Source organism: Frieseomelitta varia, unplaced genomic scaffold (genome assembly GCF_011392965.1).
Source record: "Frieseomelitta varia isolate USP_RPSP 00005682 unplaced genomic scaffold, Fvar_1.2 scaffold_994, whole genome shotgun sequence".
Taxonomy (NCBI): Eukaryota; Metazoa; Arthropoda; class Insecta; order Hymenoptera; family Apidae; genus Frieseomelitta; species Frieseomelitta varia.
The window spans coordinates 1322-73410 of NW_025110805.1; the positions used below are offsets into that span (position 1 = coordinate 1322).

The 72089-nt window shown below is 36.8% G+C and overlaps 3 protein-coding genes across 8 annotated transcripts in view; 2 read left to right on the forward strand and 1 right to left on the reverse strand.

Moving 5' to 3' along the window:
- Positions 1–594: 594 nt before the first annotated feature.
- On the forward strand, positions 595–54351 carry LOC122538404 (small conductance calcium-activated potassium channel protein-like). Its single transcript, XM_043672440.1, has 9 exons — positions 595–695; positions 1397–1457; positions 11551–11682; positions 36245–36666; positions 44379–44514; positions 47787–47897; positions 51849–51976; positions 52087–52156; positions 52738–54351. The coding sequence occupies exons 1-9, from the start codon at positions 595–597 to the stop codon at positions 53323–53325; spliced, it is 1749 nt and encodes a 582-aa protein (XP_043528375.1). The 3' UTR covers positions 53326–54351.
- Positions 54352–65788: 11437 nt separating this feature from the next.
- The window catches only part of LOC122538407 (A-kinase anchor protein 17A-like), a 25121-nt gene continuing 18820 nt past the window's right edge, over positions 65789–72089 (reverse strand). Inside the window, exons 1-7 of one of the 6 annotated variants that reach the window (XM_043672444.1) lie at positions 69109–69642; positions 68225–68853; positions 67979–68127; positions 67695–67902; positions 67426–67620; positions 67236–67356; positions 65789–67171 (exon numbers count right to left, since the gene is read on the reverse strand). In XM_043672444.1, coding sequence (XP_043528379.1) covers positions 66186–67171; positions 67236–67356; positions 67426–67620; positions 67695–67902; positions 67979–68127; positions 68225–68853; positions 69109–69280 — 2460 coding nt within the window. In that variant the 5' untranslated portion in view covers positions 69281–69642 and the 3' untranslated portion in view covers positions 65789–66185. Of the gene's footprint in view, positions 67172–67235; positions 67360–67425; positions 67621–67694; positions 67903–67978; positions 68128–68224; positions 68963–69108; positions 69643–72089 lie in introns of those variants that run through there. The other 5 variants (XM_043672443.1, XM_043672448.1, XM_043672447.1 and 2 more) reach the window with 5 other exon arrangements.
- Positions 69797–72089, forward strand: part of LOC122538409 (G-protein-signaling modulator 2) — a 4212-nt gene continuing 1919 nt past the window's right edge. The window contains exons 1-5 of the mRNA XM_043672449.1: positions 69797–70152; positions 70716–71081; positions 71150–71292; positions 71372–71611; positions 71682–72089. The exon at positions 71682–72089 is cut by the window's right edge and continues 64 nt beyond it. Coding sequence (XP_043528384.1) covers positions 70108–70152; positions 70716–71081; positions 71150–71292; positions 71372–71611; positions 71682–72089 — 1202 coding nt within the window. The 5' untranslated portion in view covers positions 69797–70107. The remainder of the gene's footprint in view (positions 70153–70715; positions 71082–71149; positions 71293–71371; positions 71612–71681) is intronic.

Consider the following 72089-nt stretch of genomic DNA (forward strand, 5'->3'; position numbering starts at 1 on the left):
CTCCTGATACAGAGATAGAACTGCGGACTGTAAATTCGGATATGGTATCAGGAGAACATGATATTCGAAGAGGTGGCACGACTAAGTCGGCCGTTGGAGGGTTCTCCTGATGCAGAGGTTTTCCAGAAATATTTCAACCGCCAATATCTCGAGAACGAAAAATGACATGTGCCTGAAAATTCGGATTTTGTATCAGGAGAACATGGTACTCAAAGAAGTGGCACGACAGAGTCCGCCGCTGAGCGGTTCCCCTGATACAGGATCGAACTGCGGACTGTAAATTCGGATATGGTATCAGGAGAACATGATATTCGAAGAGGTGGCACGACTAAGTCGGCCGTTGAACGGTTCTCCTGATACAGAGGTTTTCCAAAAATATTTCAACCGCTAATATCTCGAGAACGAAAAAGGACATTTGGCTGAAAATTCGGGTTTTGTATCAGGAGATCATGGTACTCGAAGAGGTGGCACGACAAAGTCGGCCGCTGAGCGGTTCTCCTGATACAGAGCTCTTTCAAAAAATTTTCAATCGGTAATATTTCGAGAACGGGGAAGGACGTCTCACTGAAAATTGGAATTTTGTGTCAGGAGAACATGGTACTCGAAGAGGCGGTTCTACAAAGTTGGCCGCTGAGCGGTTCTCCTGATATAGTGGACTATCGACATATTTTTGAGTTGGAGTACCTTGAGTACGGGTAAGAAGATCTGATTGAAAATTGCGACTTTGTGTCAGGAGAACATGATATTCGAAGACGTGGCACGACAAATTCTGCCGCTGATGGGTTCTCCTGATAGAGTTCTTTCAAGAAAATTTCAGTCTGTAATATCTCGAGAACGAAATAGGACATCTGCCTGATGGTTCGAATTTTGTTTTAGGAGAACATGATACTCGAAGTGGATTCACGACAAAGTCGGCCGTTGAGTGGTTCTCCTGATACAAAATTGTATCAACAAATATTTAGCAGGTGTATCTTAAGATCGAAAATGAATATCTGACTGGAAATTAGGATTTAGTATCAGTAGAACATGATACTCGAAGAGGTGGCACGACAAAGTCAGCCGTTGTGTAGTCCTCCTGATACAGAGTTCTGTCAAAAATTTTTTGGGCTGGAATATCTCGAGAACGAAAAAGAACATCTGACTGAAATTGAGGATTTTGTCTCAGGAGAACGTGGTACTCGAATAAGTGGCACGACAAATTCGGCCGCTGAGCGGTTCTCCTGATACAGAGATCTTTCTATAATAATTCGATCGGGAATATCTCGTAAACGAAGAAGAACATCTGACTGAAAATTCTGATTTTGTATCAGCAGAACATGACACTCGAAGAGGTGGCACGATAAAGTCCATCGTTGAGCGGTTCTCTTGATACAGTGGTCTATCGTATAATTTTTAGGCTGAAATATCTGTCGTGCGAGAAGGAACATCCGGCTGAGTATTCGAATTTTTTATCAGAGGTACATGACACACGATGAAGTCGAATGTCAGAGCCTGCGAACATTTCTCCTGATACAGTAGTTTTTCTTAAAATATTTAGGCTGAAATATCTTGCAAACGAGAAGGATGATCTCGCTCAGAATTCGGATTTTGTATGAGGAGAGTATGATATCCGGGATGGTTGCTCGCCATAATGTTGGAACGCGCCGTTCTTCTGGTAATTTCTGATATTTTCTGTTTTTGTATTATCTGTTCTTGTATCTTCTGCCCAGAGTTCCACTTTTTTTTTACATTCGTAAAAATATTAATTTGCTTTAATATCTGCAGGAATGTACGTCAAGCAGCGTTCAATCAGTGTATTCAACAGGTTATCTCGAATAAAACATGTCGTTTATTATTTATAATTACAGTGACTTTTTACTTGTTGCATAGAAACGCGATACTTGTCGTCCATGTGTAAATTTTTTCCCGTGGATATGGAAAGTTATGGATGAATGTTTATATAACGAAGTGGTCGTATGTCGGATATAAATAAATATATATAATGTATTTTTGTGTACCATGTTGCGAGTTAAAAATATATTGTCTTTTTCAAGGTTTCGGGTGGTTGGAACCTATACGCGTCACGTTTTCACGAGCTTGTATGCCTTGGAAACGATGTGTCGGTTGTCAGAATGAAAGTGGTTGTAAAATATAGAAAGGCAGTACCGGTGGTTGTAAACATACATGTATTGCGTAAGATGTGTGCACGAGGCAGGCGTTGGCAGAAATGGAGGACAATAGTCCTTTTGTTCTGTTAAGCATTATTTCCACAGATATATATATTTTTATTTCTGTCTGCAATTAAGCTGAATTTTCGTCCGTCGAAAACAATTTCTCTTGAAATTATAAAAATATTTCACAAAATAAAGCGTTGAATGTCGTATCGACACACTAATCTTCGAAACTCGGGTTGTCCGACCTGATTTTAAATATTTTCTTTAAAATGTCCAAATTTGTCCTATTTTTTATTTCGAATTTAATTTTCTTTCTAGCAGAAATAGAAATCTTGGAATAGAACTAAATAACTAAATAAAAACTAAATTACAAATTGATTACGAATTTTATTCCTTCAACCAGATAAATATACAAATACATAAAATATCCAAAATATTAACAATTCTGTCCCCTCAGTTCTGTCAATGAATATAAAAATTTATATAAATATCTGGCGATATATCCGAAAATGTGTAATGTATAATAATCGTAAAGGTAAAACTGCACGAAATATAATATTGAAGTCTCAATTACTTTAGTGTCTACCACATCTCAGTTACTTTTTTTATTACCATTTCAGTATACTTATTTTTGAACTTATCGTTGAATCCGTTTTGATACTAGCTGATAAGCAAACGAAGAATGTTATAATGTTGAATATATATTATAATGCTTTATAAATATATAAAACATTATAATTTTCTTATAGTTTTATATATATATATAGAAACATTATAATTTTCTTTTCTATATATATAATATAAAGTGTCACCACCATGAAGATTGTTTGAAATCATATCATCCGTAACAAAAAAAATTTTGATCGATCTACAAATAATGGAAATAATGTTAGGTAGTTACGTTAGATGGTCCAACTTGTGTGTATTAATGTGCAATCCACGTGGAGCTTCCTCGTGGGTGGAGAAGAGAATATACGAGGTGAGTGAATCGATTCGAAGGGGATGAAATCGCAGAGGCGTTCAAACGCATTATCGGTCGAACGCATGGAATTAGGATTGATTTACACTGGGGATACTGCGGCTGTATGGTCTCGGTTCGATTAACTACTGGTCGAATCTCACTAAATGAATTCCAATGGGTCGCGATCGGTATCTTTATATGATTTTTCCAATACTGCGCGTTGTTGAGATTTAGATCGGCTGTTTGTTTCGCACGAAATTGGCCGTTTATCAACACATTAGTGGAAATTAGAGGATTACATTCGGCTGTTTAAGCGACCTGCTTCATATGTACATAATTGAATTTACGATCGTGTGAATCAAGTTCTAGCTTAATGCTGGTACTACTTTCATTGAAAAGAAAAAAAGAAATAATTAAATAGGTAATGATAAAGAGAGATTGAAAAGTTTGTAGGCTAGGTTTCTTTTCAAGAGCAATATTTAATGTTGCTAATTAATATGTGTTTGTTCTCCATAGTTTTTTAGTTGAGTTCCCTCTGAAACAATATTGTGAAACAGACAATGCAAGTTTCATTGTGTGAAATATTATAATAATTTTTAGTTATTATTTAGGCAATTATTATTTCAATCAATACTACCCACTCGTGCGTTTGAAATGAATAATTTCAATATACTTGTACGTATTACTCTCAAATAAAATGAATTCTCAAATAATATTTTATTTCAATTATTATTTCAAATACTTCTTCAAACGTACTTAGCATTGTTCTATGTGTCTTAAATCTCTATTAAATTTTCAATATACAGTCACTGCTATTGAAATGTGATTATACTACCGCAAAAATAAGAATACAAATATAGAAAGAAAATCTCAACAATTACATCTATGTGCAAATTGTTGAATATTTAATGCGATACAGTATCTAACAACAGTGAAAAGTTTAAAAAATAATTAGTAAACGAATGTTCCTTGGAGAAAGCTCTCAATCTGTAGGATATCTTATAACTGCTTCTTATAATAAATAGGTCGAATATTCTTCATTTCTTTATCCACCTAGCAAAATTTCTTGGAAGTCGTAATCCCTTATGAAAGACTTAGCCTCCTTTCTCTTTCAACGTCCAAATGATACAAGCTCCACACGTCTACACGTCACATACTCACAGAGATTAACTCCTTTTCTTTCTCAAACAATACAAACCTTACAAAGATCTTATATTTTTTTCACAAACGTTCACTTGACGAGATAATAAATTTTCTCTTCTATGATCGTACCTTTGTGTCTTTAACGAATCAAAATCAGTCCTGTTTGTAAGAAATAGTTTCCTCTTCGGCAACGGTATACCACGACAAAAGCAAGGGATAAACTATTCGTTTTCATCGGCGTGTATTTCAATCGATAATCCGCTTTCGTGGTGATCCATCGGAGGAAAGTGCACGCTGATTTCTGCACGTTTCGGGATTAAGTTTCTCGATGTTGTCGACGAAAGGAATCAACGGAGATGCGAACCGTTTGGTCGCCGTCCAAAAAAAAAATCGCTCCTATTCACATCTCGTGGCAACCTTGGCTCCTTGTTCGCGAATGAATGGGGAAATTTACTGATTAAGCTGAATTTCGAGGAGCTGCTGTAACATCGACAATAATGCTTCTTCGAATGGCAATTGAACGAACCAATTCTCTGATAAATTGGACTGTTTGAAGGAGAATGCTGATCGTGTTCGTCAGTCGTCGATTGGTGACTCGACGTGTCATCAGTCTCGACGCGTTAAATTCTTGAATGGTTCTCACGAATGATACTTCCCCTCCTGAAAGTCTTGCGACAGTTATTCAAACGTGAACGCCAATGCGTGCGTGAGAAAATATGATTCTAATTGGAAAATTCAAGTTTCATTTCTCTCAATATGTAAAATTTCTGGAACTTTTGTTTTTACGTTTGAAAGAATTGTTATTTTACGTTTAAGAGAATTGTTATTTGACTTGAAAATTTTTGTTTTTTTAACCGGAAAAGGGAGAGTAGCTAATGTATTAAGATGACATTATGATGATATAATTTTTATATACATATTATAATTTCTATATACGTTTCTATTATTTATAGTAATTGTATAAACTATTGTAAATATATTACGATAATTTCAATAAAGAATATTATATTTAGACGCTTCTATTGAAAAAATTAGTCTAAAGCTATTTGTGACAAAGCTATTACCTCCAGGTGATATTAAGTCGAAATGTTTTCGCAATAATTAAACAGATTCCCTACACCAACTTCTTTTACGACTTTAATTAAATTACCCAGGCATAAACTGTTTCGTCTTAAATGTGCATTAAAAGCAAAGCGTGATAGTTCTAAAAAGTTCAAGTTGATGAGTGCCCGCTTCTCTTCGCTCGAGTTGACGTGCAGAGATGATGGATAGAAAGGTAGATTATGGCAATCAAAGTGTAAGATAAATCCAGCATCTAACGCAATTTCAGATCACACAGCTTGAAAAATGCTTCGAATTTCGCGTAAAAGAAAATTATAACCAGTGATGAATACACAAATTTTTTATTAATTTTATATATTATTGTTAATTTACAATGATATAATTTATTATTTACATTAATTTTGTTAGTTAATATTAAACTTATTCATATCAATATTATATCAATAATATATATATATATATATATATATATATATATATCATTCATATCAATAATATATATTATTCTATTAATTTTATTATATATAATTCACTATGTATATTAATAATTATATATTATTCTATCAATTATATTATATATGTATAAACAACACTTAAGCAAGTGTAAATATTATATCTCATTATTGATTGAAGTTTAACCATTGCATTGAACGAGGGAATATTACAAAATTTAGTATCAAGAAACACGAAACTGTGTGGAACAGCGTGTGCAGATAAATTGGTTACATCTGTTCGTTATGGTTTATTCACCGAGGCAAATGGGGCCAAAGCGATTCGCCGCCGACGCGCCATGTCGATGATGCGCAATCGAAGGTTATCACCTCTTAAAGATAACTGACCCTTTGCCCGATGGACACGAACAATTTCGATCAAGGAGCAGGACGATCGCGATAACAGTTCTCGGCCTCGTTGCTAGCGAGCGAATTTATTGGAAACGATCCTCCTGTTCTCCAACCGTGTACTAACGCATTTGTTCGCGAGTGAAAAACTAAACTTCAACAAAATATGGCTCGAAGCGAGCTCTCTAACTATTCTGAAACCCTCTAACCAGCTATTAGGAACAGTATTCAGTTTTTAGTTGTTTCAAAAGCGTTTGAGTAACAAATTGAACATCTGCCATTCTGGCACAAAACTGAGGATTAGTCTTAATTTAATTCCAGTTTTCTCAGAAGACAATTTTAACGAGCACAGAGCGGACAGTGTAGGATAAAACCATTAACATCGTAACGAAGGTAGGATTTCATTGAATTCTCTTTCCTTAATTAAGCTTCATTCATCGTGCGTCGATTTTCATCAATTTCAATATCAATGTGTCATCAAGGAGCGGCGTTTTCTGTACGAAGGAAACGGATAGCAGATACGTGTTTGCGGAGGCGCGTGCTTTGCACCACACTGCGGCTAATTTATATTCCCCTTATGTGTAACTAACTAATTAACTGACTGTCTACCATTGTGAAAGCCGCAGATTCGCTACCGCGAAACCCGAATTCGGCCACTGAACGTCGGTGTTTCATGAACCGATTAAATCGGAATATCGTCCGTATGAATCCACACCTTTTCAGTTCGTGATTCTTAACATTTGCTCTAGACAAGCTCGTTGACAATCTGTTAATTCTGTTGTCCTTTTAAAATTAATGCTTTCACATTCCGACGTCTAAAAGTATCGCTATCGTTGGTTGACAATCGAGTTAAAAATTGAGTTTAGAAAGGAAAGATCGTAGCTTTTATTAGACATTTCTACTATACGACAAAGTGTTTAAATAAACGTTGATAAAATTGGATAATAATGTTTGAATAAATGGTAATAACAAAAAGGAAGAATTAAGGGAAAACGTCCAATCAATTTTTCAATGATCATTTCTGGTGTCCGACAGTTTAGATGAATTTACTCGCTAACTCGAAGCTTCGTGTTAAACAAGTTGACACGATTCTTTTTCTTCAATAACCGGCGCCACTCTCGCCTCTGTATTTAATCGATTGACAAGCTTTTTATGCTCCAATTCACGGTATTTGCTTTAATTTTACGCACCTCGTGCAACTTTTCGCGAGAAAAGCGCTGTACATGTACATTCGATGACAATCGAATTTCGTATTTGTTCTGTAAACGAAAAAAAAAAAAAAAAAAGGAAAAAAGAGAATTTCCCAAACCTCGAAATATTTTTCACTAAAAAAAAATTTCACGTGTCTGAACTGTATGATTCATAGTTACAATACTTCTACCAACTGTCCATGCAGATGTAGCTCTGCTTAGAAATTTTCAGACACGTCGCATTTTTAATGAAAACTTCAGTATTTAATATACGTTATGAACTTTAAATTATGTGCATTTTTTAGTACAAATTCTGCGACTGTTCGGTTTTATTTATATATTAGGTTATAAATATTTATCATAAATATCTATTATAAATCTTATTTTAATTTATTACCTATGCTTAATCTTTAGTAACTTGGGAATATTTTAGATCCTATTATATATATATCTAGCAATATCTTACATATATAATATAATAAAATAATAAAACATTACATATATGTTTATATTACATAATAAGATACATACATATATATATATATATATACTGTGTGTATAAAATACTTAGATACTCTTGTTTTTGGTTAGTCCAGTTAGTTTGGTTTCTTCAGATCACCTTCTCTTTCATTCGTCCCTGCAAAAAGCCCCTATTTTCATGGCTTCTTGCATGTATTTGAATATTCCTCGTCTCCGTTTTTTATTGTAAAAGCTTGTTCTATTGTTTCCATTTCGCTCAAGTGTTTCTCCCTTAGTTGGCCTTCTTTATACAAAACATTCTAGAGCATCGTGTAATACAGTACGAATTCTTTTATCAATTTTTTTCCTTATCCATTACGTTGGAGCGTAATTGTTTTCTGTTAAGTTTTATGGACCCTCGAGCCCGTAGCAAATTACGCAAAATGGCCGGTTTGAAGTTAGCGACAGTGAAAATCCAAGGACGCAGAAAGTCCTGAAATGACGAGGGTCAGAATAAAGAGCCCTTGAATGCACTTCGAACCGAGTATTCTCTCTGTAATTAAATCGAGAATGTCAAGTCGAACTGCGACTGATCTTTGTGGCCGTCAAAAGAATTGGCGGGACGTGCTCTCGCGTTAAATAAAGCCACGTGAAACCGGTGGAAGCTGATGGAAGATGAGAGTTCTCTGCCTTTTCGCCAACGTGTTTCATCGAGACCGAAATTAAAACGTTTCGGCATCACGTAGAATAATAGACAGCCACTCAAACGTCTCGTGACATTTACAATTTTTAATAAACTCTCGATATTTGATACGGGCCGTGAATTTCGAGTTGTACAGACTTTTTTGTTTTTTAACAAAATGCTTATTTTTGTTAATTTGTTGTAGCGAGTTGTTAAGCTAAATGAACTATTAGTTTGCCTATAATTTTTCATCAAGTTTAGAGCGGAATGCTGCAACCGTTTTAATAAGTAGCGACTTTCGATATTCTTTAAATTAATCGGCTGCGATTGAAAACTTGTTCCCAAGTTTTTACGAACTTTCCAATTTAAATAAACGCGTTTCTATCTTCAAAGGCAATCGCGCAAAGGCAAGGTTAAGTGGAAATTTAGTTTCGTGAGAAATTCGTCCAATTATTGAAGAAAACACGTTAATACGAGGTGATTGGTAAATTTCATTATTTTCTTTGTAAAATTTTCTCAGCGTAACACAATTGCGTAACGGTAGCTCGCGAGGTTGAATGAAATCAAAGCTGAAAGAGTAGTCGACTTTTAAAACGCGTTAACTGCTGCCGTGTCTGCTCTGACCGGAATTTATGTAAATGCAATTTTACCAACGGAAAATATAAACGATATGTAAATGACATATATGCGAGCTACGCTGTTATGCCGCGGAGCGTTGAATAATGTCACGTGTATGCTCGATAACGTACGACAGTTCCCAACGTGGAAATTTCGCTCTGAATTATATTCTGATTCAGTAATGCATTATCTAAAATCGTAAAATGGAACATCTGCCCAAGCGACTCTATAAATAAAGAAATTGGATATATGGTAATTGAAACCTGCAGATAGTGTCGTATCTCGGTTTAGAAATCTAATTTTAATAGAAAAAAAAATGAAATAATTACAACTGTTATTCCATAATTCATTGAATCAAATTATTAAAAACAATAAATTGAATCAAATACCAAAATTCATTAAAATCACTATTTCGAGGCTGATAGAGCATGTCTGGAAAATGTTTTTCAGAAACGGAATCTCTCTGTTCATCTCTTTCGCGAGTTTGCAAGAAGAACAAGCAGCAAGAAGAAAAGATATTATTCATGTAAAGTCGTCGTATCGTTCGTGAAAAGTGACGATTTTTAGACGACAGAACTCAAAAGAATTTAACGTCGTCGTCAAAAAATAAAAAAAAAGTTTTCACAGTCTTCGTTCGACTTTTACAAGCAATAAACAACTTTATGCAGACGTTTGAATATTTCATTATCCCGTGTTTGAACGCGTGCAGGTACACTTTTTTGTTTCAAACTACACTGTTGAGCGAACGTTGAGCTTGCAATTAGTTCCTCTGCGAAAGTATTCTCGTTCGTGGCCCGTAGGGAATAAAAGCGATAAGAATTGATTGAACTTGTTGAGATGAAAGTATTTTAATTGGATTGAACTTCGAGGAAGATATATTTAGGTATACGTACACTTCGTCTAAAATTATCGTACCTGGCATTGACCGTGATTCTACGTGCAGAATCTTGAAATTATTTCGAAGGATCGATACGTCGTTGAAGAAAAGATATAAAGAACAACTTCAGGTAGAAATATGAAAGGAGTATATAATGAGTTGTATACAAAATATGCGGAAAGAATATCAGCCTATATAAGTAGATTGCAGATTTTTATGCATTTTGTCAAATTATGAAATACTGGGGATGCAAAAATTTCAAAAGTTTTTTGCCCACAGTGTGCAAAAAATATATAAAATATCGAAAGTAGAAAAATAGTACTCGTTGTACTCAACAACTGGCAGTGGAAACAAATTTCTGCTTAGATTACATTTATTTAATTGCGTTCGCAGAAATTTGAAATTGAATATACATCTCGCTCTACGAGTCTGAGACATTTTTGAAAGAAAAATAGGAGGAATAATTTATAGAAGCAAAAGAAATACAATGGACTCGGACATTTTAAAAATACCGATTAGAGAAGAGAAACTTTTAATTAAATTTTTATCTGGAAACAGTCTCTTTTACCGTTTCTTTTCGCAGGAAATAGAGATATTTTCGCAGAAAATTTCTAGCGAACGTCTCGCGACTTTCAGCATGATAATTAATAGTCACTGATGTATAATATTTATCTGTCATCGATGATATGAATTTTTCCCTCTCTCCTTTTATAACGACATGAACCTATGCTTGCGCGAAATTTCTGCGAGTTACTGGCGGAACACAGGCGCAATTTCAATTAGCCGGTGTGCACCGTATCGTTCATGCTAAAAACTGCGTTAAAAATTAGTTTTCGTAAAGCACAGTACCTGTCCAACTCGCTCGGAAACTTTCTCGACAAATTGCTTAACCGAACCGAATTCAACTTCTCACAGCGTATATTAGCTTGTCTATTAACCCGATAGTTAAAACAATTCTTCCTTATCGTGTAAAAATAACGAGAATGTTCAGCGGACGTAAAATCATTATTCTCCATTATTCCTCGGAGGAAAAAGTTCCGTTATTAAACGTTCTTTCCCGTCATTTCTTAAAAGAGAAGGAGAAAATTAAAGAAAAGAGAGCAGAAGAACAATTTCTATAGTTCGCAGTTATTTTTTTCTAAAAAGAAAAAGAGAAGGCTTAATGAAGGAAGAATTCTTTCATTAAGACTTGATAAAAGTGTGCCTTATATAACGCTAGATTCCTTCTTCTGTTTCTATTTCTATATTTGAAATAACCTTCGAAGAAATCTGCTTCCGCTAACTAAACATTACGATAGCGTTTTTAACTTTTCCCGCGGAAACGATATATATAAAATACCACGCGATTAATAACTTGCGTATTTTATTAAAATATCCATACCCCTCTCTATTCCCCGCATGCCTCAGTATAGCATTTCACTTTCGCGAGCTAATGCCAATCAACCCCTTCCATTTACAGAATTCTCTTGCATTCTCCGACGTGTCTCTCTTTTCTCGAGGAACAATACGCATTTAGAGATGAGACGGTAGTATAAAGGCGATCTCTGTATCGTCTAAAAATGACAGAACTGGGATTTACGAGGACGACGTTTTATGTTGCAGGCCTCGTTTTACTCGACAGCACTGAAAACCCTGATCTCTGTGTCTACTGTGATACTGCTTGGCCTCATATTTGCTTACCATGCCTTAGAAGTTCAGGTGCGTATAAAAAAAAAAAAAAAAAAGAAAAAAGAAAAAAAGAAATCCAATAGGCTCGATGTTACAGCCCTTGTAGCGTGCATGTGAACAATCCCTATTGGTGGGCGCAGCCTCCGCCGAACGAGCATGGTAAAATGCTACGCGATACATATAAAACCGCGGCCGTTCGTGCACACCTGTAGGGTTTCATATCAGAAACCGGGACGCGCGTCGACCGTCTTTCAAAACGGAAGAAACGTCTCGATCTATAATATTCTAACATTCTATCTCCGCTGGTTCTGCTGCTTTTCGTCCGCGTTTCCTCTACGTCACAGATTTTTATTAGACAAAATTAAAGAGGATTACGTATTTATAGCGGGCGAGAATCTCTGCACGCGAGAACTGATCGGTCGTGGACCGCCATTTTATTTCCTATGCTCTCTAACGACTTTACATTTGATTAAAATTGTCTTTAATTGTCTTTCCACTGGTTTGGTTTTTTTTTCCAACTCTTTGTTTCCTTAGTTGATGTCTATTTTCGATAGAATGGCAAAAAGAGTAAATCAAAGGAAAATTAAATACTTAGGTTAAAAGTAACGAGTATTGATTTAATTTTGTACAATTTTTTTTTTAACTAGTCAGTATTTAATGTGAGAAATATATTAATGTTAATAATATATGTATCAAAGATGATTTTCAGCATTTTGAAATTTAATTTTGGCTAAGAAATTTCGACCAAAGAGATAATGATATGTAAGAGAGAACATATGGATGATTCGAGCCGCAATATTTTTCTCCTGTTTCGTGTTAAATTTTAAAGAAAGAAACGAAACTTGTGAAAGAATCTAACACGTATAACCAAATGTTTCTCTCGTGTCCAAAGACGATCGTAAATCAACTTAAAGATGGCGTTTCCGATTATCGATCGCGTCAATTAGAAGCGGTTCTACCTGGATTGCTTGTACAGCTTCTAATTGGCTTCAGGCTAAAGGCGTTGAAGCGCAATCAGAACCGTAATTACAGGTGTAAAGAGACCACTGAAATCTCCTTTTTCTTCATCTTTTTTACACACATTTCCGCGAAAAAGTATATACGCACACTTGCAGATCTTTCAATTACAAAATTACGAATGAATCGCGCTAACTAAGAAAGACTTTCAACGTTAATACGTGAACAGTAATATTTGTTATATCTAACAGATATGTCTTTTAATAAATAATTTAAATCCAGTTTACCAGTTTTACAAAAAAAAAATAATAATAAGCATTGTTAATAACTAATATTTTTATTAAATTCAAATACTATTATTATATTGCTAAACTGCTAACATTTATACGAATTTATATTCTTATTAACACAATTTTCAAATACTTGCAAGTAGACTTATGAGTAGATCTCTATGCATTGCTACAGTTTCATTAACGTGGCCAAAGAACCGAGACACAAATAGGACTTCGTCTACTAAATATTAAAGTATTCTACTGTGTCTGTTCCGTATATTCTTGATTAACGTACGAGTTGTTGCATTTTTAAATTTCTCAAAAGTTTACGAACATACGCAGCCTATTAAATAAAAAATAACGCGTTGATAGTTCTGTTGATAGACCCATTTCCCTTTATCTTCCACTTCTATTCTCAGTCGAACGAGCTGAATAAATTATTAATCTAGCTTATTCGTAGACAATCGAAGAATTCGAGAACCCACGGACGCGTCGCGTGCCATCTAATAACGATCTAATGGAGATTAATCGACTAATTGATACAAAACTAATTTTCCAGCTTCCCGCCTACTTTCTGCCGCCCCTCTCTCGATTAAATCTGATTAATGACCGTGAAATTCCAGCGGAACAAAAGTGATACCGAGAGCGGCCTGGCCGCGGTGAATAATGAATTGTTAAACGCGATAATTTGTCGGGCCGATAAGTGAAGCTTCAACGACCAGCTGTCGAAGTGGAGTTCAGCTCTCCATCGACTTGTCAACCCTCATAAAGTAGCCCTGATTTTCTAACTGTGTGAATCTCTATCGACGTGCATGATCAACTACTCACACGTGACGCATATAGGGGTATAATCGATACGATTATCGATCTGCTGCTACGTAAGTTGTTTGCTTTAATCGTTCGAACGTGAACGTTGCGTTAACGCGACGCCTTGAAGATGAAGTTCAATATTTTTATTTCAGTATTTTTGTCACCTGAGATAGTAAATTTCGTGAAACTCGAAGAAACTGAATCTGTTCATCGTTTACTATTTATTTCTACGAATTTCAATTGCACGATACCTTACATTAAAATACAGTGAATTATTGAGTTCATAGAAATTGTTTGGAATTACCATCAATTACTTTCAAGGTTCCGAAGTAATAAGAAATCACAGAACTACAATAATCCGTTTATTCTAAAAAAGAAGAAATTTATTAAAAATTTCGCGTACGAACAAACGAAACGCGAGTAATTTCAGTATAATGAAAATACGGAAGAATCGCGAATAATTTCAGAATAATCAAAATCATGCATTTACTGCAATACTTATATGGCAATGCGAGCGAATAGTTCATTAAAATTGTCGTCATGAATTTTCATGAAAAACGACTTTATTTCCATCCGATCTGTGTAACTCTTCGGATGGTACCGACAAGCTGCGATTTTATGGTCCTTCGAATCGCTAGGATCCATCGAAATGCGCCAAATCCATCAAATTTCGAATTTATTAATGTGCACTGTGAAACGGATTCTCTGCACGATCGTGGTCAAATATATCCACAAAAATGGCACTGTTCTTTTACGCCACCGTATTAAAGTAAACTCGACATACGCGCCGCTATCCAATCCGCGAATCGAGATCGCACCATATCGTTTCGATCGGTTGGTTTATTCTCTAACCAAACTAGAATTGCAGATTCCGGTTTATACCTTCATAAAAATAGAACGGACTTTCGCGATATCATTTTTTGACGATGCAGTATGACGACGGTGATAAATCGATCCTTTCAGAGATCGCGCGTCGAATCATTTTTCAGTAAATATCGAAGGCGAGTAGCTTCCTTGTAGGGAGAAGTAGTGAGTCCAGTGGGAAAGTAGTACGAGTCAACGAAAATGAATTAATGGTGCAACTACTGATGCTACCGTAGCGTGATTTTCAGCGATCCGTCATCGTCTGAAAATGTATTGCAATAAGTTGAACTATATTCGTTTGCTTATATTCATTCTTTCACTATAATCTTACACATTAATAATTGCTTGTCTTTATACATACTAAATACATTAATTTTGATATACACTGTTATTATTTTGATATATACTGTATAATTCTGATATATACTGTTATTATTTTGATATATACTACGATATATACTGTATAATTGTAACTGTAAATTTGATATATACTATTATGATATATACTGTACAATTCTTTATACAGTTGTACAAATTTAGTCATTGCAGTAAAATGTGAGAACAGAGAAAAATATTACACAAATATTACAAAACGAGAAAAAAGAAAATTTAGTCGCAGTAAACGAATCGCAGAGCTGTCGCAGTAAATTTTATTTAAATTCGTAGGCATTTGACTCAATCTCGGGGAAAAGAACTAGGCAGAGGAAAGGCTCGTGAATTTCACCGGACCGACGATTCTACGTAATGACCAGTAATCTAGTCGGAAACTGGTTAATATCATGATCACGAACGGCCATAGCCACGCTAATGGCCGTGTTTCATCCTGACTGAATTTCTATCGCGTTATAGAGAATCGCGCGGTTAACTCGATTGCAACCGCGCCCGCGAGAAAATTGCGCATTGTTCACGATGACGAACGCATCGGGGCTGCTACTCTAATTGCGTTACTGTGCACCGCCGCACCTCCGCGTAACCCCGCGAAACGATGAGATTCCCGCGGAGCCGAGTCTGTTTCGCGATCTGATAAACAAGATTCCGGGTCTCGCGAACCACTGCTCGGTCGAATTCGATCTGTTGGGAAATTCACCGAATGACACCTAGTCGCTCTGTACGAAGGATCAGATTCAGATTTATTTGAATCTTTTTAGAAGATAAAACTACCTTCGTCCGAAGATTACCATTACTACAAATTATTAATCAGTTCTTTTTACTCGATGTTTTTTTCACACAAAAACGAGTTGATCAACTTTCTGCACAAGAAATCAATTTTTCTGTTTAATTTTCCACTCGAGAATAAGTCGTAAATCAACTTTTCTGCACAATTTTTCATTGATCAATTTATCTATTCAATTTTCTATTAGTAACTGATCAAATTTTCTGCTCGACCCAAGAATGAATCAATCAACTTTTCTATTCAATTTTCTAGTCGAAGACGATTTAATCAACTTTCCCGCTCGATTTTCTATCGATCAATTTTTCTATTAAATTCATCACTTAAAAACGAATCAATCGACTTTCCTATTCAATTGAATCAATCGGTTCGACTTTTCTGAACAATTGAATCAATCAATTTTTTTATTCGCTCCTCCGATGCCGATTACCTCCGTGGAAAAGACGCAAAGAACTCTCAAACGGACGACGTTCCTACGGCGGAACTCGCAGTTTCGAAGATTAATCACCTCGAGTGATTTATACACGTGTCACGAGGTTTCCTTGATTTCGTCTGTATCTGATTCGTCCAGTCGAAGGTAGTTTGCTCCTCTTATCGTAAGCCTGATGAACGCCCGCTGGTAATTGATGACAGACCAGTTACTACTGATCGCGGAATTCATCCGTAAGTGGTATAAGCCGTCATAAGTCAGACGCGTGAATCCGCGCTAACGTTGCCGGCCGCGATAACGGGCCAGGTTTCTTCGAATCCCCATCGGGCTAATCTCTCGGCCGTATATCAAGCAGAATGAATTGCATTATCGTTTAACAGAGGCTTGCAATATCTCGCTCGACGATACCCCGGTCAAACGATACCGTTTGCAAAGACTTTTGGGAAGTGATCCGCGATCTGATCGGTCGATTAGCTGGCTGCGGTGCATGCAGAAACGTGAAACCGGAGTACAGCGTCGAATAGAGCCGGTTTCAACGTGCAGTGGTGCGTGTGTGTGAGTGTATGTGCGTGTGAGAGTTCAGTTGTACAGCGTGGAAAAGATTGAAACGAACAATTAATGCTACTTGTCTCGATGAATTGAAAAGACTTTTAATATAATAGAAAATTACAACTGTATATGCACCTTCTTGCGGATTTCGATTCCGACCCTACATTGATGTTTCTGTGACATGTTTAATCATTGCTCCGTCATAAATGATTAGCTTGATTAATAAATAATTAAAAATTTAACTACACAAGAGTGACATTAAAATCAGATCGTAAGACGGCATCTATGAAATTTACTTGAACTTTGTCTATTTAATCATATGAATAAAATCATAAGTAATAAAAAAGAAAATAATCAAAATGTAAAAATTACACGTTCTATCCTGGTCACAAAATCGGAGAGGATTATTTAACGCCGGAGGAAGTAATCAAGCGGAGGCTGGAAATTATAATTTCCATTTTAAATGACGTATCTTCGAGGAATAGAACGTAACACGATTAGATAAAACGTAACTAACTCAAAATCCCCTGCGAAGAATCTCATTTACACTTCGTTCGATGTAAGATAAGCACCAGTGTTAGTCTTAATACCTTGATAGTAGTTAAGTTAGGAAGTTCGCAACACCTAACTGGAAAGTTCATGGCACTTGACTGTGTACACGTCGATGCATTTTCATCATCTTGCATTTTTTGCTCGACGAAGGCTCGCAAAACGTCTTCATCTTTCTCACGGTGAACTAATTGCCCGTGCAGTTTCCTAACTCCCACGAGCCTTAAATTCATTTCACATTTCACTCGTGCAAGATCATTGTCCCTGCACGATCGCGACGAAGCTGTCAGAATCGATACGGAATTTATGGATTGAGTATGTTTGCGCGTAACATGATGCACAAGCGCCTCGATGGCTGAGCAAAGTTTGAAATTAAGAACGGTCTGTTAACCCGTGCAAACACGATTTCGACGAAAGGCCGAGAGGCACACTCGAACGAGCGTGCCTAACATCCCTCTCGTGCTGTCAATATTTGACTGGGTTCTTAAATATTCCGGCTGGGACTGGCCGAGGAAGCGACTTAACACGCACTGACATTGTGACGATGAGAACGAAGAGCCGCGCGTTTCGAAAATTCTTAAATTTAAAGCTTGTGATTCAAAGTTGGGTAACAAATATATATAGAATGTCCTAAATTTAGACGATAAACTGCGAGGACTTAATTTATACAAAGAATAATAATATTATACAATAGTAATATATAATAATATTATATATAATAATATATAATAATAATATTATATAATAATATATAATAATAATTTTATATAATAATTAAATAAAAAGAAAAAAGAAATAAAATTCGATAGAGCAAACGTTGTTACGGAGTTACGAACATATCGTATGTGTGACAAGTATGTTAGTAGTAGTATGCAAATATGCATTTTTTACAGTATGCAGACGACGATCGTTAAATATATATCTTTCTTTCGCATGCTGATAATTTCGCATCAGCGATTATAATAATATGAAAATAATAATAAAAAAATAACTTTTAATTCCATCGAGCACGATATCGCTGAATAATGGAATTAATAATTCGAGTTCGCATTTGATTTATATCGAATCGGAAAATGAAAGCAAGTTTCTCTTTCCAACATTGGAAACGTAATGAAATAACAGAGGATTACGTAAATCTTCGAATGATGACATCAATCTACGAAACAATTGTTGATTTAAAATTAAACGAAACTACAAGAGAAAGTTCATTAATCGCCACGGCTACTTCTTTCTCGATGTTCATACACATTTTTGCATACAATCGTAAAACTTGGATATACTATAACATTAAAGTCTGTCAATTGAATTTCTAAAAATTAAAAAGGAAAGAGAGAAATACGGGGAAAAGTGATTGAAAAGTAATTAGATCGAAAAGAAACGAACACGTGTCAGTACTGGAGAATTGAAGCTGGCATGACAGATCAATCGGTATAACGTTTTTGCCGGTATAGACAGTCGGTTTAGCCGATAAAGCAAAAAGCTGCTCTGATCGGCTCGCGATTGTTTCCTCTTTACTGAAAATGGAAAATAATCAGGAAAATCACGTTACAAGATAAGCTGTTTAGTCATCGCCGCGGATTAATAGTAATTAATAGGCGGACGTCATTTTCCAGCGTGATCGATAAAACAGGCTTTGTTTAATCGGCCAACAAAGCGCGTCCTTTAATTCGTTTAAATTACTTCTTATCACAACAATGGGAGTAACTGAGAGTAACTTTGTTAATTAATGTTGATTCGGAACATTCCGGAACAAGAAAAATTTTAATTGGCGATTCGTTGAGTGTGACGTGTGAGAGTTCACGTGATCGCTGGTCTATTATTTTCAAAAGTCTCGCGAATACAATTAATACCGACGCGGTTTTAAAACATAAAAACAATATTCAACGCCAAACACAACTCATCTTATAAAATGAATAGCTTCGCGGCAATGTTGTTCGGTGACATTGTTAAGTTTCTGAAACTGGTTTTTTTTTTTTTAAATAATCAGTTTCAGACTTTATTTTAATCAATTTACACAAAATTGGAACAATTCTCGTCAATGTTATAAAGTGAAATTTAGTTGGGTTTCGAAACGTTTTCTTTTTCGTAGAAATGTTCGGTGAATGTCAAACTTCATCTTAATTAGTCATTCGTCGACAATGTAAAAAATTATCGCAATTCGTTTCTATACTGCTTTACGATTGCAATATTCGTACGACCGATTATATATTGTTTTAAATAAATAGAAAAGAAAAATGTTCAATATGGAGCATTGTTTCTTACTTAGCAACGTTCTCGAAGTGAAAGTTCTTGTCTTCGAAACTTTCCAGGATAATAACGTCGAAAGAGCTTTAAAGTATCAGATATGCAAACGAAGTGTCACGGTTAGAATCACACGAAACGACGGGAGGGGAGAACGAAGAATCGATAAAACTTTATTATATACTTCTCTGTTCGTCCCTTGAAACACAGCAGATGTAATAACGCGCATGACAGCCACTCTCGGCCAATCGACCATCTTCTTCACGCTTGTCCATGCATCGCGTTAAATCGACAAAGAGTACACGTGAGTGATACGCAACTCGAATCGACAGTGGTTCTGATCAGTTTTCAACCTCTTACATTCAACTTCTTCGAATAAAAGGAGGAAAAAAGAAACGAGATTCGAACAAACTTATGTGCCAAAAAGCCGTGAAAAGTATTCACCAGATTGCAACGGAAACGGTTTTCGATTTTCGATTGCATCAATCTCTTGAATCTTTGTCAATGAACATTTATATCTTTATATAAATCTTGGTAGATGCTTAGTAGATATGCTTGGTAGATATGTTGCTTCAAAGCTGGAAATTTTCTCTTCCACATATGATTTCAATTCTTTCTACTTTTTGATACATAAAGCACTCGTTACATTAATTTCAATTAATTTCCTTCGTGTCTTTTCAATTGCCTTCGCAAAATTCAAAGTTTCAATCAAGCTAAACTATTTTATCAATTTATCAAAAGACCAACACGTAAAATGAAAAAGCAATAATTGCTAATCACAAGTCTCAAATATTATTTTTGGAAATTTATCTTCAACGTTGTTTCTTAAATATAATTTCATTGGCGCGCTCAATTAATATAATTTAATATTGAATATTGTTTCGTTATCTGTAAATTTCTCTATTATTCTCTATTATCTGAATATCTCTCGATACTCGAAATTATTATAAGTGTACACACACTTTCAATTCGCGAAAATAAATGAAATCGAAAGCCTTCGGCAACAAGCTTCGCAGTTTCATCATATAAAAGATCAGTATCATATTACAATATTATATTACAATATAGTTTCACAAGCAAAGAAGGAAGCATATCACAATTTAAGTAGAACTTACATCTTGTAAGTATCCCAGAAGACATCGATAATTCCTGGGAAAAGAAAACCATCCTCCCATAAACTAAGCAGCTCCAGCTAAAAGACCGGAATCCCTTTTCTTAGATCACGACGAAGAAAATTCAAGGGGCAGTGGTACGTTATTAAAAATCCAATAGAACCGGTAGCAACATCTCCAACAGAAGATTACTGTGTTGTTGTGTTGCTCGAGCAGAGGCCAAGAGGCACAACACGCTCTCTCCACCGTTCCGTTTAATCTTGCTCTATCCTAAATTCGTTATTTTTAACCCTGACAAAGCAGATTCGTCTCGCGGAGTGCAGGAAATTCCGTTGCAATCTCTCCGGGAGTAAGTCAATTTTCGTCTTAGCACTGGGAACATCTCGCGTAAATCCGGCCGGCGGGGAAGGGACCGTGCATCAGGACAACGATTTGCAAAAAGGTCCGACTGCGAATAACGCAGTCAACAAACCCATGCCGGAAAAATACGATTCCGATTCGCCTTTAAGAAACAGGGTCGCAACACTATTCAACTCTGTTTCATTTAACGCTAGAACTACCAATTTATAATCTTCTATGGAAATATTATATGTACATATATTTCCATAGAAGATTATGTATATATTATATATTTATTATATTATATATATATATATATATATATATATTTCATATTATATTATTTTTTATTATTTTATATATATATTTATGACAGTGCATTTTTAGATACTCGAATGATTTTTTTATAAAACATATTAATAATTATAATTATTATTAATATTATATATATATAAATAATATATTATAAAATAAATTGTGTTCTTTATTGTATTATTAACTTTTTCCTGTACCTTGCACTTCAATTTCTTTGCCACAAATATTACAATTTGGTCGTTGGTAATTCTAGGGTACCGAAACGTGAAATTTTGCGAAAAAGAACGCTAACATGGGTATTAAGTACCGTGGCTCCATTAGAAGGGCCATTTTCTAATAGAATAAGTGTTCCGTAGAGCTGTGTTGAATACGTTCGTGAGCGAAATTCGATGTTTGAAGATTTAGCTTTGAAATTTGAGGTTTGAGCTAAGATTCGAAAGCTTTCTTGTGCAAATATTTTTTATTTTTATTTATACATTTATACGCTTAAAATCTTTTATTTAGATCTCGTTTAAATTTAAATTTTTGTGGATTCGGTTTGTGTATTTAGATTTCCCTTTGAAATTAAATTTTTACGGATTTGGTTTATACTCTTTCTATTAACACGATTGATATTTTTGCCAATGGCAGAAATACCGGGCGAGTCGATGAAAATTTGAATTTGGGATTTCCTGAATTGAGAATGTACTTTATTTTCGAAAATCCGTGCGAACCGATATCAAATTTTGGGGATTTGAGCATTGATTAAGTTCAAAAGTAATTGAAGAACTTAACGATGTCAATTATTAATCAAACAAATATATTTAATATATCAAAGAATATCAAAGTAATAGTAATAATAATATTTTTGTTTAAGAAATATAAAATGATAAGAATAAAAATTTAGTTTGAAAAGTAGAAGTTCTGAAAGAGCACTTAATTAAAAGAGATAGATTACCTGTTCGTCATGACACAATAGTTAGATACTTGTCTCTAATATTGAAGTCTCCTCAGTTTTCTCTGCTTGAAATCTCCATAAATAAAAAAAAAAAAATTTCTAGCAATTTTCGTAAATTTAATTTTATTCCATAGACGAAATAGATTATATTCATATTTATGAAGTGACCACATATAATATTTTGCAAAAATTTTTTCTAAATACTCAGATTCAAGGATCTTCGATCACGAAACATCAAATTTCTAGTAAAACAAAATAAAACAGTTGTGCAGAAAGAAAAAAAAAGAGAAAAGAAAAAGACGAAGTGATATGACACATATTGATCGATTGTGGTATAACACGACAGTTCTTGCGACACTTCTTATCAATCATAAATCAATTCGTCAAATCAAGCTTCAAATTTCAATAATCCGATTTCATATAAAACCGTGTAGAGCTTCGTGACTTTTGGTTGATCAATACGCGATTGATAACGACGTTCTCGATTCCCCCCGGAATTAGAGCGTTCTAATCATCCGGTGAACTTCAAAATATTCCAATTAAAAATGTACTCCCGATCGTCCCAATCACGACTCGAGAGTTAATTCGAATTCTCAAACGACAAACTGATCCCGCAAAGCGAATCTATTATTGAATCGAGGATGAGCCAACATTTATCACGGGCCTTATGGGGCAATTTCGTCCAATTTGTGCCAGGGAATTACGCGAAACTTCATGACAATGAGAATCGTCGACTGCCGCTGCTAGAATATGCATGCCCAGTGACGCTAAGGAGTGAAGAGAAGAATGGTTTCGTCGACGTTTCAAAATCATTCGTTAAGCGAAAAGCAGATTCTTTTCTTTGAGACAAATTGCTTTCACCGTACATCTTACAGCTGTCTCGGTTACGTGATTCTCAGTTAGAAGAATAATTCTCTGCGTGTTGGTGAAACTAAATATAACTGTAACTAAAATTTATTATCGGTAGAAGACGATTACAATTAAAATCTTTATCGGTTGTAGACTGCGATGCATTCGAATCGACTGCAGATGGATCTTTTTCATCCCTAAAGTTCTCAAAAATCAAGACACCCGCCGCGTGAAACATAACAAATACTGAAACATTTGAGACGAATAAATATTTGACAAAATAAATATTTAAACACGCAAAATAAATAAGAGTGAGATTTCAATATCCAAATTCCATGTTCCAAGTTTAAAAATCCCATTGCGTGTTACAAGCGGTATATGTGTGTGTGTATTTGTATTAATTAAAACGTGCGACAACATTCGTACCGATCGTCGTTCGTCAACGAGAGATTCGCATAGGTTTCGCCTCGTCCCAGTTCGCCGCGCGACCGTGTAATTCAAGCAAACTGTTGCGTAAGTAATGCACAAAATACAGTGAGTGATCGAAGTCCGTGGTAAACGACAGTTTATCGAGCGATCCGACTAGTTGGGCCGGAATGTTTTCACTAGCGGCGGAACCGCTTTATTACGACCTATTTTCCCACCCGTAGACGTCGCCGCCATTAAGTTTTACTGCGTAATCGATGGAAATTTATTGTTCCGGCCATGTGTCCATCCTTGCGATTTCTTTCTCGCCAGCGGGCACCTTAGATCTATAACCACGGCCGAAATGGGGCCACTCTGGCGATGCACTTCGTAAATTACGAGGGTGATTTGGTGCTTTCGCTCATTAACAGCCTGGGCAAAGAAGTAATAAAAGCTGCTTAAATTGTAACGTTATTAGAGAGACTAAATCTGGTAACTTGGCTATTAGTGCAAACGCAAAGGTTGCATTAAAATAGATGCTATTCAACATCAAGAATGTACAAAGGGAATTTTCATGATTTAAAATAGTGTATAGTTTTAATTATGTTATAATTCTATAAGTTTTATAGTCTTTCTGACTTTCTAATTAATATTTCCGACTTTCTAAAATTTGGAATTTAGTTGCAATGTCTTTTCATCTCGCAATCAGCGTATTATTATTCTTGTAAGCCCTATTGAAATTGTCGGTCTCTTAAAAATGGTAAAATGATTCGGGTGTATCGATTGGCAGTTTTCTTTGTTAAGGAGAGACACGCCACCGGTTGACATTACTTGCTCGATCTACTTACTTTGAATAACTGACAATGTTATACCCTCGATAAATATAGTCGCTATCTCGTCAAGGACGACAGTAATTCCTTATAAATCGCATGTCAAAGCAAATCACAGTACCCGCGTGATTAATCATGAAAGCAAAACTATCCAAATCTTTCCTTCTTTTAATTATGTTAATTACATAGTCGTATTGTATTGTTCTATATACGAGCATCGCACAAGTGAACCAATAACGATGAAAAACGTTTGTACACAATTTTAAACAAATGTAAACTCTCATAATTTTGGAGAAGGGAATCATATAACAGTCCACTTATTTTAAAGCTAGTTTCACAGTCTTGAGCTCGTCTTCTTTTTTTTTTTAAAGATGATTTTGCATCATGTAACAAGTGGGGAAATGAAAATACTTTCTCTTGAAAATTATAAACATTCTTTAAAAAGGTTGAAAATTTTTTTTGATGATTCGCCATCATCTTGATGAATGGAATCTCTCCTTCAAACTTGTATACAATTTTTTTTCAGTATTTTATTGAATTTTGAATATTAGAATTAAACGACAAAAAGAAATCCTAACATTCAGTCATTTAATCGTGTTCAAAGTTCAAAGATATACCAAGTTCGAAAAAAGGAAATTTCAATTTTCAAGATAATTATCGCATATTTATTCGCAAAGAAACTTTTTATTATATTCATAATTTTTACGATTCAAAAAGAAAGTAGTCTTTATTTTTCCACCCGCTACATGATATAAAATCGTCTCTGAAAAAGAAACAAATTCAAGAAGAAGCTTTACGCTTTAAAATGAAATCAAACGCGTTATTATATGATTTCCTTTTACAAAATTATAATTAAAATTATCGAGAAATTTTCTTTACCTTGCAATACATGTCTTCTCGTCGAATTAACGAATCGTATTTGAATTATTTGTTTAAAAAGAATCAACTCAAACATTACATTAAAATCAAATAATAATTAAATATAAAAGTCTAATATCCTTTACAAGAATCTAAATAAAAAAAAAGTCGAACACTTCCTTCCTTCCGCTTCTTTGTACTTCTTTGCATCTCGATCCCTTTGTGCGCTTCATAAATTCGCATTAAAGGGAAGATATCCGAGCCCCTAGGCTACCGTATTAAGATTCGAACCTGCGAGCAAAACCGCTATCCAAAACCTTGTGAAATATCTTATTCTTCACTATACACCGTAGTCCTATTTTCTCACAAAGACGTTTGCGTTCGTTGAGTCACGTTACCGTAACTTTCATCCATCTTCGGCCGATGAAAAATATTTCACCAAGAAAGGGGAAGTTCGTTTCGTAAAATGTCCAGAAATTTCTTGTTCCTTGACATTCGAACCCTTCTCTACAAATCTTTGAAGAAATTTGAAAGAGCAAATTTTTTTTTTTTTTTAATAAAACGGATATGGAAAAATTCTGTCTGTTTGTATCGGAAACTGTGAAAAGATATCGAAAAATGAATAAATACGAAATAAAATTTGCAGTAAATTAATTAGAAATCGTTTCGTTTTCCAACAAAATAACATATTTCTATCAATAATATCGTAATGATTCATTCTTGTTTGTACACAACAATTTCAACTGAAAAATTTAATATCTTTGAAACTTGAAATAATTGTACAAGCGAATTAATCGTTGAGAAAGATAAATATTTAGTAATTTAAAAATACAGAGCCACTTGATAAATGTTTCATATATTAAACGATAAAACATTGCGGAAATGTACCGCCTTTGAATTTATATTTTAGATAAACTTGCAGTCCAACTCTCACATTTTCAATAAAACATGTGATATAAATTGTGACATTCTATCACGTCCTTTTACAATAATTCAAATTGCCAAATCAGATACGATATGCTGAAACTTAAAAATGCTTAAAAAGTGAACTCCACAACTGATCTTCTCGTAAATCTATAGTACGAGATAGCATAACTTCGATAAAGAATGAAACTTAAAATCTAATCTAAAATCTAGCGTCGCTTGTCATTCATATTTGAATTTTCATACTTTTTACTTTCTTGAAAATTCCTCTCACAAACAGTCAGCGCACGATTGAATAATAAAATTTTCACGAAAATTCACGCAGCAAGTACACAGTCGCCGCGGAGATAAAATTCCCCGGCGAAATAAAATGAATTTCGCCGATTTCCGGCCAACGCCGCTGATAAGGACCGACGCAAACATAAATTGTTTGTCATCGTCGGGCACGGTGATTCCGTCCACTCTCTTCGTGCAATTGAAATCACGTTTTCCAGCGAGCGATTTCGAAAATGCTGGTTAATGAAAGGGCGCGCAGGACACAGGAGCCTGTAACGCCCGTGCGACATTGAAACGGCGATTTCAAAATCGAGGAAACCGTCGATGTAATTGTTTGCTCTGCCGAACATCGCCGGCCATTGATCTTCTTCGATTTTCCATTCCCTTTGAGTGTCTGTTGACTGTATTTTAATGCTCCGTTACAGCGGCGCGCTGCCACCCGGGAGGCGTGCGTCAACATTTTTCAGAGAGCTGACAATTTCACACGTTCGTTATTCCTTTGCCAGCTACTCATTTTTTGCCGTGACGAAGTGACTTGCTTCCCTCGGGAGCTGGATCCTCGACTAAGCGTATTCTTGACGCACTGATGTTAAACATCTCTGTCGATCAGCATGACAAGAAGAAAAATGTCACGATGACTATACGTTTCGGATACGTAAGGGAATACCCTCCTTCATATGTCAATGGATTAATTCTTCCTGTAAAATAATTAATAGTAAAAATTAGTTATGAATGAAAACTGGAAATAATCATAAAATTAAGAGTAATAAAAATTAATTAATTCTGCACTTGCTCAATACTCTTACTTAATGTTCTGGACTTCGACTTAAGAAACACTTCCTCTAAAATTAACGCTTGGTGTTATCATTTTGAATGTCTTTCAAAGATTAAGTTCTCCAGGAAATTAGCGCAATTGCGTACAGATTTTATTTTATTAGATTTTGGAAAATATCCTATCGATACAATTAATACGCTACAAGCACGAAGGATTAATACGATGCCTGGAGAAATATTTTACACCGCTAGCAACGTCACTTGTCAATGCCAATAATAGTAATCTAAACTCAGGAAAATAGAATGCTGCAACAACAAAGAAAGGAACGAGGATAAATCGAGGATCATCCCCTCGTTATTTTACACGTGAATGGGAAGAGGGAATAACGCAACCCTTGTATCTTTGACGTCAACAATAGGAATTCTCTGAAACACTCACGCCCTTTGAAAACTCATGGACCATTGGCACGAGAAGTTCCGTGTAAATTCGTTAATACTTCAAATACGATTTCGGTGGAATTTACTGCATAGGTTTTTGGTTTTCACAGAGGTTTTATTTACAGAGACATGAAAGTTTTTGAAATATTTCCTTATGAAGTAAAGAATAATTCTTTCGCTAATAAGACAGCACATGAAAAACAAAAAATATAAAATATTCACAGACATTTGCTACCTTTTTCGAGACTTAACTTGGAAACGATATTAAAATTGTTGATAGATAATCCTGGTTGTTACAACCTTCTACACATCAAAAATTTGTTATGTTTAAAAAATTGTAAATGTTTATCTTATAACATTTCTCTAACATTCATTACATTATTACGTTTATTATTCTCTTAGCAATAGTTTTCTCTAATATTTATTAATAGAAAGACCTTGTCAGTGAAAACACAACTAAGATAAAAAGTGAATGCTTTACGATCTGTATCAATGTTCTGCTACTCGTTCGAGCAAACACGGACGAAAGATTTTGAATTAATTCATCTACCTTCGTTCCCAACGAATTCGGTTCACCTCGGCGATCCTTCCTCCATCGACGATCCGTGAGAAAGAAAACTCGGGGGAATTTCCATGTAAAATGGACGAATAGTCGACGATATTTGACAGTCTGGGTCATTTCCACTTTGCAAGTTTACGTAAGGGCCGGTTGTAAACCGATTCGCTACGTAACCGGTTCACGAGCCACGCCCGTTCGAGCGACTAACTAATTCCAGAGAAGCAAACGTTGTACACTGTAAACGATCCACGTTATTGCAAATTTTAACGAGCACCCTGCACGCGATTCCTCAGGATCACGATAATCTCGCGGGACTGCTTACACCGATACACCGTCGAAATTTGAATTTAATTTCATCGATGCTCGCGGGCGCCACGCCTGCCACTCTTCACTTCCGGCGAAAGTTTGCGTCGCAAAGAAGACAGCCAGTCACTCCCCAGAGCGAACTTTCTCGACGAAGTCTTTTGAAATTCATATTGAATTGAAATAAATGTTTTCGACATCCTGCTTTTATTTTATTGAATATATCTATCTATATCTATATATTTTTATTGCCTTCTATATCTGTTTTATTATTATTATTCAACATCTACTTTTCTTCTCTTTTTTGTTCAATAGGTTTCAGTTTTATTCAAGATTATTATTACATTATTATATTGAACAATTTCTGCGTTGTTTGTAATATAAAAAGACTGTATTAATCAAATTATATATTACTTTCAACTTTTAAATATGATCAGACTTTAATAATTTACTTATTTTACTCTACTTTACCGATTTTACTCTATAATTTACTTATTTTACTCTATTTTAGTGATTTTAATCAAATTTTCTTTCTTTCTTCTCTTTCTTCCTCTTTTTTTTTTTTTTTTTTTTTCAAAGAAAATGTTCAACCTAGGTTTAATACAATCTATTAAAATAAGGCAACGATGAAACACTTTTGAAAACTATCCTTTGTATGATTTAGATCGTTTGTACTACAGAAGAAACGTCGAAATTCAATTATCCAAAGTCGATTTTGTTCCCCCGTTATTTCTGAAAACATCGAACTTCGTGGTTGACAAACGTTTCACGGGATTATGGTCTCGTGGAATTAATAACTTTTTGCCAAAGCTTTCGCTGTTGTCCATAATTCGCCCGTTATCGAGGATAATCGGAATTTTAAAAGTGACATTCAATTTCGCGTGGCGAAATGCTTAAAAGCGTAGCTTCGTTTATTGTTGTACATGTATGAAACATGTAGCGCCTAATACGCGATACATTCGATTTAAAAGCGTAATTATTATACTTTGTACAATAGATTGAAGTGATCGTTCGATTCTGTTCAAATTAAAAAAAAAAAAAATTCGGCCATTCAATTAGGCCGAAAGTTATCATCTGTCGCGATATTGTCTCGTACAAAATAGTTTATGTGAAGTTCTACGCTGTTTTGTATTTATTTCACGTTTCATTGCGAAATCTCATTACCTGGCCACATTGACGCGTGTACGCAAATTGAAAATTTCAACAATGATAGTTCACTCGTAATCTTTCAACATTAATTGACATCTCAGTCAACAAATAAAACGAGTTTCACGAGTAACGAGTTCCACTAATAGAAAAACATTTGCCGCGTAAACGTGTGATTGTATAGAAATATTTTTGATACTTTTATGGAGCTTGCACGATGTTTATTTCAATTCGACAAAAGTAGACGATTTTATTTTTACGCTCTACGCGTCAGAACGGTTATCAGAGATAACTGCGCGTAGAATCAACACTCACACAAGCCTTTCGGTATACCACGATAGCGCAGAAACGTCAATCACGCGTTCGAGGGAAAATACGTGCCAACTTTCAAGCGGAAAATCGAAAAAAAGAAAGAAGTTAAAAGGCAGTTAGAGATCATACGACTCCATCCATTCAGAATAATCCGAAAAATTTGTTTCTTTTCTTAACATCATCGCGGCGTGATCCTTTTTTTTCTGGATATTGTAAAGTTGTTCGTGCAACAAAGATCATCGATTGTTTAATGTTCGTTAATTATCACTGCACATTGCACTTACAAATAATACAACTTCGAATTCACATCTTCTCTTATAATCTTCAACAATATTCTATATATCAAATGATCAATAAATTTCTGTAGAATCCAAATGACTCGTTGCAAAAATCTACTACCCAAACTAATCAAATACCTTCAAATGAAATATAAATAATATTCTGTACAATCCAAACTTAAATCTGCAGGTCACTCGTTGCAAGAGTCTACGACCCAAACTAACTAAATATCTTTCAACAGTTCAAACAAAATCCTGTCCTTTCACCGTCTCGATCCTGTCCCTTCAAAAACAAAGCAATCCTGTCCATTTGTTAACTGAAACCATCCAACAATAAGCGTCGACGACTTTGTAGTATCGTGTTTGAGCATTCGCTGTTTAATTAAGCGTAATACCAGGTGGGCGTTTGGATCTACGACCATAATCCTTGGCAAAAGACGGCGGAATGTCGAGGAGGGGGAGAGTATGCGCACACGAAAGCCGATTTCCTTGTGGTCGTCGTATTAAAGCCAAGTTCTCCAGAAATGATACGCGCTCGTGGTGTCGTCTTTGTCGCTTGTAATTTCGTAAATTTCGTGGATTTCGTGGATTTTTAAGGGTCTCGAGCGTTTCGTGTTTATCGGTCCGCGTCCTCGGCCGTATTTGTGGCTTCGCGTTTCAGTTGGATACGTCAAAGGAGAGAGCTGAAATCGTGTCTTCGATTTCGTTTGTCTTTGCAGTTGCTCGTTAATTGCGACGGAACATTACCGGCTGCAATTCTGGGAGTTAGAAATTGCTGGCAGTTTAATTTGCACGGATTCTTGCCCAGTTCGTTGGGTAATTAATCGATCGATCGACAGAGATGTAGAGTGTAGCTAGCATCTCAACCGAGTCATTTGTGTCTACGCGTAGTTCTTTCGTTGTTCTAGGTTTTCCGAAAAATGTAGAGAAACTTTGGATTATTTAACGAAGTATTTGCTACGTCGTACAACCAAGTTTCAAGGCAAGTATTTTTCAGAAGGGATAAAAATTTGCTCTGAAAACGATCTAGATTATCTATGGAAGAATTAAATGGGGAAGATTTATGAATTACAGAGAAGTGTTTGATGAAATTTTGCTGGTTACAGTTAATCAAACCATCTACGGGCGAAAGAAAATTGAATTTTCTTAATTTTTCCTTTAATTTCACATTCTCGTCAATTTGAAATTTAAATGGAGGAATTAATTTATCTACTGTAGCGAAATTATCTGAAAACGTTGACAATATTTCTGCAAAAGCTTCGAAACGGTCCATTTTTAGATTCCAGTCCTAATAATGAATAGAAACGAAAGTATCGAATACGATCACCACGAGATCATTGATATTCCCCCAGGTTTCCGATTAATTTGTCAAACGATACAAACATTATCTGGACGAATTTCCTGTAACTTTTGATGGCGTGACGAGCGAAACGACCTGCTTGTTCCGCTTTGTTGAAAAAGAAAGGAAAGGAGAGAGAAAAAGCTACGTACCCGCCGGTCACTCGATATCATACGAAACTCGACGACTTGTCCCCGATATTCTCGCCAGAAACTCGAAACGAAGCGTCATACTGTGTCAAAACTGTGCATCGAATGACAGACAGTGTAATAACCTGACCGAAGGGAAGGTTTTGGGAAACTGGGAGACAACCTCCGAGCGAAGAACGAATTTCGTGACGTTTAATATTCCCGCTGAAACGACAGTGCTTGACCGAGGATCCAACCGATCTGCGACATCTGCTGTGACAGATTTGTTTATTCGACGAATTAAAAAATTTGAATATTCAATCAGCCACATGTTCCCTTTCCGTCTTTTTATAGAAAAAAACATTGTCACACGTCAGCGCAGCATATTTTATTTTGCAGGATGCTCAGAAGCTACGTTGATTAATCTGAGAAAGTGAAGGTAAATCAGAAAGCAAACATGTTTCCATTCTAGAGAATTAAAATTATTCGATAAAATATTCGAACTTCTCTGAAGTTCATCGCAACATTTTCATCCGCAATTTTTTTTTTTATCAAGTCAATGATCGAATTCTTTTCTTAACACGGTGGCTACAAAACTGAACTTCGTGAATTCGCTTGATATCTTTCTCGTCGTCGTTTGTTTCTTCCATTTGTTTCTTCTAGTCAGCTTGTAAAATTTCAAGAAATCTAAGTGCTTGCCTGCAGCACCGTGAGAAACGATCTCATTGCCCTCAATAGTGGTGAACGAGACTTCCGCAGAAGTTAAAAATCTGTCTACAGCGAAATATCCCTATTATCGTAATTAATTCTTGCTAATTAACACGAGAGAGAAACCCAGCAATTTTCCCAAACTATCGAGCAAGCATCAGCAACACCGGGCTCCATCGCCACGAAACGCGTAACTATTGACAGAAACACAAGTCACGTAACACGACGGGCATACATTCCCAATCGAATCACTCATTCTTGAACGTTTCTCCCTTGACAAAGAGGGAGAGAATCTCGGGGAGATAATAAATGGAGAGGTGAAGAGAGAGAGAGAGAGAGAGAGAGAGGAGAGATGGTTTAATTTTAAGCGACAAAGTACGAAGCCGCACCGTGTAAACGAATGAGAACGAGATCCGAAACGTTTCGCAGCGGCGAGGAACGCTTGGATTCGAGCCTAATGGCCCGTTGACCTTTCAGCACCTGTTGATTGTCGTTTATCAACGATTTGCATGCGCAGATTTGCCGGGATCACCTGGCTGCTAAGCGAAACGAAAGGGTTGTCCTCGAGGGGCGCACTGATCGACGCAGCAATCCCCGTAGAATCGTGATGCATCGCGTTATCCCGTGGCTCGCGCCGCGGCTCGAATTTATTGATTTTCGATTCGTGGCCATAGCCTCCTTCTCTCCTGCTCTCTCTCTCTCTCTCTTTTTCTATCTATCTATCTTCCCATCTTTTTTTATCTCTCGTCGGCGGAGTTTCCTCTCGTTATCGGCAAATTGGAGTGCGCGAAAGTTGCGCGGAATTTTTCGTTGACCTCGAGCGAAGGTACTTTGGAGTTTTGTTTCGTTTGAAACCTCGCGGCCTTGAAAAGCACAGAGACGAAGATGTTAATTGACGACAAGTGGCTGTCGTTCGAATGGCGGATGAAGAGGTGCAAGTGAAGAGGGAGCTGAGAACGATTAATGGTTTCACGGCTGGATATGGAGAGATTAAACTCTCACGAAACCCTCTTCGATCGGGATTCGTAACGATTCGGTTTCAAATTAGCTCGTAGCTCGCGGTTTCTTATCGTGGTAAGTATAATTAATCCCTACAACGTTGTGGGATTACATCTCTCCTTTTTACCTCTCCTTGAACGAGACTGTGGCTCCGCGCAGTGTTTCAACGCGGCCCTCGCTTGGGTTTTGCGTCTCGAAACTCACTCGAAGGTCCGACGAAGTTGCTACGTTGTTCGAATTCCTCTTCGAAGTTCTTCGAAGGGTCGGTATTGATTATCGAGACTGCTGGAATGGTAAGGATGTCTGCTTGAATACTTCATGCACGTAATTAGAATGATCGCGAAGCTGTGCGTGATACGGTCAGACAAGAAGGGAGAAGAGAATTTCTTTGGGAATGAAGGCGATACGAATCACAAGTAGGTACGAGAGAGCCAAAAAATTGTGATGTTTTTCGGGTCCGTTATCAAATAAATCTCAAACGTCACAGTCAATTTGCTGGGCGCAGTCCAAAATTATTATTTAGTGCTGATAGCTCTTTAAATTATTCAATTTGAAATATCTACGTAGTTGCGAATTTAACATCACAGCAATTGCAGTGAAAAAATTCGCAAAATAGTTGCTGAATAAAACTGATACCTCAGCTATTTTACGTAATAAAATCACTTCACATTGTTTAATTATATATTGCCTGATTATACAATTACGTATATTGATAATAATAAACATATTAATTATATTCTGTCTAATTGTATAATTATATTTACTGACAACAATAAATATATTAATTATGCAATTTATTTACGGTCATGTGTAAACGGTCTCTCACATCGAAGCCATCTTGCTGTCAAAGATCGAAGACCGATAACAATCAATCCCAGTTCAACTTCCTCTAAATTGTTTCGCTCATTTCTCCTCGTTTCGTATCTTCACGCGGATCAATAAACTGCAAGTAGTAACAGCGCAATAAACAGCAACTGTTGGCGTCACAAAACGTAGAGTGGCGAAAGGTTGAGGTATTCCATGCGATACTAAGCCAGTATGCTATCGTACTACAGATTGACCGTAAAATGCAGGGCACACTCGCAGTGCCAGGGGTGAAATCCAGTCGCAAAAAGCCCTGAAATACGAACACGCCTTACGTCACCTCTCCTCTCCCTCTAATCCCAGCGCAACCAGTGCTGCAATCTCTTCGAAACTGTCGTAATTCGTTTTATCGATACGAACGAAAAAGGTTGTTGGAGCGAAGAGAGCAGGATTTCTAGAGCCGCCGTTATCCCACGAACGAATTATCTCTCGTAAAACACAAGAGTCGATGCACCGCAAACGTTGTTGGCGATATTTCACGAGCTTTACGACGGCTGTTTCATCGCAACATTGTTTTTGCATCGGTCTCCCCTCCCCCCCTCCCCCCTCCCCGTGAAATCTCTTCTTTAGTGTGATTCTTCGCGAAGAAAGTATTTTTTTTTTTTTTGGTTTCTCTTTGTCTTTAATCTTTTTGTAAATATACAACTCTATGTGGAAAATTTCTTTGTTCCCAAAAATCCTGATCTCCCCAGGTTTTGTTCTCGCATTTTACATTCTCGATATTGAACATTTTCATTCGATACCGAATGAAAAGAAAAGTAAATCCATTCGCGTGGCACAATAGAATAGGGATTCTGCGCGAAAAATCTTGTTCGACAGTCCGTATGTATCAATTCTCCCTAACCGTTTCCATTGTTTCTAATCTGTGCTGTTTTCATTCCCAAAATATTTTTAGTCTATTTTATTCGTTTTCAATATCGAACGCACGAAGGGGTGAATTATTTTTTCGCGCCGAAAGAAAGAAAAAGAAAAAAGGGAGTAGAAAGGAAACAAAGGGGTAAAAAGCATTCCGTATCCAAACGTCGAGTCGAATCAGTTTTTATCCTTCGTCGTTTCACATCGCAAGGACACGTTCCGATCGTCCTGAAACACGGAAACTTTATTTTCCCCCGTGCACAAGTTACAAGACGATCCACCGTAGGCGAACAGTTTTGTACACATTTCACTTCACGTTTCACTATCTCAGGAGTAGTGTACTTTCGATCTTTGCGATGCGCTTAACCTTGAGGGGTGAAATGTCGTTTGCATTCTCAGCGCCATTTACTCGGCCACGAATTCGCCCCCCTCCCATTCGAGTCGAGTTGAAAAATAACGACGGGATTAAATTATTTATTTTATCGAGCGGTTCGGTAAGTCGGTGATATCATGTCGCGTGAGAACGGTAAAACAGGGTATAACGTCACCGTGGACTGGCCACGAGGAAACGAAAAGCTCGACGAATGACACGATAGCACACGATAAATAATACAGCGCGACTATGCTCGCCACGCATTTTCGTCGCTGTGCACCCTGACGTATCACGATATCCTATTCCAAAGTGTCAAGATGCCGTCTCCTTTGATGCGAAAGTAATAAAATAATATTATTTTTATGTTGATGGGTACGGCGTTGCATAAAATTTCTGTTAAATCATCCGACAGTTGACAGTCACAAAGGGAGTGGGTGTAATATCTTTAAAATTAAGAAATTTCCTGTATAAGGGACCAACCAATTGAATCAAATAATAAATTAATGAATCAACGCCAGCTAAATCGATTTTAATCACAACCAACTAACATGGAAATGTAATTTAACGCAATTTTCTGATAAAATTCGCAAGAATCATAGAATTTAAAAAATCGCAAAAGGATGTTACGAATTTTTCGTATTGAATATTTATTAATGAATTTGTCAAGAATTCAGGAGATTTTATTTGTAACAACTGGTCTCTAGTCTCTTTAGTAAACTACTTATTAGTAAGTAGTCTCCTAATTAGTGAATAAAAATTATCGTCTCTCCCTCTTCGATTATTATCGTTAAAGTTAATGTAATAAAAGGTCGTTTCTATTGTCGACAGTTGTTCATGATCGATAACTGCGCGGACGATTGGCGGATCGCGATGACCTGGCAGAGGATCGCGCAGATTTCGCTCGAGTTGATAATCTGTGCGGTCCACCCGATCCCGGGGGAGTATTACTTCCTGTGGACGACCAAGCTGGCGAACAAGGGCGGTGACTTCGGCTCGAAATGGGTGCCGTACGACGTCACCCTGTCGCTGCCGATGTTCTTCAGACTCTACCTCATCTGTCGCGTTATGCTGCTGCACTCGAAGCTGTTCACCGACGCCTCGTCGCGCAGCATAGGGGCCTTGAATCGTATTAACTTCAACACCAGATTCGTCCTGAAGACCTTGATGACCATTTGCCCGGGGACCGTGTTGCTAGTCTTCATGGTCTCCTTGTGGATCATCGCATCGTGGACGTTGCGCCAGTGCGAAAGGTAACATAATCTGTAATAATAATACAACGATGATTTTTAATAACGGTAATAAGGTTATTATAGAAATGATATCTCTTTAAGGGATGACGTGAGATGATTGTATATTGTCGATTACTGTTCTTTTCTTTTTTCGAAGAACAGCGATCATCGACGATGAAAACTGGAGGATAGTCGCGTGTGAATATTATCACTGAATTGCAGATTTAAGAATCTAATTTAACAACCACGTGTGTGCGGAATAAGCGTTTTAAAACTGTAAATGTGATTTTCTTCGTATCATTCTTAAGAGATTTTCGTGACGTAAATTTTTGCCATCGCCCCGTGTCTGAAAAAACTAGAAAAACTAAAAAAACTAAAAAAAACTAAAAAATATTTCGAAATTCTTCTTTCTGTTTCCAGTTCCAAACTTTTAATTATTTTCCATTTATCCCACAAGAAGTGAAGAGAAAAAAATACTCGTTTCTCTGATTTCTCCCAATTTCTCGCAGACTACAGAACAGATGAATGAACGAAGCAATAAATGAATTGATCGTACATTTCTCAAGCCACACCGTAACGTACGAACACCGTGAAAATCCTAAACGCAGGACATATACTATAGTGTTCGAGCGTCGAAGAAGGTGGAACGTACGGTCGGTAGTTAAAACGACAATGAAGGATTTACTACGAGGGGGTTGGGATTGCCGAGCCGCGTGTAATTAAATCCTCTTGTAAATAACGAAGGCGATTTAGGGAATCGTAAAGGGCATCGAAACGATCGATCCTGCGGGCCAATATAAGCCTTCGCCAACATCTCGCGCGCGACTAAGCGACCATACCTCCAGATTTTTCCCTTTTCTTCTCCTTCTTCTTCTTCCCTTTTCCGCCATTCTTCCTCGATAAAACCTTCGTTCGACTTTCCTCCCCTCACCCTCTTCACTGATGGAAATGGACCTGTTCCGGCCTTCTACTCGAATAGAACGTCCATCGGTTACATCCGTACTCTTTCTGTCCGTGTGTCTCGCAGTGTCTTCAGCGCTGGATAAAGAGGGGACGAGTGAAATTTTCCTCCATATATATATATATATGTATTGTCGAAGCGTATTCCCTCTCTGTCTCTTTCCATCTCTGTTTCAATCGGTATCCTTCTTAAGAGGTCGATGCCTGCCTCCCAATTCCTCTCCAGCTCGGATCCCGGATGAAATCTTCTGAGAATTTATAACGCCGTCTCGACAAAGAGATCTGGAAAGATTGCGCGAGGAGATTTAAGGGACAGATAGATGTTGTATTAATTAAAATCTGTATCACGTGCGTGAATCTGTGGGAAGATTCTCCGATGTATAGTGTGGTTTGCAGGAAGGATTCGAGTGTTTGTTTTCAGAAAATTTTTGCATACGTGAAGAATATTGAAATTGATAGAGTTTGAAAATGACACGAAAATGATACATGAATTTACAAGATATAACGTGCAGAAAAATATATTAATATTTTTTTTTAATATGGTGCTTTTTAATATAGTATAAAATATTGTATTAAAAAATATTATAATGAATATGAATACTATATATAGTATAAATATACTATTTTTAATGTAATATAGTATATAATATAAAATATATTGATATAATATATTTTTAATATAGTATATTACATTTATAATAGAGTATATTGATACAGTTTCTTTTTCTTCAAGAATAGTGCAAATATGCATTGAAATTTATAGTTATTTAAACATAAACATAATTAAAACACAAGACGTAAGTACAGATAATTTTAGTTGAATATAAATAAATAAATAAATAAATTCTTTCTCCTGAAAACTTGACTCGAATCTAATATCCAAATAATTTGAGAAAAATCGAAATCATATCATCCGCAGAGAACGGATTAAACATCTATTCGTCGTTTGTTCAAAAAAAGAAATTCCTCTTGTGTTTAAAATCTGTAAATCTTTTCCATGGTAACTTTTCCTTTGATTTTCAATCCTCGCTTTTCTCTCAAGTCCCAGACTCTGGAAAATTAGAATTTTAGACACACGAGACCCAAGGTACTCGGCTCCAGGAAACAGACCTTTCTCTCGAGATCCACGAGATTCGCGTGTGTAAAGAGAGCTTTGGCGGATGCTTCCTGCATCTTGCACGATTTCCGTGCGTGGAAAATGGCGATAGAGTCGCAGCCATTCTATTACGATTGTCCTGACATGGACGTAAAGTTCTTAGAAATGCTACTTTCATACAATGAAACAATAACTTGCGAACACTGGGTTTACGTACAGCGCGTATCGTCGAGTAATACCAATGAATTTAGGAAAAATAAATGTTTGAAGACATTGTCGTAAAATAGAAAATCCCTGGAGCAACGAATAATCTCCAAAAGAATTTATAAGAATTCATATTTTTGCAAATAAATTCTAGAAGAACTCGTATTTTTATAGAAGAAAAATAAATAAAAATTTGTTTCACTAACTACATATATACAAAGAATGCTTTACTTAGTTATTTTCTGTATCTCTAAACTTTCCATAAGTATAGAAATATTACAGTCTATTAAATAAGACTGTGTGTTTTAAGACAACTATTGGAACGACTATAAACTTTTTGATATTAACTAAAATTTCATAATCTCTCGAATTGTAAATATGTAGAACCATACTGTGGCTTACATAAAATTACATTTAATTTACATTTTTCAAATGCCAATGTGTCACTGTTTGTACTAGATCGATGTTAGAGATGATTCTTCCAGACATCTAAAAATTAACAATACGTTTCCAAATCGATAATACATGTGCATTTTCAAAATGCACATGGAACTATTCGAAAAATAACGCGACATTATCGATGTTTCAGTCACCAATGCCGAAGCATTTCGTTTTTGAACATTAAGCTGCAACATTGTCACTTTTTTCGGCAAAAAGTAATCTGGTAAATCGCCGTCCTCCTTTCTCCTTTTATGGCTTCGCCTGTCTGATCTAAGTACCTTTAAAGCTGTTCGATGCTTTTAACGATACGAGATGTTACGACCGATAGCTTGACACTTTTTTTTTCAAGCTCTTAAGATTACCCATGTCTTTTTAGCCATCAAATTACACCTCGTTTTTATGGTCAATCTTTACGTTCGACAATAATCTTTTTAATCAGACAATTCCTTCTCCGTGAAACGTGGTAAAAAATATTGGACATATTTCACAAACAATTAGTTTAACAATAACACAATAACACAACTGATTTGAACATTCCCTCAATTTAATTTTCGTTGACACGTTTTCATCATCGATTTACTAATTCTATTTTATAAAATCTCACGTTACAATTACAATTTCGATAATGTCGAAATAAATTATAGGTCGTTTTAATTATACAGTGCAAAATCATCGATCACAATATATTTCACCAATTTTATCGTCTTACACGCTGCGAAACATTCTAATCCCTGTCCGTGTCTTTCCCCCGCCTCGACTAGAAGGTATTACAATTAATAGTGCAAGAAGTTCTACGAAAGCAGCCACTCGACTGCGTTTCCTGCCTCCATTTATCCCCCGTTTGAGGCGTGCAACGTCCCACGCTCCATTTCGGAAATCCTACCACCTCGTCCCATCGTTTCAATTATTTCAAGTGGGAATCGCACTTTCGGCAAAAACACCTCATCAACGTAACCCAATTACGCGCCTTAATGCCGACAGGTAATTAAAAAAAGGTGCTGCAATTGGCAAAGTGAAATGGGTGAAATTACATTTAACGGCGTTACAAACTGGAAAAGTCGCCTTTGGCTCGAACAAAAATGGAAAAGTCCTCTAGAGACGGAGATAATTATTTGACAAGTTAACTGAAAAGGAATTTGCGGCGAAGCGTTAACGTATTATTTAACGCTTGTTGAACTAATCCAGATAAATAGAACCCACGCGTTTTATTTTCGGAATGATTAAAAGCTTGCAGGAGTTTTCGACGAAATGCGTGAAAATAATTTCAGGTTCTCTATTCCTTTGAGTTGCTAAAAATGCTACAAACTCTTTTGGTAACGTTAGAACGTTAAAACGTTACAACTGTGAGATCAACGTGTTTCAGATATTTTTAATTTTCCTCGTGAAAATGTATCCTTTGCACGAATCACGCATTGAGATGACGAAAAATACTATTATCCTTCCTATTTAACAGAGGTGTGCGAGAACCCGAAATATCAGATCGAGTCAGGAACATGAAATTTTTTCGGGATCGGGACGTGTACCTAAAAATTTCGAGATTCTCGAAAGAGTCGGGATTCCCGAAAGAGTTGTGATTTGGGAAACAAGCTTAAATAATTCGTTAAACCCGTCTTCAACTGTATCGAAAGGTCGCAGATCTAGAATCATCATTCGAGCAATTCCTTCTGTTATATCTTTTGGCTTAACAATCTTTCGCGTATCATTTTGTACATGCGACAAATTTTATATCGATTCAGTTTCTTTTCTAGCACATATACTAATGTTTGAATGCATATGCTTCAAATGGCGCAATAAACCAGTAGTATTTGCTTACCTAATTTTAAATTCATGGTGACAATGCGTGCATTCTGTCTTTGTATCGTCTTTTTCTTGAAAATGTTCCCAAACAGAGCTTCTCTTTACCTTCTTCCTTTGCACAATATCTTCTGCACTACTTCCTGCTACCACAACTTTACTCTCACTATCACTCGACGTTGGTTTTAAAGATTTTCAGTCTTTATTAAATTCACACAGATTTTGAAATATACGTCTGACCTCCCCGAGTTTCTCAGCGATACTGCTCAACAGCGTACATAATATCCAAATGCTAAGCACGCAGTCACACGTTCGTATACCTCAGGTCACACGATTCTTAGAATCCGTGTTTCCAATAACTTCACTGGCAGAAGAAATTGAACTGTGTATATACATATTTTGTAGGCTGTTATACAGCACTGCAGAATAGTTCCGACCCGTTCCCGATATTTTCGGGTTCTCGCACACCTCTACTATTTGAACAAATTTTTACAATACTGTACTAAAAATTTTTACTTTACTATAGTCTTTTCCATTAAAAAGAAAAAAAAAAAAATACGCGAGGGCGAACATGCAACAATATTATATATTATAAAAAAATTATTTTAAAAAAATATACTTTAAATTTACTTTACCATAGTCTTTTCTATTAAAAAAAAAGAATACGTGAGGGCGAACATGTAACAATATTATATATTATAAAAATTTTATATATTATAAAAAAATTTACTTTAAAGCAGTACGATCCTCTCCGATTTTATGTGACCGCGGCGATAAAATTTCTCACTTTCACTTTACACGAAAAGCAACTTTCCTGAGAATATCCTACGTGCAAGCCAAACGTCCAACAAATCTTCGAAATCTTCGACCAGCCGAAAGAAGTAAAAAACCGAAGAAGCGAAATTAAAACGCGTCGTACCGTGCCGAAATTATAAATCCGCAAGTAGGGAATATCGAGTTGACGAATTTGGACGGATCTGCCGTGAGCAAAGTCAACAGGGATCGTGTCCCAGACAGAAGCGGTAAAAGAGATCTCGCCTCTAAAAGGAATCTGCTGTAACACCGGCTGTCCCATTAGAAGAGCTCGGTTTAACGAGCCGGATTAGACGGCGCGCGTGTTATTTTGATGTTTCATTCCGGTTAACGATTTCCAATAATGAATTCCGTGAATCGGAGGGAAGGGCACGTTCGTAACGAATGAATTAAAAATCGGCACTGATATAGGTCGCATTGTCGTAACAGTCGTTAGCCTTTCGGAACTTCCTGCTCTACAGGAGGAGAGAACGATTTCGTTCGAGCGGATGCACGCGTAATTCGCTTTTTAATTCGAGTCCCTCTTGTCATGCAATTACAAACGTACGCGTGCGGTTTAACCGTTTAACGAGAGCCGAGCAATTGGCCAATTAAGCGATTAAAAAGATTGTGAGATAGGACAATCGCGGTAATGAATAGGTAGCGTCGTTATTAATTTCTAGTAGTTTAGACAATTGTAGAAAGGAATAGAGCATAGCATTGCAATCAGACAGTAATATACGCTCGTGAGACTGTACACTTGTGACAGATTTTCATGAGTATATTATGTAATAACATTTTGAAATTTTTTTAACACTGCCATGAGATGAACCACATGAACTTACAAAGTATTGTGCACGATGATGAAAATATACAGACTGCATCTATACAATATGAAAAATATATTGTAGATCCAAAAAAAAAGAAAGAGAAATTTAACAGTACACGCTTTTACGATATAAAGATGTTCGTAAAATTATAGATAGATATAACATCATAAGGATATTAGTAAATTAATAAATTAATTATTTTGTTATCCAAATTATTATTTTTATAATTTTAATGTTATTGCTTTTGTCAAAAATTTGCTTTAATAAAAAAAAATTTTTAAATTATAAAAACTTCTCTTTGATATATAATCTGAAATTATTTTTAAAATATTAAGTATTTATATTCATATTAATTTATATATTGCAAGTTTATTTCTATCAATAAATTATTGTTCAAATGTTAATTTAGTTTTTGAAAGGATTTACTATGTCACAAAAGATAGAAATTCATTTACATGAATAATGAATAACAACATAAAGATATGGAATTGTACGAACATATCTACTCCAAAACTGAAGAATTTTTAGTTGTAGAAACGTGTTACTTGACAAAAAGAAAAAAGAAACTTATTTATAAGCTAATCCATGAAAGTTAAATAATTAAATATTTTACTGGACAAAACTGAATTACAAGCTGACTATAAATTAAATTACAAGCTAAAACGACAAATTACAAACAAACTAATTTATAAGCTGACCTATGAAGGTTCTTTATAATTAAAAATTATCCTAACATTTTTAAACGAGAGTGTATAGCCGAAGAAAAGTAAAGGAATGTACAAAATTTTTCTTTAGGTGATTTTAAAAGAACATTTTCAGCTTGTTTAAGTGATGTTAGAATTGCCTTTGCGTCGTGAATAATTTCCACGTTGAGCCATAATCTCTTGGCTATATTTACGTAACTTTAAAAATTTATATAGAGAAAAAATATTTTTATGTGATATGCATCGTTATGTAAAGTACGTTTTTACATTGGCGTGCATCAATAATAGCAGGAAAATACAATTTATCGAGTGCTATTGAAGGAAAGGTAAATAGCGCAAAGTGGAAGTAGATTGAAGCCGTCTATGATCAGACGCGTGACTCGCGTGACTTCAACGACACTCGTCTTCCGTAACGTTCCCTCTCTCTCTATAGTATTTTTAAACTATCTTAACTTAATTAGAGTTCACCAAGTAAAGTTTCTTTCGTACGACGAATCTAAGCCATCAAATATTTATCTACTTGAACATTTTTCCTGCCACTAAACTATAGATACTCGTTTCATTTTTAACATTTGAAACTTTCTCTTCGCAGAAATGTTCTTAAATTAAATAATGGCAGTGATTCTAACTCATGGCGAAAAGTAAAAATGTGTTATAAAATAATGAGTGATGCGACGTGCGCAACATCTCAAACGATATTTCGCAACGAAATCGGAGAGATTGTAGTCGAGATTGTTATATCTAACAACGAAATCTCGCCGTGATTGCGAATAAAATTGCCCGAAAGGCCATAAAGTACATTAATGAAACATCTAACCGCTGAGAGATGCAATTATTGTATTGTGTTTGCCGGAGCCTCGTTTGAGAACGTCGTACTAATATTTTATCCTGTTTTCCGTTCTGCGGCGGCAGGTTTCACGACGAGGAGCACGCGAATCTCCTTAATGCTATGTGGCTCATTGCTATCACGTTTCTGAGCGTCGGTTTCGGTGACATCGTGCCCAACACGTACTGCGGTCGAGGTATAGCCGTTTCTACTGGAATAATGGTAAGGCCAAGATCCAAAGTTTAATATAGAAATTCTCGCGGGATTTGCATGCACCTATCGCGTTTCTCGGGGGAAGGGGAGGAGTAGGGGCTACGCCAGAAAAGAAACGTTTATTAAACATTTTCAGCTGAATCTCACGGTCTCTCGCAATAAATCTTCAAGTGCAACGCGCGTCTACCGCGTTTCTCTAAGGGCAGCATGTTGGGAAAGAAACGTTATTAAACCCGTCTTGGGTTCCACGATTTCACAGTTCCACCGCAGTTTTCGACGGAGAAAATTTGCAGTCTCTCGAGACACGAGAAAACACGAGAACACGCTGTAACATTTTTCGTTAAAAAAAAACAGTCGAGATTCTGAATATTCAATGAGAAAAGAAAATACAGTCGAACGCGTGGTTTACATTTCTGAAGATAACTCCGAAACGATTGTATTTCGCTCGACTATAATGAAAAGCGGTATCTGTTGAAGATTCAATTTGTAGCAAGTCGGCGTAAACTTTTTACAGCTTCGGCCATTAACCTTTTAAACGACGATACTTTACGGTACAATTACTGCTTTTCTTAATTATGTTTACTACGACCTGTTTACGGGCAATAATTACGTAATTACATTTACCTTCCCTTGGCAAACGGCAAGTTTATTTTTTAATTTAAAATACGTTCTATGTAGGAACAAGAAAGTTTTGCATCTTTGTACTTGTGCATTTAACGCCAAAATAGTCGAACTGAAAAACTTGCGATTTCTCACGGAAAATTTTGCAGACTTCTAATGATTATTTTTTTAAAAAATAATCTTTTCGTGAAATATATGGACATAGAACAACGGCTGAAAGCTTGTTCCCGCGTTGCATTCATTTTTCTTTTGAATAGTTCCTCCGGATAGGAACTTTCAACTTCAAATTAGATTAAATCGAACACCTCGACTTTTAATTCTTAGAATGTAAATTCAAAATTATGATAAGATGTCGATAAAATCCGTGTGTCAAGTTCACTTGACATAAAATCCAGCAGGTTTCGACGGCAGAGAAACAGAAAGAGAGCGAGAAAGAGAAAGAGAGAGAGAAGCAAGATGTTATCGATCGCAACATCGCGCCAAGTGCAGTTACGATGCATTCGGAGCGACACTTTGTGACGATAAACGTGACAGCCGGTCTAATCTCTCCATTGGGAATGCGCCTGGTTCCTTATTGTTACTGTGTTCTCTGCCTGATGCTAATTCACCGAGAGAGTGAGCCTCGTAGCCGCGAATCGTTAACCAATTTGGTGGTCGTGGCCAATTTTCCGTGAAATTTCGCTTGATGAACATGCACGAGTACGGTCCGGCAATGTTCCCGTTTATCACCTTGATTCTCATTTGCTTGTACGCTCGATGATTCTTTCCAAATTGATCGTGTCCAGAGGCAATTCCGGGGCTTAGACGAATTTACGAGAATCGCGTAGAATAATACTTCTTGGAACAATAATACATCCTGATCTTCCACTTTACGGCAACATCTTATTTGCATCGAAATTTTAATGTATTATTTTCTCTTATTACAGTGTATTTATAGCATTTGTTAATTTTTAACATTTGGGTTAAAGTAGAAAGTTACGGTCCATTAAAATTTTTTTTTTTTTTTTTGCCCACAAGAGGAACAAAATTTCAGTCGCAAATGATCAAACTTTTAATTCCAAACGAGTCAACAAATCCTTTCTGTACTATGGGAAATGCTTAGTCGCAAATTCGACTAATCGTATCGTGAAGAGTTTTATTTCCCCGGTTTCTTTTTCCAAGATTTTCTATCATTTAAAAATACGCCGCTTGTACTTTGAAGCATTATGAATGCAAAACGGTTTGAAATTCTCATTACTTATACAGATGTATTGTCAGAGTCTAAGAAATTCGTAGCATGATACCCGAGAAAAATTAATTACTAGATTTAGAAAAAATGGTCCTCTGCAGGGCAATATGGATAATTCGTGGCCGGAATTCGTATCACGTTCGCATCCCTCAGGTGCGTAGGAAAACAGATTACACGTATAATGATGGAATCAAATAAGTGAATACAGTTCTAACGACAGGAAAAAGGGATGATTGCCCTTAATCAGGGCGAAATACCCCTTGTTCGTGATCAGAATTTCTTATTGGTCACGTGGAAACTTCGTCAGCCAAGGGACAGAAACTTTTATCAGCGGACGGACACGTGAAACATTTTCTTCGTTACAGAAAATAAACTTTATCTAGGATGTTCCAACGATCATGGTACAATCGACAATATAGAAATAAAATTTTTCCATTTAATTTTCTCCCAATTTTCTACGTGCGTACCTGCTAAATTTTCAAATTTAATCTTCCCGGGAATGAAGCACCCGGACAATTTTTTTCATCGTGCATTTTTTTTTAAATTTATTTTCGTACGTAGAACGATTTGGCTTCATCCACTGCGAACGCAACTGAACGCTAGTGTACTCGACAAATTTTCAAACTGGATTTTCTTCCGTCACGAATGAAAAATCTACGTTTTTCCTACCTTTACGCTGTAATTGCTGAATAAAGTAACTTGAAACGCGATGAAATTTCATCCACTTACGGTAAAGTGGAATTTGTTCCTCCCCGAGGAAGTCTTTTCGGCTGAAGAATCGGTCAATTTGAAAACTTATTCGATAAAAATCTATCGGCAGCCATGCCGCGTTTCCGTTAGTTAGCAAACAGTCGCAAACGAGCAATAGTCGGGGGAAAAACTGTGAAATTCGGTTTACCCAGAGTCCCTTGCTCCCCCGATGAAATTTTGTAGAGAAAATAACGTCAAGTCGAAGTAATTTCCTGAGAGAAGTCTTTTACTTAGGGAACGTGACGTCCTCGTAAAATTGTCTACGTGCAAGGGGTTGAAAGGATAAAGCTACCACTTTTCGATATTACGAAAAAAGGAAAAGCTTCTGTAGCCTCCTATTTATATAAAAATCAAATATCCTTTAATTCTCTGTAATTTCATTTACTCGTAGACTGCAAATTTACGCATTTTTCCCAACAATGATCATTTAATTATATCTTTAATTATATTTAACTGTTTAATAATTACGTAGTGAAAATTCTCAATTATTAGAGATGTAATTTTTCGAAGAGAGGCATTGATTAGACAAACGTTGCATGCGCGTCGGCTTTCGCGTTTACAGATAACGGTAACGATAACTAACAATTTCGTTCGTTCAATTCATAAATGAGAGAATAAGTTTCGTAATTAAACATAGTGTGCATAGTTTCCAGTTCACAGGTACGTTTGACGGTGTTTTTAGGGCGCCGGATGTACGGCCTTGCTGGTGGCGGTTGTTTCCCGGAAGCTCGAGCTCACCAGGGCGGAGAAACACGTTCATAACTTTATGATGGATACGCAATTAACGAAAAGGGTAAGACACATCTGCTCGCGAAGATTATTATCATAAGTAGATGCCTCGATGGAATTAATTCTCCGTGAGGAACAGGTTATCCACATTGTCCATAAAAAAGCTGAGTTATTCATATTTACGGCTAATTTCTTTCTTTTTTTTTTTTCTAGTCTAGGTTTTTAAACAAAAATGTAAAAAAAATTTGAACGAAGTCTCTGCCATATTGTACAATAAGTTTTTAAATTAAATCTTTAAAAGATTTTTCAGGGGGAATAGAAACTTGTCTCGAAAAATTCGCGAATGAAATTTCGCTCGGAGGATAAACGGCCGACATTATCTAAAGGAATAAATAACACGTTGCACGAACAACCTTGAAATGCTTGTTATTTGTCAGAAATAATTAATGAAACGTGTTTTGTTTGAATTTTGTACGGCGAGTGAACAGATTGCTTTGCGAAATAGATAACTGTTTTAATATTCCCTATAAATTCTGAGGTGAATATTTTCTGCTCGTCAATGAAGATAGGAAACAATCTATCAATCTATAAAAATTCGAACGAGAGAGCAGGAGATTAAAAAGTTTTAGATAAAAAAAATTTCAGTCTCTAATCTAATCTTCGTTGAAAATTTCCCTGAACACTACTTAGTTTCTAACATTTTCAAGTGTTGTTTACTTCATTCTTCGAAGTAAGAAATTGAAAGTTTAACAAACTAAAGTTTCGCTTATATATATTGCGATATTCTCAGAGATCAATACACTTTTATTTTTAACGCAGATTACTTTACTTGGAGTACTGTGAGGCACGAGAAAGAAACTTCAATGGAATCTATCTTCTGTAACTTTTTCTCATCCATTGAATCTTTGAAGCTTTAATCGAACTTCTCGAGAATTTTAATCTTCCAATAGTAATTCACTCTTCTGGTTGTAGGACACTCTTTTTCTTTTCAATAATATATATATATATATATATATATCAATAATATTTATATTTCGTATATTGCTCCAAAGAAAATATAGTTAGAATTCGAGACTAAATTTATCGAAAAGGGGATAAATTTATCGTTTAGTTAGTAATTTAGCTAAAGCACGTTAGTTAATATTCAAATAAAATTCGTAACAACGAAATTGACCGACTCTCATCGAATATCCAACATAGATGAAGTGTGGACACGGGCTAACGTGAATTTACTTCTATTGAAGGAGCAAATCCCGCAAACAATTGCGAATGATTACGAGTATCTGTTCGCCGAGTAATATTCATACATTTAGAAAACTTATTGTCTGTGTTTGTACAAATTCGACGAAAACTATTCGACATTCTGTTAATCGAGGACGTACGCTCATGAATATACATACGTACATATGTGGTGAATATTTGAAGATGAATATATTCGTGAATTTGCAAATGTTTGCAAAAATTAAAAACAAGAAAGTTTCAAGTGACAATAATTTTTATATCCCTTTCTCTCTAATTTTTAATGAGTGGGCACATCAAGTAAAAAATGGAGGTATTATTATATATAATATAATGCAAACTGACTATTTGGAGTGGATAAAATCTTAATTATGAAAAAAAATATAAAATTCTTTATCTGATTTCTGATGAATAATCGGATGATCAACATATTTGCTGACCGATCGCAAAATTTTCAACAAAGTTGAAACCTTAGTAACCTATATTATAACCTATATTTTTATGTACAGATTTAACTCCAGCAATAAAATAAGTTCCATCTATGAGAGATAGCCTTTTGCTACTAAGAGATTTCGCTTTTTCGCTCTTTCGAAGTGTCCACGATCGCGAACGTATTTCACAAAAATCCACGCTGGCTATCTACGATCTGTATCGTTTGTTCTGTCCAGTTCCATTTAACCACTCAGCTCAAGCAAGCATATCAGAGTTTCGACAACTGGACGTATTGACGTTGACCGACACGAATCTTTCGGAACACAAGAGGCGCCAGTCTTGTTTCCAGGCCGGGCGCGAGACGAGCAGATCGTCTAATGTATCATTGTCATTTCTACCCCGTTCTCGATCGATCGACCGAGCATCGGGCAAGGGGCATCGCATCTTAAGAGGCAAGCACTGCCTCGATCTTCTACCATCACAGCGGACCGAGAGATATGAAAAATGACAAGCCAGAAACCAGACCTCCCTATCGATGGTTACTTGAAAAATCGATTCGTCCTTTCTTCCCACGATCTAGGACATTTCGTTTCCATCTTCGATCAACTCTGACCGATGGGTTTTCGATATTTTCGAGGAAAAATACGTTCTTTCCCGGGGGGGAGGAGGAGGAGAAACTTGATGAGGCAATTAACGATAGAGAATGTATTTCAAGCTAGCGATATTTATAAAGTATTCAATCCACTCGCAGTCGACAAGCGGCACACAAACGACAGCCGTCTCGTTCTTGCCTCTCGATCGAAGACTCTAACCGCGATGAATTAAACAACAGCTCGTGATATGTATAAACCACAGAAATATCAAAGAGTAACGCTGGACGATACTGCTGGTTACATCTGTCAATCCAAGTATGGAAATATTATGTAATATAAGGAATGTGAGGTACATAATATTACGTGGAAACAGTATAGATCATAAAATCAGTATCGATCGTTTCAAAATGTGATTGGAGATACTTTTTGGACAACTGAGATTCACTTTTGACGTCTTCGCGTTTCTTCCTGTCTCTTTCAAATGTTATCTTTCTGTCAGTATTATCCATCAGTCGCTCGTGAAAGATTTACAATTTTTGTCTAGTTACTTTCAATTTCAACTATTTTTATAAAATACTCATCACGTCGTGCAATTTTTTTGCCGTAAGTCAATTTGTATATTCTTTCGATTTTTCACCCGTTGTATAACAAAAATTTGTTTCCAACTACGTACTACATCAATGTATGTATGTTAAAAGATTAATTTACGTAATCATTGATGGAAAACCGTGTTGCCGATATTTTCGAGATAATTCGTTCCTGATTCCATCATTCATCGAGATAAATACCCTCTCAATCGATTATTGGAAATTACCGCATTCCATTGGTTTGGTTTATCGCTACCTCGAGATATTGGATTTTTGTCCAATTAACCATGAACGAGGGAAACTGCTCGCAAAAGGTCTATTAGAATGCGCTTTTCAAAAAGTTCTTCTTTCAATTTTCCCAAACGCAATATGTGTAAAATATGATTGGTGTTGTCTAGTTTGCGTTTTGAGAAATTGCTTGAATTCTGTGATTGGTTTGGCCAAATTGATTTAGAAACAGTATAACGTATAAATGAAGAGTGTATGAATGGTTAAGGAAGAAGATTGCAATGTCAATTATAACGAGGTTATTTTAACTTTGGTACGTTAACGTATAAAAAGAATTGCAAAGCGTTTCAGAATTTAATTACGACTTTACGTGTCAGAAAAACCAAAAAATTTTCAAATAATTCCTTTTCTATTTGTCTCGATACTTGTCAACTAACGATAATTTTATAAAAATCAAACATGAAAAACGACGAAGGAAAACAGAGAAACACTGAAAGGATATTTTTGAAAAATATACAAATTCTATTTTTATTTGTGCCCGAAAATCTATTGATAGTTGCCAAAATAAAAAAAAAAAAAACAAACAGGAAAATAATTTTTCATGTGGAAAACACCAGGATCAGTATTTTTTTTTTTTACAGAACTGCGATATTTCAACTACGATTTCACTGAAATCAAACTACACGGCGATAAAAGAAAGCAACCTGTAATTTGTCATTCATTTAAATATCAAGAATATATATATATATATTTTTTTTTCTTTTTTTCAAAACAATTTCTCTTATATTTGCCCGTAGTTTCGTTCATTTTATTTATTTACCTGGTGTTTTATTTCGATCGTAATTCTCGGGAAATCGAACATCAGGTCGATAAAAGTAAACAGGAAAGGAAACTTGTTGGTCAAAACGCGGAATAACGAGATCGGTTATGTTTCAGTTGAAAAACGCCGCGGCAAACGTGTTGCGCGAGACGTGGCTAATTTACAAGCACACTCGGCTGGTGAAGCGTGTCAATCCGGGACGTGTTCGAACGCATCAGCGGAAATTTCTGTTGGCTATATACGCGTAAGTCGATGCACACATGAAAACACACACACACACACACACACATATCGGCACTTTGATTCGACACCATGTAACTCTCTCCTCGTCATTCGTAATATCAAACTTTTCAGGCTCAGGAAAGTGAAAATGGATCAGCGAAAATTAATGGACAATGCTAACACCATCACGGATATGGCCAAGGTACCAGCACGCAAGTAACTTCGAATCCAATTAAACTTCCTTAGGCCCTCGAGCCCTCTGTCGAATGAATTGTATCGATCAGCTTTTATACGCGTCTGCAAACAAGCTGTTCGTTTGGCGACCTCCATCCTGGCGCAACGCGATGAAAAAAAACATTGTTCCCCTGGCGGCTTGTAACAATGCTGTCCGTTCCAATCTGTTGTTCGTTAATCTTCATTCATTTCAAGTTTTCAATTGTCCGCGCTACGGCGCGGCGTGACTCGCGGTTGTGCCCGTTGATCTGTTATTGCCGACGATTGCGATCGCCTGAGGTCGTTAAATTGGAATATCCTTCGCGACGGGATTTACGAAAGAGTCGACACACGTATGTACATAATTCTGAATCGAAGTTTCTAAACTGTTCCTTCCCTAAATCTACGATTGCATCGAACGATTCTGATAAACGAGCTGCTCAGAAATCATATCGATCAACTGCGTAAATTCAGTCGTTCGAACGTCTCGACGAGGTTTGGTTTCTGACCGGTTCGCACGTTCGTTCGAACCCCGAAGAATTAACTCCGCTTGATGATTGCCCGAAACAGACGCAGAACACAGTGTACGAGATCGTGTCAGACATGAGCACGCGTCAGGACGCCCTGGAGGAACGTTTGGTAGGGCTGGAAGAGCGGTTGATCGGCCTAGAAGAGAAACTGACCGGCCTGCAGGCGCAGCTGGAACTGTTGCCAGAGGAGCTGACCAGGTGCTTGGCTCAACACGCCGAGCGTCTGGAGCAAAGGCGCAACTTCCTCCATCCGGACACCGCGGTCGCGATGGCGTCGACCGGTAGCGGCGGTGGTGGCGGCGTCTCAACCGGTAACAGCCTGTCGATGGGCATCTCCGTGTCTGCTCATCATCCTCTGGCCAACCTTTCGAACTCGCTGCCACACTCAAGGAGCGTGCCAAGCGCGCCCAGCACCACTTCCCTTCATCCGTGGCCGGCTAGCTCGATCCTGCCGCCAGTTTCGAGCCGTACGCCCCACTTGGTGCCAGAGACCGGAAGGCATCACAGTCTGGCACATTCCACGGTGGCTACGACCACCACCTCGCAGTCAGCCACCAGGCTCACCTCGCAATCTGGAATGGGAGGGCTGGGCAACAGCCAGGGGTCCGACACGTCTCCACACAGCTGAGTCTCGTCTTTGCAGCCGCAGCACTCGTATTAAACAAAAAAACGGGACGCCCGTCGATGTGAAAAACGACGAACGACGTCCTGAAAACGACGTTCGCGTGTCGTTGAGTTCCTCTACTGCGAAGTCCAGTTCTCGCTGTCTGTAAAATCTACGTCTTTTCTGTCCGTTTGCTAAACTCTTTCGGGGATAGGAAGTCTCTTCAGGTCCATTTTCAGGTGTACTGTGTACTTTCATGGTTGGTTGATGATGGTCCGCATGGTCGTGAGGCGACATCGATGCTCGAGTACAAGCGTGAACAGCGATCCACCGTCTTTCATCAACCGAGTTCAGTTTCCTGATTTTTAACTTGGGAAACCACGAGTATGAGATCCTGCGGGGGAATCTGAACGAGCGTTCCACTCTCGTGCAGACTGCCCAGAAGGTTCAGAGTCAATCCCGAATGTACTTGAACGTCTCGATATCTGTATCTCTCGCGGCTAATTCGAATGTCCATTTATTTTAGTTGCGTCGAATCGATACGCGATAACAATACCGGACTTTGACATTTCCATTTCGGGCGAAATTAACGAAGCCTCGCGGCCATCGCTGACTAAACCTGGCTCGCCTACTTTTATAGCCGCGGGATTGAAACGAAAGTCTCGCAGTAGCATCAACAACGGGTCCAATCCTCTTCCCGATCGACAGTGTTTTCTTACGTCAAATGATGACCAAAAAGAAAAAAGAACAAAAAAAAAAAAAAAGAGAAAATAAGAAAGTAGTACTAGAGAAGAAAACTGTAGACGAACGCGCGACAAGAAGGAAGATCAATCGAAAGGGAGGGACTCACGTACGCGGGCGTCCTCTTCCAATCGCTGCGAGCTGCTCCCCTGCCCAACTTGCGTGCCTGAAAACTTTTTTCTTAATATTTAAATATATATTCGACACACACACACACACACATACACACACACACACACACACACGAACTCCATCTTATCTCTGTATACCTCGTGAATGAAAAAAAAAAAGAAAAAAGGAAAACAAAGGAGAAAGAAGAAGAAGAAGGGACGCGAACAGGCAGAAACAGGTGTGTTTAACATTTTACGTGTAACGTGCGTGGAGAACGTCTCCCCTCGTTCGAGGACAAGGGTGGCTCTTAAGCTGGACGAGCGTACAGCGAACACCTCACAAAGAAACAATTTCCATCGAGTTTACAAGGGGAACTATATACACCTGTTATATATATATATAAAAAAAAGAGAGAGACAAAAAAAAAAGAAAGGGAATAAACACGTACGACACTGTGTTCGTTTACGCGAATTTCCGTTTCGCTTTAGATTCGCGTGCGAGAGGGTGGCACACAAGACAGCGCGTAACATTTTACAAGTATTTTAAACGATACACGCGTAGATAAGTTTCCAAATGAATCTCCAGTTTTTTAATCGTTTCGGCTCGAAAACGAAACGTCCAACCGTATCTTATCTCGCTATCTTCTCCTGTTCGCGAGCTGACCCCTACGTTTTCCGCTAGTGGACGAAGACGTGTGATTCTTTTTCGGAGCTGTGATTAACGATACGATCGAAAGCTTATTAAGTACAATCACGCGGTGATGTGTCTGGCTTGTGTTTAACTAGTACTCAAAACTTGCATCATGACTTTCGAAAGAAACCCTCGGAATTTCGAGGAAATACATAAATCGATTTATGAGTCGATTTACTTATTCAAGGACAAGTTAAAAACAAGAACAAGTAATAATTTTGTTGGAACTGGTCGTTTTCTATTTTTACGTTATCGGCCATGACAAATAATAAACTGCATCATCTCGTGATTGTACCTCCGCGATTACGATCTTCTAAAAGGCAACCGAACACGAACGAAGGAGAAGAAAACCGAGTGGATCGTGTAAGTGGTGGTTAATCAATACGACGAAACATATTTTCCAACGCATCCCCGTGTCGAATGACGCTGGACGAGCTTGAAGGGCCACCGGAAACACCACGAAAAGCAAATGTCCGACGCTGATGGAGAGAGAACGCAAAGTGATCTTATCCGCTTTAACGTCCGTAGGTTACATAGAATATTATATTGTTAGCGTATACAAAGTGTATGTACATGGCGCACGGGTACAAAGGCTACGTTTCTACCGAGGGGGGGAGAGAAATTTTTTTAATAAACGGTTTACGCACGCCGGTCTACACGTGTGTGCACGATGGTCCACCCCAAACATTGATTTTATCGAAAATTATTGCCGACGAAAACGATGCACGTTCGAAGGGAATGTTCGCCATGTAACTCGACTAACCATCTCCAACGAATGATTGCTCTGGTTACAAGGGCGAATACTTTATTCTTTCGGAAGAATAAATTTATTTCTTGCCACGGGACATAGCGATAAATCTAAATAGAACATTAAGAAGGAAAATGTAACTTGAAAATGACCGTGACCCGACCCGTATACCTTTCTACACTTTGAAGAAAAATTTTGTTGGGTATTCTTTTAGAGGTTCGTGTCCAAAGAAAAAAAAAAAAAAAAAAAACTGCTTTCAGATGTGTTCAGAAATTCGAAGTTGCGAGATTCTTCGAAGTATCCAGAAAGTGTTCCTCTTTGACGGAAGTGTTCTTCTTTGACGGAGAAAGTTACGTTAATATCTCTCGTTAAGGAAAAGATATTTCCACGAAGCGTACGCGATAAGATGACGACTAATTAAAAATGCTTAAAATATAGGTCGATGCTGCGTCACGTGTTTGTGTATAGTGATGTTCCTTTATCCTCTTCGGGATTGTGTCGAGATGTTTTCAGCGTTCTATCGTAAAGTGTAGAATTTCTAACAACCAGTTTTTAAAGAATCTCTTCTAAATTGTATTGTTTTCGTGATAATGTCTAAAGCTGAGTATCACATTTATCAGGTCGTGCAATTAACTGGACCAATCCGTGCACTCACACGAAACCGTCGCTAGAAACTGAACGAAATACACACGTCTAGACAAATGGGATGTAATCATTTCGCGAATGAAATCTACGAGACTGCATGAAACATCACATAAAACAGGGAGTCGTAACTTACACGCTTATTACCTACGTGACAAATAACTCATAAATACAAAAAATTCGCTGACCTTCTTAATGCTTTCAAAGGCTGTAAGTTACAACGAACAGGTTACCTTTAAAAATTTTATGTATTTTTATATACGTACGAATGTCACAGACAAAGATATGATACGTATAATTTGTTGATTTTCTAATTATTACGTAATTTAGCTGTGCACTTTAATATAGAACAATTGAAAAGAGGGACAACCTATTTGGTTCAAGGCGAGAGGATAACAAATTCGTGATAATTTGTTTAACCTATTCTTTTGAGGCTGCATTTAATTTAGTAAAATGACGTGTGATTAATTAACGAAATATTAAATTTCAATATCTTTAATATCTACATGTGAGAGACAAAAACCTGCCATATCTTTTCCCATAAATGCGCGCAATACATCCGTATGTACAACACGCAACCCTTCGCCTAACCAGGACAGATTCGATTCAACTTACCACTTCCTGTTTGAGTGAGGATTTCAGTCAGTCGAAAAAAAAAGGTAATCGCCCTTCCTCGCCGTGTATGTATAGTAATGCGGCCGTGAAAACTCTGCGGGTCTGGACCGAAGTTGACGTGGCCACGGATCTCAACCTTATCAGAGTTAATTCGACAAGGGAGATCGAGATTCCGGCCGCGCGACCATCCTCTCCAGTCAAGTTTACGAATGCGATCACACACACGCACACATACACGGATATCTCCCGATACGGAAACGTACCGAACATCGCGTTCACCGATGGCGAATCGAGTTAATTACGTTAATCGATGCTAAACGTTGACTACGTGATCGGGGGGAGGGAAAAACAAGAATACGTTAACGAGCCGCGTCGATGGAATTAATCGCGTCACACGACGCGATGATTAATTTCCTCGCCGCCACTACCTATATACATATATGTTATATACTTGCATACATATATAATATGTATATATACGATATTATATACATACAAATACACGCGAGTGCGTACGCTACACTACATTACACATATACACACATATGAAAAAAACAGGATATCGTTATCGAACCACACACCGAATAACCACATAGACGATATACGTACAAAGAGAAACAGATAACAAGTATCGTTGATAATATATTATGATGTTCGACGCATTGTTTCGTAATATATTATTAATTTTCGAGCGCGATGATGGCGTGTTGTTGAGTTACCCGCGCACTCGACTCGTGCAGAATATTTGTTCTATCCGACCCGTGATCAATCCCGTGATGTTGTTCAGACCTCCGAGAGAGAAACGAGCATGCAGCGACAACGTTATACACTCCAGCGAGGACAAAGTGGAGAAGAAAAACGAGACGAGAGAGTGGAAAAAAAAAAGGGAGGAAGACAGTTGACGATAGTAAGATTTTTTTTTTTTTTTTTTTTTTTTTTTGATCAAGCAGGCAAGTGGAGGCTCGATGATCGAGATTCTTGGGGGCAGACGGAGGTGTTTCGAGACGAGGAGGCGGATTCGATTCGACGAAGGGAAAAGGATCACGTGGTAGTTTTCAAGCAGTTGCTTCGAGCTGAAGAGAAAAAACGCGCACACATTCACTCAGAGAGACACGTATACATTCGCGAAAGAACAAAGGCCAGTTTGTTAATCGGCAAGAATGGAAGAAAAGAAGGCTTATTCTCTGCCCTCAGAAATAGTCGAGCGTTCGTTCCCCGCGATAAATGTTGGGACCTGGTTTGTCTTGTCCGTCATTGTTTCATTTCGAAAGCGTTGTTTCGCGGCCACTCCGAAACGCGAAACGGGACCAAAGAAAAAAAAAAAGACACAATTGTCACAAAACGTTCTCATTCCCCTTCTGTCTTCTATCCTCTTCTCTGGCTGCCTCCATCCAATCTTTCTCTCTCTCTCTCTCTCTCTCTCTCTCTTTCTCTTTTTCTCTATCTATCTATTCTAGCCGATTCTCTGTTAAAAGATACATATTTTTCTTCTCTTCATGTATTTCTCTTCATTCCTCTGTCTCCTACGTCTGTACATTTCCCTTTCACCTCATCCCTCTCTCTCTTTCTCTCTACTTCTCTGTCGCGGCTCAACGTACTGAACACGACGACTCCACACGATATTTTTATATAGATTTCTTAAAAGTGCATTATAGTGCCAGGAAGACCACGCCAAGTTAACAAAATAATTAAAAGAAACAAAAGAAAAAAACAAAAAAAAAAAAGTAAAGTAAAGTAAAGAAAAACACACACACACACACACACGTAACGTGCAGTCTCAATATTGACGCATTAGGCGATTAGGAGACCAATTCTATAAGTATTGTGTAACGTGTGTAAATTATACGGGGTGTCTCGTATGCTGAATGATCGACGAAACAAATCGGCGCATTGGTCATGAGGGACACGTTCCAGACGACTTCGCGAGAACCGAAAAGTGAAAAAGGGAACAAAGGGAAGAGAGGTAGAAAAAAACGGAAATTGGATCTGCAAAGAAACCGAGGCTTTATATCGCGATTTATGTCGCGGCTCTACGAAACATGAAAGTGATCGAATATTTTTATCCAACCGAGACGCGCATGCCAATCGTTCGGACGAACGGACGTGACGTTGAGAATATTTCGAGTGTTTCGCGCTGTGTCATTCACAAATCGAGATGATCGAGGAATAAAATTATCGACAAGTAAAATTAGACTGACGAGCGCAGCGTCGTTGCTTCGAATCGTAAAACTAGCCTCCTTATGTAGACATCGAGCAGCTAGAATCGAGAGAACTTGTCGTTTTCAGTTAATGACGATCGATACGAACCGAAGATTGATGCCCCGGAGATTTTCCCACTGACGAAAACGAGGAACATCGATGAGTAGATTTATGGCTGGATCGTTTGAAGAAACACAACGCAATATCTTCGGGATTCTTTAAGCGCAGTGGTAACTATTGTTTCCTATTTTTATTTTATTTTATTTTATTTTTTCAAGAGGCTGCTAATGAGAAGAACAGGAAGAAGTAAAAGAGGAAAGCTAACTTGTTGCATCGTTCACATTGCGAACGTCAACATCGTTTCGGAAACTAAGTTGCATCCTTCCCCCGATGAATAAAACAGTGAATATCGATTACAGAATCCTTCCACGATTTGTTTATTTCAACGAGGAAATATCTCTCTAAAACGACCTAACGTCTGAAACAAATAACAATACCATCGAATCAGCAGAAGGAGAATAATGTGAAAAAATGATGATTGAAATGAATTCCTTGTCAGGAGCACGTAGACATATCTTTATGGAGAAGATTCGTTTTCGCAGAAGAATGGACGAAAGTGATAGGGGGGAGAAAAAGAGGGGATCGTCTCAGTGTGATAAACCGTGAACAGGACCTTAACCGGCGATTTGTATTGCCCGAATGAAATTGTTTCATTGATGACACTTCTTCATACGTTCATACACACAAATAAACCGCGTGTGCATATGGGACGAAGCGTCTTTGTCCCCTTTGTTCGAAATATTTTCGTTATACTCTGAACAATGTCGATCGATTGTTTTCCAACGACTCCGCGAAATAAGTACGCGAAGATTAAAAGAATCTGGTCATTGTTTTTTTTTTTCTCTGAATAAACCAACTTTTAATCATCATCAAACGTATGTAATCTTTTTATTAACCCGGGATTACCCACCTGGGGGTCTAGAGCAGGTACATCCCGGCGACTAGACCCTCACGTGGGTAATCCCGGGTTAAGGTTGATTACAAGATTGATTGGTTGAACTAAGATGACTACTAGATCGTATTGATCAGAGGTGACGGAAATATTTTCAAGAGACAAAGCTCCTACCCCGCAAATATGCCGAGATTGATTTGTATGTTTATACCTGTACATATGTGTATACTATATTATGTAATATACACGATATTATAGTATATAGTGTATATATATATATATATATAAAAATATATCGAAACATGTATTATGGCCTTTGTTTCAAGCAGAGTTTATATACGTACGTTTAAGGAGGCAAGAAGGGCGCTTTTGTGTTCAGAGGCGCAAGTTCCGACATACACGCACCTACGATCGTCGTATTTTTGCGCCCGTCGAGTGTTTCGTGAATGTTTAAATGTTGTACTTTACATGTGTACATATGTATTTTGTACGTTCGATAAGCTCGAGAATACTGGGCGCAAAGCGTGGTCGAGCGCCTTGCTGTCGAAAATTGGTATGGTCTTTCCCTGTTGCGCAACGCGCGGTGTACGACGTTAACGTTCCAAATCTAAATTTATGGTCGTCGACGATCAGGATAATGCAAACGTCAGTTCCACGATATTCGTCTGTGTTTAATGTATTTCCTTTGTCATTCGAGAATAATTTCCTCCTTTATCCGAACTTCATCTCTCGCAACGGATGAATTAAAAATATTTTAATTAATTTCAGACTTTCAGGCCAATTAGATAATTTTGAAACTTCAAATTTGTTTTAACTTTCGGTTAAATGTCAGTGAACGAATTTTCCAAAGACTATGTTTGCGTTATGCGAACTGATCAACGTAACGCTACATTTCGAGCATTGACGAATTGCGTCAATGTTCAAAACGTTGCACACCGTGTTGCACAGCAGCACAATGGAGCGCATTCTCGTATTCCTCGGAAAGCACGAAAGCGACGCAATATGCACGGGGGACCGTGTAACTGCCGCATTTCATTCCGTGAAATCGTTGGTGCCACCGGCTGTCAATGCTGTCAGTCATGAGAATGCGTCGTAATTAAAAAGAAGAAAAAAAGAAAGAAGAGAGCGTGGGGAAAGAAAACAAGGGAGGGGGGGGGGGGGAAGTAGAGAAAAAGCGAAGAGCAAGAAAAATGCGCACACGAACACCAGAAACTACGTGAAACACGCGAACTGAGCTGTGAACGAAAGCAGAATAAACGAACGAACGATCAAGCGTAACTGAAACGTAGGCTAAATCGGACTATCTTTGTACATAAATGTAGTTGAACAGAGACACGTTGTTTCCACGTTGATCCTCGTATACTTTCTTCCTTCCTGTTGCGATTAACTAGCTTTCAGATCGGCGGACTGGAAAAATTCTTAACGAGGGCGGTTCGTAAAGGGATCGCGAGGAAATACAGACCTAACACGCGTAGGATAGTGAAAACGGCGGTTCGCGGACAGCCGCTCGAAAATCGCGAACGTTTTGCGATCTTTGCGTCTTTGAGCGCGGTTAATCGACGACAATTCGCACGAAAATTGAATGAAACAACAGCAAAAAGAAAAAAAGGAAACGGGGGAAAAAAAGAGGAAGACGATGGATGACGAAAAAAAATGTGGAAAAGAGTCTCGGAAGAAAACCGGATTCTCTGATCGATTTATACGAATATTACCACGTTATTACTACGTATTGGTCATTTATTATTGTTATTATTACGAATGATTATTATGATTATTACGGATTATTATGATTATTATGATGAATAACGGTAGCATTTAAACGGTTTTAACTCTCAGATACTTTATTAAGATCTTTACCAATATTAACTAGCGGGCTGTCGCCGTCTAACTGTTACGTAAAATGACCAAAAAATTACTAAATAATGTACTACCTATTTATCTACATAGGATGATCTAGCGACCACGAGTTAAGGGGAAACAGTCTTTTTTAATGAGCTCTCTGTCTATCTCTATCTCTCTTTTTCTATCTCTCTCTCTCTCTCTCTCTCTCTCTCTCTCTTTCCTTCTTTCTCTTTCTCTGTCTCTGTTTCTTTCTTTCTCTCACTCACACTCTTTCTTTCTTCCTCTTTTTCAATCTATCTATCTATTTATCTATTTCCCTACTTCTCTTACTATTTACCATTGACAGGAGACACACAAGATGAAGCAAGGTAGAACTGTTTGTTGCAATTACTACTATCATTTTTAAAAAAATCATTGCACTCATCTATCACATGATCATCGCGTCGTCGAATATTTATACGAGTGAATTTACTCTGCGTCCAACACATGATTGACTCGTACCACTGAAAACTACTACTACTTTTAGTACTTTTCTGATAAATATTGATAAATGCATCATGTAGAAGTGATTTTATTTAATCCAAACGATCTACGTTGATCAACGTTAGGCTCTAACATGTGAAGATTATTAATAGATGGTGTGTTGAATGGATGGTGCATTAAAAGAGAGGTTTATACTATCGCTCAATTGCTTACAACGAATCGATTTTATGAGCTAGCTTCATAATGACTTTTTTCACTCGTGATCAATTTCTATCATATTCGTTCTATCGTCTTTGATATTATTTAAAGTTCCTTCGGGTATCCTCGTTTTTTTAACGCAAAATAAAAAACAATTGAAGAGCCACCGTGACTCTTAACTGCATCAAACAATATAAATACAAAGCAAATTGAATAAATTTCAACATATTTGGAAACATTCGATTTAATTTATCACGATAAATGTGTTACCAGGAAATTTTGTTTGCTGAAATTTATCCAACTTTGTTGCACAATTTAGTACATTCTTCAGCGTACCTTGTCGTCGATGATTTTAGAAACAGCCAAAATAGTTTTGTTCCACGGTAACTGTGCCGATGATTTAATCAATGGCTGCGGCATTTTCGTTCACGATGCGATTCGATTACATTCATGTAAATCTGTTGCGAGTGCCGTTGACGTTGCAATTGATTGCGTAAGTCCAGGGAGTTTCGTTCGCAGACAATCTGCACAGAACACGGAGATCGCTGAAACAAAGCGTCGAAAGATCTCAGTTCCGCAACAATTGCAAATTCAATCAGATGGAAAACACAAGAAGCTACTTTGTGAGATTCTATTTGCTGATAAACTATTCGCGGAGCAATGCATGTATGTAGCTGCAACGCTTGAGAATTTCACGATAATCGTGATAATAAAGGTATCGGACAAAAATCTCCAAAGGTTTTCAATTGCTTTTTTTTTTTTTTTTTTTTTTTTTTTTTTTTTTGTTTGTTTTTAACAACTTTTATGAAACTTCAACAATCAAGTTTAGAGAAACTGAGATAATAAAATTTTTTGATTATTTTTTTTTTCTTTTTACAGATTCCTACTCACTGTAACAAATAAAGAAACACTGTAATTTATTAAAAACAAAAATCTCAACGTAAGAATATACACAAACTTCATGGTACGAATAAAAATTTGTTCATCCAATTTTTCCTCGACCATTCTTTTCATGTTAGATAACATGTGAAGAGATATCCTATGTTGCTTTTAAGGTTTCTGGCCTGGCGAATGAGCAGCTTTTCGAAGTATAGGACTGAACAAGCTACATCTTCTGTGTGTCCTCTCAGTGTGACAGCCCATCGGAAGAGGTCTAGATTACGAAAGAGTAACCCACAGGGTGTCGCGTTAACACTTGTACATTGCTGGACGATGGCTGGCGATGAAAAAGCATGATGTTTGCTCAACTGCGAAAAAAATTGTAAATCTTTGGGTCGTTCATTTCCCACATATTCGGTATATCCGCTGAATTTAGAGGAGCTGAGAGAAATCTATATTTCTTAGTAATTTTCTATCAAGAATTGTTCACAAAATACATCGTTGTTATTCGAGCTATCGATCGTGAAAAGAGAAAACAAAAAAAAGCGAAGCTAGGTAGAAACTTTTTAGAAGAGGAAATACATTAGTGGACGATACTTGAAAGGGCCAGCGATATTTGTAGCCAAATATAATTATAATATCGAGTTTATCGAGTGAATGAAGATCGATTAAAAATTAAACAATACAATCGCACCGCCTGTACTCTAAACAGAAATCTAGGCTTTCGTTTCGGACTTTCCTTTTTCCCATCGTTCAATTTCCCCATTGTGTTTCAGAGAATTCTTTGTACCTAGTTACTATGACTGAGTAAACTTTAGAAGCTTTACCATTGGAAAATGGACGATTCACATATAGAATGTACACATCGTGTGTGAATGAAACCGAGATCGATTGAACGAAAAAGTATGGTAACTCTGTATTCCATAGACGTAAAGCGTGCAATGATGCAGAGATAATTTCGAGAAATATTGCATCGGTGACTTGAAAGATAATTAAAATTAGAATTTTGTTCAGTGGAATCGAAACGTTTAAATTCAATTTTCCAGCGATTAATGGTAGATGTGTATTCATGTGATAATATTTAAAGTATTTGTGTTACAATTTTATAATTGAAATGTAAAATTGGATATTTATTCAATTTGTTACTGTTAACTCTTTTTTTCTTTTTAATCTTTACACAACTCGATCATTCTGCTCTGTTAATTATAAAATGTACTGTACATTTATAACTTTATTCGTAATTGTAATAGTAATTTAATTTGTAGTTCGTTTGCCTAATCACCGATTCAATAAACGCGGATGATAGCGTTCGTTCTACAAAGGGAGTCATAAGAAGGAATTTATAAATTTATCTGATCGGAGAAAAGCAATGTAATCCTGAATCTGATTAACGCGAGAATGGACAAACGCTATCGTCGTGCGACGAATAAATTAAAAAATGAAAAAAAAGAAACAATTCCCACGCAACGAATCTTGAAAGTAGTCAATATCTAATCAATTCCGAAAATACCGTAGCGATAGACAATTTAAAGGAAGAAAAAAAAAAAATCAAGAAAAAAGCGAAAAAAAGAGAAACCAGTGTAAATGAGTAATGCCAATAACGTTGAATGAATAAAAAAATGGAAAAAACAGACGAGAACTTATAAAGTGAACGATGTTCAAGCGAATGATGAAGAATCTTCCATTAGATTGAATATCATTATCGAGCATCGATTGTAAAATTAAGAAGAAAATAAAACAAACCGGTGTTGTTATTCCGAAACATACGAGTGGCGATTAAACGATGCGAGGTGTGTGGTAATATTATATAATTAAATATAGCGATGAGAAGACAAAGAAAAAAAAAATGTAGCACATATTTTTAAAGAGAAAAAATGAAGAAATGAACAAAAACGTTCTGAGAGAGTGAAACATCGAGCGGACACACGCGTATGGTGCTAATTACGGCACTAATAAGTTAAAGAACGAGAAAGAATAAACCGATGAATTTCGATGATCCTTGTTAATCATAGGCGAATTAATTAATATCAAGTGAAGCACCAGTCGATAAATCTCTAATCGTAGCGTGTATCTCCGAAGAATGTTGCTAAAAAAAAAAAAAAAAAAGAACGATCTTCGATCCTTTACGAAGGGATAGAAGTATAATGACTAACAATGTTTATGAACCAATGCATTTTCATGCCGAAAAACAAATAAAATTTGCAAGTCGAATATCGATGTCTTTTACTTCGATGTATCCTTTATCTTTCCCAAGAAAAAACTAAAGAGATCAAGACTGATTTACGTGATGATAAAGAATATTCCAAAGTATATACTTGGATCGACAAACAATTCAAAATAGACGTTAATGTGTTACTATGTAACAATTGGGATGGTTTAACACAGAATTAATATTTCGATGTCACATGTTTATTTTTAATTTCGAGATAAAAATGCAATATTCTAGTTATCCTTTTTAACTGTCATTCATAATATATGTACATATTCGAAGTTCGAACATCCAATAGGACTGGAACGTTAAACAATACTTTGCGCTTCATGTCATCATCGATACACTTGAATATCGTATAGATTGCAATGTGGAATCATTTAAGATTAGGAAGAGCTATCATATGAATAAAAATATATATCTTCTTTTATCAAAGAAATTCTACAAACACGAATGTACACAATTACAGTTATACAATTACGGATTTTATACAGATTTTGTACAAAGCGTTGCACGATACATTCTTACAGAATAACATCGAAGACACAAAGTGGAAGAATTATCTTCGGTTCTTGTCAGTCGGAAATTATATTCTCCAAGTGAGAAGTTTGTGGTGGTTCTTTATTCGTAGTTCCTCGCTCTGTTACACTTGCTGATTTAACGGTATCCGTTTTATTGCTTGCGACATCCACTCCTTTCGACCAAGAACAGCTTCTTCTGCCGGGAGATTTAGGCATAGACCAGGTACTGCTACGAGATCTTCTCTTAGGCGATGTACTGCGAGATTTAGCTCTTGTAATTTTCACCTTTGATACTGATCTTGCCCGTCTGCGTTTATAGTGATGTTTGCTGTTATTTCGAGAATTAGAGCGACTCCTCGAACGAGATTTCTTATTAGATCGCGATCGTCGCGATCGAGACCTCACTCTAGTACCAGATTTCGATCTTGACTTCGATCTTCCACGTCGTCTTTTCGAACGAGATCTACTTTTGCTTCTGCTCCGTCTTCTACTTCGAGACCTCGATCCAGCTTTCAATCTCGATCTTGAACGTGATTTTGATCTCGATTTGCCTCGCGATTTAGATCTCGATTTCGAACGAGATCTCGATCTCGATCTCGATCTCGATCTCGATCTCGATCTTGATCTTGACCTCGATCTGTAGCTCGATTTTGACCTTGATCTTGATCTAGATCTAGATCTAGATCTGCTGAATGACCTTTTACGACTACGTGATCGTGAACTCCTATAGTCGAAAGAATGATAATCCTGACCTACTAAATGAGCAAAATATTTGTAATACTGCTCGTTATACAAATGAGGATTGAACGTATGCAACGTATGAGGATTTCCAGTATTATGCCACAAAAATCCTCTACTTCGTCCTCGTAAACGACCACCCCTAGGCATACCTCTTGGTAAACTCGGATAAATCACAGGCAGGGCCGCATCGTAATACCATGGTTGTGGAAAACGTGGATAAAGAGTTGGATAAGAAAGAGATTCCAAGGACGAAGGTTGTGGAAAACGTGCATAAGGAAGAGATTTCAAGGGTGAAGACGCTGAAAAAAAAAAACAGAATTAATTAGCAATTTTAATTTGATTTTCCCTATCATTCATAGTTACCTGTTGATGATGATGGAACATTTTGTTTCAGAACACTTTTTAATTTTTTTGTTTGTTCTTCCGCGCCTGATTCATTACTTTGACTTGCAGAATTTTCGGAATCTTTACCCTTTTTTCGTTTCTTCTGAAATTAGTTTATACAATTAGAAAAACAAAAGAAAAAAATAGGAATAAAAAACAAATACGTTACCTTTTTCTTTTTCTCCTTTTTCGATTTTTTCTTTTTTGATTTTTTGGTTTTTTTATCCTTCTTCCCATCTTTCGAATCCTCTTCTGAACTCAATATTTCAACAGTGCCATCTACTTTATTGCCCTTTTTCTCTTCTTTCTTTGTATCCACGTTTGTCACTTCATCTATTTTAATCTCATTGTTCTCCACTTTTATCTTGACATGGAAAACGAATTTTAGTCGATTCTACTCTCACGAAAGAATAACGAAATTTTCAGCGAATTTTTTACCTTTATCCTATCGAATAATTCATCTAACAGACGAATACTTTCAAGCTGCCTTTGTGCTTTGATTAGTTTTTGACCTTCCCTGGCAATCTTCATAGACACTTTATCCTCTTCTTTCTTTCGAAATATCGTTATAGCTTTACGTTTACGTTTCTCTTCTCGTTTTTTCCGTCTATTTTCTTTAGCTATCGCATCAGCTTCTTCTTTCTTCCTGGTAGAAATAATTAACGAAATATTACATGTATTTGAATTTACATTCACCCGTTACAAATACTATTGCTAGTTACTTTAATTCTTCACGACGTTTCTCTTCGGCTTCTTCTTTTCTTCGAAGTCGTTCTGCTGCTAATGTATCCTGTGCTATGAGGCGTTTTCTTTCGAATTCTCTATGCGCGACAGAACTATCGCTCATGTGTTTTGTTTTATCAAATGTAATCTACATAAAATAATGCAAATAGAAAAAAAACCATGTCCTTTACTTTATTATTACAATCTATACAATTTGCATATAAATGTCTAAATCGCGAGCGCACCTTAATAGAAGCAGTGAATGCCTTATCTAGTTCCTTTTTAAGTAGTTTCATGCCACGTAATGCATCCATGGCTCTAACAAAATCCATATACTCGACATACTGAATATATGCGTCAAAAAATATGCCATCTTCATAACTAAATTTATTTATATTTGTACCAAGACGCATTCTGGATCTGTAAGGATCAGCAGCAGGTACGTCAATTCTTCTTAATACTCCCCACTTTTTGAAGATTTTATTAATCAAAGATTCGCTGGGCATGGTTGCATTATCTTCTATGAACCACTTAACAGGCAAGCCTGTTATGTGTATAGTATCTGGCCTTTCTCCAGGCTTCAATTCATTCATATGTTTGGCATCTCTGAAGTAAGAATCCCAACTATGTCTGGTGGGAAACTCATCCTTCGCCTCTGCTGCGCGAACTTTTAACACATTGGGAAATCCAGACAAATTCAAACGCTGGGAGTCCAATCGTGCAAGGACACGTTGTAGTCTGCATCTGTCTTGCAAGTCCCCCTCCAATCTGATAAATTCCAATGTACTCTTCGCTACCTTCAGAGATGCAAACTCGTCCGGTAATATAAGGGCACGAATCTTCTCCATTACTTCCCATGTTGATATTGTTTTTCCTGTTTATATCGCAGTTAATTTTCTGTAAAAACCTACTGTGCTAAAAATGTTGCATACATAGTTATAGAGATTTACATGGAATTTGAAACAATAACTTGTTGTTTCCTGCTACAAAAAATCATGATTAATTAGTGCATTTCAATCAGTAAATCAGAACATAAATTTGAACACAAACATAATTGTAATCGTTCTCAGTAAATGAAAAAAGAAAATGTAGACAAAGACAAGATACGTATCATTCGTGATCACTTTACCTGGAACTTTCAATTGAGGAAGATTAACAGAAACATTTATCTTTGCAACTGGTTTTAAGTAAAGCGCTCGTTGCGTGTACAGTGGCACGATATCACTTAAATCCCTACAGCTTCGAAATTGGTTAACAACCTCACTACTGGAATTTTCACCTACCTTCTTACCATCGCTCATTATTAACCTATACTTTCTACACGACAATGGAACGCGTTATGAAATTGTGGAATACAATAAACGGAAAGCTACGGCTAGTCTCAAATATCTATCTTACGATAGGTAGGTAAACGCTAGCGAGATGAAAACTACTCAGTAGAGAGGTTGTGTATCCATTCGAAACGAAGAAAGAATCTCCCTCCACAATTCTTCACTTCAACGTTTATTAACGGCTTGTTCACTGCGTGACTCGATTCACTTTTCCATTTACCGACTTAAATGGAATCATATCTCAGCCTCCACGTTCTATCAAGCTCCGCCGATCGAACACTGTAAATATGGACAATACTCCAGAACACACACGGGACACATTGTGCGATGGTACGGCCCAAATCGTTGCGTTCCATATCGCGTATATATACATTAGACGTCTAGGGAATTTTAGAACGTTTGGACGTTGCCTAGAGAATTTTGTTTCGCCACCACCAGGTGGAACTAGCCGCGCGATTGGACGATGCACTAGAGACACGCACCAAGCGCCATTTGTTTGGACGCTCAATTTTCGGTCAGTTGCATTCGGAAAGTGCGGCAAATGGTTGTGAGATTGGAGGGAAAAGTGACGCGCGTTTCACCTGTGAGAAGCACGCGTACGTGATTGCAAAGGAACAAGGAATTACGATACAGGAAACGTATGCAAAAGCATGATGCGTGAAAAATCATGCATGTCGAATTATCATCGTAGACTGAATAATCGCCTGTCGTGCACATAAAACTCGTGTTATTTACGGTCGTGAAGCTTTAAGAATCGATTGTTAATTATAAAGGGGAAACGAAAACGAAAGAGCACAATGTCCCTGAGCGCGAGCGCGGAGAATTTATCGTCGGAAGGACAAGTAAGTGAACCATACTAATTAATACACTTCTCCATAACTCGCGTGACTCATACTATTCTATCATTATTGTGCACGATTAATTCACTTTTATCCGTTTCACTTTTTACTGCTTGTTAGCTCTGCATAATTACTTGAAGACTTCCGCAGATAATAAAAAATATATCGGGACGGAAATAAGAAAGTATTAGTTGTTATGTGTATAAGTCTTGTTGCTCAACTTATATATATTTACGTATCACTCAATGAATTTATTTTTATGATCATGAGTTTATCATTCGTTTCGAATTACTGATAAAAGTGAATTGAAATTGTTAGCACGAATACTTGAATTCTATTTATGGTCAATTTATTGTAGTTGCTTGTCCAGCCACTCCCATAATCATTCCTTTCTTCTTTTTTTTTTTTAATAAAACCATATTGTAATAATGCATTGGACATTTTGTAATTGTTCCTTTTAATTATTGACATATGATTCTAATATATTTGATTTGATGAAAGTCTTGTTTTCTGATTTTCTGATAATAGACAAGTGTGTGACAACCGAAATTCTTTGTATTTGACAGAATAGTGAAAGGTGGAATATGTGCCTTGAACTGGCTCTGGAGGGTGAGCGTCTATGCAAGGCTGGAGATTGTAAGTCGGGGGTGGCATTCTTTCAAGCTGCAATTCAAGCTGGCACAGATGATTTAAGAATATTAAGTGCAATCTACAGCCAATTAGGGAATGCTTACTTTTATCTTGGGGACTACGTGAAAGCAATGCAGTATCATAAATTAGACTTGACACTTGCGCGCAACATGGGAGATAAATTAGGAGAAGCTAAATCTAGTGGAAACTTGGGAAATACATTGAAAGTAATGGGCAAATTTGACGAAGCTATGATCTGCTGTAAAAGACACTTGGAGATTTCAAGAGAAATTGGAGACAAGGTTTGTACATGATCAGAGTATCATATCTAATTTCTATTGGTTATTAAAAAAGATAATTTTTTACGTAGCTAAGTGAAGGAAGAGCTTTATACAATTTAGGGAATGTTTATCATGCTAAAGGCAAACAAGCCGGCAGAGTAGGTCATCAAGATCCTGGAGAATTTTCTGAGGATGTCAGACAATGTTTACAACAAGCTGTACACTATTATGAGTAAGAAGATAGAAATATTAATTCTTTCAAACTGCAATAGAAACTAGTGTGCATAAATCACACAAAATTTCTTTTGTAGAGAAAACTTAGAATTGATGAAGGAATTGGAAGATTCTGCTGCTCAGGGTAGAGCTTGTGGAAATTTAGGGAATACATTTTACCTGCTTGGTGATTTTCAACAAGCAATTTATTATCACAATGAAAGACTAAAAATTGCCAGGGAATTTGGTGATAAAGCAGCTGAAAGGAGAGCAAACAGTAATTTAGGAAATTCACATATATTTCTTGGTGAATTTGAGAAGGCTGCACAACATTATAAGTGTGTATTTACATTGCATTTCTTCTTTCAAATAAATTAATGTAAGTAAATATTGATCATTATATTTTAGGAGAACTCTAGTCCTTGCACAAGAGTTAGGTGATAGAGAAGTAGAAGCACAAGCATGCTATTCCCTAGGAAATACATATACTCTATTGAGAGATTATCCAACCGCGATAGAGTACCACTTGTGGCATCTTGAAATAGCACAACAGCTTAAGGATCGTGTAGGTGAAGGCCGTGCTTGTTGGTCTTTGGGCAATGCATATGCTGCAATGGGTAACCATGAGAAAGCGCTACATTATGCCAATCTGCATCTGAACATTTCCAAAGAATTGGAAGATCCGATGGGACAAGCTACTGCACAAATGAATGTTGATGATTTACAAAAAATTCTGGGATTGGAGAAAGGACAGCAAGAAAATAACAAAGAAAATATTGCACAAAAACTATCGACCAATGCAGGCTCAAATGTTAA

Excerpts from the sequence above, each read along its gene's own strand:
- LOC122538404 (XM_043672440.1), top strand. The coding sequence starts at position 595 with ATGGTACTCGAAGAGGCGGTTCTACAAAGTTGGCCGCTGAGCGGTTCT. Across the intron at positions 11,683-36,244 it reads ACCATGCCTTAGAAGTTCAG|TTGTTCATGATCGATAACTG; the intron begins GTGCGTATAAAA and ends TATTGTCGACAG. Across the intron at positions 47,898-51,848 it reads ATACGCAATTAACGAAAAGG|TTGAAAAACGCCGCGGCAAA; the intron begins GTAAGACACATC and ends GTTATGTTTCAG.